Here is a 69,586-nt window from a genome sequence, read left to right on the forward strand (position 1 = left end):
CACGCCCGTCATAAGCATAATAATGCAAATGGTTATGCCATTTTCAAACTTGCATTCATGCATCATCAAAATAACAATCAAAGCATCAAGCCAAGTGCATATGCATGCACACCACATTAGGATTATTCACTTGTCCATATCATCACATGACATGTCGTCGTATGACACTCCACAACATCATATTATTGACACCTTAAAATTTGCCCCAATTGTCAAGGAAGAATAATGTTTGACCGATAGGGTTGAACAAGAGGTTTGGCAAATGAGATACAAGGCTCGAGGTAGCCACCTCATCTTATATATACCCCCATTTTCTCAAAATTCTCTCGGTTTAACCATAATTCTTACGTTTTTCTCTTCATGTAGCATTATATTTGACCGATAGGGTTGAACAAGAGGTTTGGCTGATGAGATACAAGGCTCGAGGTGGCCGCCTCATCCTATATATATCCCAATTTTCTCAAAATTCTCTCTAATTAATCACGGTTCTTACATTTTATTCTTCGAGTGTTTTCCTCTATCTTCATATGTACAAAGGTTGTCACATTATAGAGGTAGATTCCCAATGCCCTCACCTAAAACTACAAATAGAAAAGCATGTTAAGATGTTATAGTGCTTGTTTAGACATATAGATTTGAAAATACACTATTATATTGCCCTTTTGAATAGTTGAAAAAACATGTTCCTAGACCATTGTAATGCAAAAATAAAATCTCAAAGTCTAAAGTATGTCATTATACTGCTCATTTGAATAATCAAACAACGCATTTATTTTAGCCATCATAAAGACAAAATGAAATATCGAGTCATAGAATACGTTTGATGCTGCTGGAATTTTGCTAGATATCATGCATATAATTAGACCATCCAAATGACTATTTGGAATCTTAGATCAAGATAGGTCCTTATGATGCTAGCCATCTTGAAGTTGCACTAGAAGGCGTGCTATTGTTGTTGATAAATACAAAATTTAGTTTGGAAAGAATATAAGGGGTGGATATATTAAAGTTATGCATTAGAATAAACCCTTTTATCTATGAGCAAGCCCGTGGATCATATGTATCGAAGAGATTCAGTTCTATCAGAGGACTGTTATGACAATGCAGCTAGAAGTCACTAGCTAATATACATCACAATTCGAACTCATGATATGAGGCCACTTGCATGTGATCACTCATTTCACAAATTTGAATTAAATTAAAATTTTCAAATTGAATTGTGATTCTATTTTGACTAGTTTGGAATGGAAATGTGTGTTTTCATATAAGCGTAATCGTATCCGAGTAAAGTTATAAATTGAATGTATGTAGATTGCATACATCTCATCCACATCGTGTTTTTAATCTCATTTGCCATGTTGTGCTACTTGTAAATATTGTCATGTCATCTCGATATTATGTTTTGAATTTGATTTTCCATATCATATCATTTCGGTATCAGGTTTTGATATAATTTGTCATGTCATGATATTGTCATGTCATAATATCTATTATCATGTTTTAAATTTGATTTTCCATGTCATGTTGCGATGTGAACATTGCCACGTCGTGTCATCTCGTTTTCATACTTTGAATTTTTTGTGGCAAAAATTTCATGTTTTGGATTTGATTTGCCATATAATGCTACAAATTATTATTACCATGTCAATTTAATACCTTTTCTAGACATGCAAAATTCACATTTATAATGATTTAACATGTTTTTCATAAGATTTTTAAAAATATATAATTTCCATTTTGAAATACTTTATAAGTATTAAAACCCTTTTTTTTTTAAAACAAGGATATTACAAGTGTCAAAAGTTGTGTACGTCGCTTACTTTGGTGCCAAAAGTCGCCGAAATCACTTAAGTGCTAAATCGAAGAAAAAACGATTACTTAAGTGCTAATAGCGAAAAATTCCGGGCAAAGTAAATATGTGGCTTTTATAATTAAAAAAAAGTGAAGCGAGATATTTTTTAAATTGCAGTCCATGTGGACATGAAAAACGACGGGTCCAACAAACAAAACGACGTCGCAGAAGGTGAATGCAAATGAGGGCGTCGACTTCCTTTTACAGACCACCGCTTGCTCACTCGCCCGCCGTCGCTTTGTCACCGTCACTCGCTCGCTGTCGCCTGCCCGTTGTCGCTCGCCTGCCGTCTCCATAACTCTCACTCAAACAGGTTTGTCATCTTCTTCTCTCCCTTGAGGCTTCGACAGCAAAATTAGGGCAACAAGGGCAAACTTAAGGCTCCGCTCAAAGGGAAAAAGGGTTCTTTGCAAGATTGAGCTGGTAATTTTGGGAGCGAACCGAAATATGTGCCTAAATTGGCCGATTAAGGTTTTCAAATTGGGTTCTCTTTCAATTTGGGGATCTAGGGTTTTTATTTGGGGGAAATCTGCGGAACGGCCTCGTTTTTATTGTTGACATGCTGATTGGACCTCCGGCGACCCATGGTTGGCTTCAGAAATTAATAAAAAAAGGCCACGTCGGATTTTTGGCCATCATATCGGAGTTGGCACTTAAGTGATTGTTTTTCAAAAAAATTAGCACTTAAGTGATCTAAAAGAAACTTTTGACACCAAAATAAACGTCGTACACAACTTTTGGCACTTATAGTATTCTTCTCTCCTTTTTTTTTCCTTTATAAGTTTTGGATTGAAAGCAAAGTAAAGAAAATATTATTTTAACCTTGCTAATGTGCATATTAGTCCAAGAGTCAAACTTGAAATGACGATTCCATCTACACTTACATATAGGGTTGTCAACTGGGTAGGTCGGGTCAGGATTGGGTTCGGTCGAAAATGGTCCGATCCAATTTAACCCATTTAACTCGTTTTAATCCATTTATATACAATACAAATTTAGTAACACATACCCGACCCGACCCGACCCATACCCAACCCATTTACTAAAATTCTTCCATATATAAGCCGCTCTATGAAAATCTAAATATGCCTAGTTAACCAACCGAGTTTAAGCTCTTCACGAGTATATTTATATGGATAAAATCGCTATTTCGACTATTAGATGCTAAAGAATTGGCTTTCAACATTGCATAAAATTTTGAATTTTTGTATTGATTCATAATTAACAATAAGAGAAGTTACTTGGTGGTGAATTTATAATTTTGCAATAACAAATATCATGGAGGAATTGAAATTTTAATTAAATAGAACATAAGATATTGAAAAAAATGATTTATGCAGACCATGGTTCGCAATAACAAGAACTAATATTAGAATAGTACATAATAATACAATGCTAAATGCAACCAAGGAAAGATATATTTTAATCACTAATAGACGAAATTTACAAGATTAATAAAAAATTAAAAACTAATAGGGAAAACAAGAAGCCGTCTTGATTCTTTTGTTTATAAAGGTGAAGTCGGGCCCATCCTGCGGGCCCACCAAGACTTCTATGAAATTAGAATAGTCCAAGGAGTTCATTATTTTCTCATAGATAGTGAAGAGAGAGTTATGGGTTGTGTTTGAGTAAAGTGTGAATCCATTTAATACCTATATTTTTTTGAGGTTTTGCCATTCTAAATCCATTTATTACCTATTTATTGAACACAACTAACCCATATAATGACTCAATTATCAATATAGGGTTAAGAAATTGGTTTATAGCCCATTTTGACAGGTCTACTCACAAATACATAGATTGGACATTGGGATTGTAGACTCGAGTTGGACTTCCAATACTTAAATTAATAATAAAAGTTAGAGTCGTAACTAATATATAATAGGATTAAGCGCGACATACTTGGAAAGGGTTGCCTTTGATCGTGTCTTGATTATATTTGGTTAGGTATGTGGTTGGGTGCGACCCCATCTCAACGCGAAACATTTCTCGAAGAAGGGGTTTTCTTATAATTAAGTATACTCCTAAGTAGGCCTCACATGCCTCTCTCTCGATACGTGGGAGTACTTTTAGATTTGGCTAAGTCCCAACTTGCGTAGGGGAAACACATGCTAGCCCCGTCGATCTAGTAGACAATAGGCCGATTAACTCAACTCGACGTTTCCAACATCTAGTCGGACTTCATGTTGGCTTGGTCCAATCAGCCGCTGACATTCTAGTCTGGACAACCTTGTCTAGGGGTGAGCATGGTTCCAGGTTCTATCCTGGACATGAGAATCTGACCGATGGAAATCTGTAATTTTTAGGTTCCAAGGTATGCAGGGTAGGTTCCAGGTTTAAAAAATTAAGGAACCTGTTTCGGCGAGTATGTTCCAGGTTCTAGATAGATGAAACTTGGAACCTAGAACCTGAAACCTAAATAAGTTTTTCGTGTTTTTTCTTGGTCATATCTTCACGTGATCCTGTGGTATTTCATGGCGTTAAATGATGAGTGTATAATCTGGAATCACTAGTTCGAGCTTTCATTTTATGACTTATTAATGTTTCATATTCTTTGTGTATTTAAATATAAGTTATGGTCAGTGGATCAAGGCAGCAAGTGGTGGTTATTAAAGGTAATGATACATTACAATTGTTCAATTTATAATATAGGAGGAATCTGGGTAGACCTTGGAACCAACTTGAAACCTGTGATAGTGTAAGTTCCAAATTCCAAAAAATGAGGAACCTATTCTCATGGGCAATTCTAGGTAAAACCTGTAAGGAACATGGAACCACTCACCCCTAGTATCGATTCATGCAATGATTTCTCATTTTAATTGTATTTATTTGAATCGTAATGCTAGAAAAACTAGTATTTTGTATTCTTTTTAGTGAATGACATACTTGTTCAGTATTGTTGTGTTCATTTTTCGTTTTGTTTAACTAAAAATGAAATAAAAAAAGAACCTGTTAGACCCTAGAACTTACCCTGGAACCTATGACAGGGTAGGTTTTAGGTTTTAAATTCCAACGGGTAGGTTTCACGTTCCAAAAAATGAGGAATCTGTACTTGAAAATAGGTTACAGGTTCTAGGTGGAACTTGTAAGGAACCTGGAACTTATAAGGGACCTGGAACCGCTTACCCCTAACCTTGTCTAGTCGGCAGATGAGTCAATCTTGATCCGAACACTAGCCTTCCAGTCAATGGGTTGATTATGCTACTCAAGCACGTGCCAATTTTCCATATGAATACTAGGAAAATGACATTAGAAGTGTCATAACTATCATACGACACTCACAATAGTGCCAAAATTTTTCAATGGATCACCTAAGTGCCAAATTGAAGAAAAAACGATCAATTAAGTGTCTCCGGTGCCAAATTCCGGTCAAAAGTCCTATGATGTTTATTCCAATGTGGCTTTTTTAATTAACTATATATAATTACTGACTTTGTGATGAAAAAGAAAGAGAAAAAGCCACCAAAAATCCAAAACTTGTATTCATGTGATATATTTATCCCAAATTTGTACCTTCGTGTGACACATATACCTTAAAATTTGGGGTAAATGGGTCGTATGAGTACAAGTTTAGGATTTTTGATGTCACAAATAAATAATTTTGGGTAAATATGTCACATGGGATAAGATTGGAGTTTTTGGTGTCAAAAAAAAGTTTGAAGTAAATGTGTCACACAGATACAAGTTTGGAGTGTTTGATGTCACAAATTAAAGTTTGTGGTAAATGTATCACAATTGGCATAATTTAAGGTTTTTGGAGGCTTTATCCCAAAAAGAAAAGCCAACTTGGAAATTTCGGCCACACTCTCTCTTCTTTTAACCAATAGACATAGTTCCTCTCACCGCTCGCTGCTCGCCGCTCCATAGTCATCGACGTCATTCCTCTCGTTGAGCAAACCTTTAGAGGTAGATGGTTTATGGGAAGATCGTGAGGGGAGTCAAAGGTGGGAGGGCAAATGGAGATAGGCCACTGATGATCTCCGCTGCTCACGGTTTGCTTCCCCTGTTTTTTCTTCTCAAGTTCACAATTTTTTTCCTTTTTTCTGTTTTCAAACTCAAATTTATGCACTTTAGGTTAGTCTTTAAATTAGGAACTTTGATACTCGTGGTTGCTGCCCATGGTTCACGATCTACTCTTTTCTCTGGTCTTTTTTTTAGGGGTTTAATACCACGAAAAACCCTAAACCAGTACACCTATGAGAAATTTACCTAAAACTAATTTTTGACCATAAAAAACCCCAAACTGGTATACCTGCAATAAATTGACCTTAAACTAATTTTTTGATCACCAAAAATCCTAAACTGGTACATTTGTGACAAATTTATCCTTCATTAAATTTGATTTTTATCACGAAAAATCACAAATTGGTACATCTGTGACAAACGAAAGGTAATATTCCAAATTGGTACCATGTCAATTGCCACATGTCATCCAACTCAGAAATTTGACGGTAAAATATACGGAAACTAGTGAAAGGTAAAATTGTCACAGGTATATCGGTTTAGGGGTAAAATTGTTACAAGTGTATTAGTTTGAAGTTTTTTGTGGTATTAACTCTTTTTTTTTATGTTCAAGCTTGAATAGTGCACTCACAACATGCTGCACTTGTGGATTGGGACCCGTCATTGCACGAGCATCGCCACCCTCACATACTCGGCAAGGATTGCCGACCCTCAACGGCAAAGTAGGGGGCGGAGGCGCCACCCTATGCCATGTTCACCCCTGTTTTTGTAGCTGAGAATCTCGTGATTAAATTTGGCTCAAAGCTTGGTGCTTGATTTTAGTAAGCGACGAGCATTGAAGTTCCTATAGGTGTCTTGATCACTAGTCGTAGCCTCGATTTCGGACGCCATTGCTGAAGAACACTCCGGAGGTTACAAAATAGAGTGCACTAAGAGAGACTAAGATGAGGAGCAAAAGTCTCTCAGCTCAAAGTTTTCTTGATCTTGGGTCTTCTTCATTGTCCTCAAGTTGCCAGAAAACCGCCACCGCTGCCGCTTTTCGTCGTGCCCATAGCCATGCCGAGCCGACCACGGTTCGCCTCGGATGCCATCACTAAAGAGCTCATGCAGCGGCCACCACAGCTTCACTTGTTAAATCCAACCCTCAAAGTTTTTTCATGACTATCTTGTTCAGATTTGATCCTTGATTGCTTCAAGTAGTCCTTCTATACTCGTGCTTCACCTTCATCAAGTCTTGTCTAAAATACGGTTTGCAAAATTTTCGAGATACGGCTTGATTTGTGCAAATTAGGGTTTATATTTGGGGTAAACGTGTGAATGAGTCGTTTGAGATTATTAATGTTGACCGGGCACACCGACAAGCCACGTGAATCGCAAAAATTGATAAAAAAAAAATCGCCGCGTTAGATTTTCGACGTCCCAAATCGGAATTGATATTGAAGTGATCTCTTTTTTCTTTATTCAAAAGTAGCACAGCAGTGATTTAGAGAAAAAGTTTTGGCATCAAAGCGAAAGCCGTATCAAAGTTACGACACTTTAGCATCATTTGCACCGGATAAACCCAAAACAAGCAGGCAATTAAATCCTGAAATGGAAAAATCTGAGTAGAATTTGGCTTTCGGCCTTCCCGACCCGAGTGAGTGGCGACAGTCATTCTCTTCCGTGACGCCCGGGCGCGCGATGCAAACGCAGAAGACGACAGTTAGGTGGGACTGGAATTTCACACCAAAAGCACACGCCGCAACGCACGACAAAACCCACCCCCGCCTGCAAAAAAAATTAAAAAAGAAAAAGCTGGGAAATTATTATTAAAAACAGAAAAATATATTTTACTAATTTTTCTTGGAGTTTATTCTAAGAAAAAAAATCATCATCTTTGCCTTAAGCGACAATTTTAACCCGAATTTTTTCTTGTCTCGATAAAAAGCGCATATATTTACTCGAATCTCAAATTGGGCTTCTATAACGTGAAATTTTTTTTAAATTGTTTGGGCCAGATTTAAAAATTAAGTGAAAGCTGATAATTTTTTTATGAAATAAAAAAATTTTCGTTTTTTTTTCGGGAATTAGACTTGTTTTCTTGTGGGCAAGTTCAGATCGTTTTCGTTTTAACGAACGAAGCTAATGGAAATAAAAAAAAAAAATTAGATAAAATCGCAAAAACAAATAAATAAATAAATAAATACGCGGCAGGGAAACGAAGCTATAGCGACCTTCTCTCTCTCTCCCTCTCTCCAGAACTGCGAACCATCGTCATCGCGCAGCTCGCCGTACGCATCGAGAAGCCGAAGCAGCAGCAGCAGCAGGCGGCGGCGGCGGCGACGCGCGGCGCCCGGCGGTTCCGTATAGCCGCCCCCCACCCACCCGGCCCCCACTCGCCGCTAACGTGCGCCGCGCGAGCAAGGTGACGACAGGGCACCGCCATGGCGCGTCGCGATGCGGATGCGCTGTAGCGAGGGAGCGGTCGGCAGCACCCCGTCGCAAGTCATTCCTTCCTTTCGTGTTCTCCTCCCTCCCCCTTCCGAGATCCGATCGTCCCGAAACCCTAGCCTAAGGTCCCCCGATTCCGCTCCCGATCGGGGATCGCCGGTAGGATCGCCGGCCTTCCGGTCGTCGGAGTCTCCGCGAGAGCGATCGCCTAGGAATTCGCCGGCGGGGAGTCGATTCAGGGCGCGCATGCGCGCGTTTGGGTGACCGATCGGTGAGATACGAAGCGCGAGTCGCGGGGTAGAGCGGGGGAGCGAGAGGATGCAGAGTCGAAGTCCTCCCAAGCACCGGCACGATGGGACTTCGCCGCTGCCTCTGGGAATGGATTGGAGCCCTCCGCCTCGGAAATGGGTGAGTATGCTACTAATCGGATACGTTCGGTTTCGCTTTCTCTTCTCTGGTTCCGTACCGGTTCGAATTGGCTGTGTGATTCCGCGAATTGGAGTAGTTTGAGGCTCATTTTGTACGATTGAAGTCATGCCAGTGTGCGGTTTCGTTCTGAATCGGTATCGGAGGAGGAGTGCGTGTTGCTCAAATTGAGTCACGTGTGATCACGCACTGCGTGAATGATAGTTATTAGGCTCGTTGACTGAGATGAAAGTAATTATTGACTTGAGGTTTTGGAGTTCGTTATTTGCCTTTCTAGTTAAAGAAATGATCTTCTGTTGCTGTTATCCTGTTTGAGATACAGAATGGGCGGGAAACTGCGTGGCCGCACGATCATCGGACAGGGTGGAGTTACTGTGTTACGATACCTTCATGGGTCCTGCTGCCGAAATCAAGAGACTCGGATCCTGTTGTGGTAAGAATATATCGCCAGATGGCTGTTTGTTGTATTAGAAAGAGAATAGTTTTCAATACAGTCTTCTTACTTGAGACGGTGCAGTAATTATACGGGTCTTAAGTGTTCTATTCGCTTAGGAGATATATCAGTTAAATTGTCCCGCACAATTTTTTGTGTTTTTTAGCGACCCATGTCCACTGCAATAGGTGACGTCAGGCTCTCTTTTGCTCGAGTCCTCCAAGAACTACATCTATACAGCTATTCTTTCATTTTCAAATATGGTTTTTGCTGGCGGGATTTATTCCCTAGTATCCCAAGTATCTTTGTTGTTCATGGCGTCCAAACTATCGGTACTGGATTAGGATATCCGTCCACTTGATGGATACTTGTCGGAAAGTGCCGCGAAAGCTGTTTAGTTCCCCTGCAGGCTTACTTCTTTCTGTCATCTTTCTTTCCTTTTTCCTGCTTCCCAATTTGTTTGTGGTCCTGGATATTGTCTTGATCAACATGCTAGTTCCTCGTGAACTGTGTTGTGTAAGTTTAATGTATAACATCAAACCACTTGATTGAGGAGGACACTAAGTTTTCATGAGACATGACTTGCCTATTGCTTTGGCAGTGTTTTGTTTGTTTTACTTTTTGCTGTTATCTGATCTTCATCAGCCGGTACTTTTGTTTTTATAATCTTCTAGGTGTAAATTAAGAATATCTTTCAAGAATGTCATGACTTCTCATTTTAATTGTATTTATTTGAACCGTAATGCCAGAAAAATTAGTCTTTTGTCTTCTCTTTGGCGAATGACAAGCTTGTTCAGTGCTCAATAGACCAAGAACGCTCTGGAGGTTCCTTATTTTTCACTGTTACTTGTTTGGTTGGCAGGGTTATATATTCATATGCTGAGTTTCTTCACTTTTTGATGATTCAGAATATAGCCTTGGATTGGATTTACAGGAGGGGAAAAAAAACAAAGAACGGATAGGTCAAAAGATTTGTGATTATGTCAATATGCAGTTAGGCTGGTCCTAGTAAAAATGAACTGGTATAATAGCCCCTGGCTTTTTTATTTTTTATTTTTGATTGACTGAATCGATACGAAATGTCTAGGGGGCCTGAACTGAGTTGGTATGGCTTGGTTCAGTTTCAAACCGGGCCAAACTGAAATGTTAATTTTTGGAGCTTACAATGCTTTGCATTTCACAGTTTTTTGGTGTAATATATATTTGTAGTTTTCTAACCTTGGCTTGTTCATATCCTTGTCTTTGTTTTACTAGTTAATTGCAGAGATTTGCATGTCAAATAGGCTAACGTCAAATACAACCAGATGTTCTTTAAAACTTGAATCAAACTGCGACAACTATTTTGATTCAGTTTACTTTGGTTCGAGAAATTGGAACTCCCCCTATTTCCAACAGCTTTCTAGTTTGGGCTTTTGCCCTTTTTTTCCCTACATAAAATCTTTGTTATTCATATCCATATTGTGGCTTCTGGCATTACTTCTCGCCCTTAACATTCTTAATGGGCAGTTTTACAGGGTTCAGGTTGGTTTACAATCTCCCGAAGGTGCTACGACTGTTCGTGGAGTGTTAAGAAGATTCAATGACTTTTTGAAGTTATTTTCTGATGTGAGTCAACATAGCTTGTAAATATTTTCTTTGGATTGGGCACCTTAATTCTGTGGTTGATGATCACAAGTTATATTTTTAAATCATGCAACCTGTCCTTTTAGAAAACTAGAAAAAGAACTTTTGTCTTCATGATTCTCAAGCATACATTTTTAGATTCTTTTTTAATTATCAGCACATTTTGCAGCTTAAAAAAACATTTCCTAAGAAAAATCTTCCACCAGCTCCTCCGAAGGGACTTTTGCGGATAAAGAGCAGGGCATTGTTGGATGAGGTAACAATAGTTTCTCATTTTCTATAGTGAATTTTTTAGATTGTATATGAGTGGAGGCAGAGTGTCCTCTGTTGTTTTAACTTCATTTGTCTCTCAACTATCTGATTGCTTGTCATTCATAGATTATCTCGCAATGATTAATTGAGTGCTTGAATAAGTACTTTCTAAAAATGATTGTAAGTGTAAATTTTGTGAATACTTTCTTCAAGTTTTCAAGACTGGTTAACTTTTGGAATGCATTGATAGGAACTGCACGAAGATGTCTGATGTGGCTCTTGTTGCAAGCAATGCAAATTTTTTATTAATACATGATAGTCGGAGCAAATGTCCTACGTGTGTTTTCATTTTTGTGTACTTTTTGCTTGTTCCATGTAAATTGGTTGATCTGCTGAAGTTTTAGTCTCTTTGAAGATTGAGAGGTTTTAATATGTAATGTGTCTTGCAGTCATTGTTAGCTAAAGTTTGGAAGTTGCATAGTAAAGCATTTTTCATGTTTTAGGAGTAAGATTTCAGTGGCAAAGTTTTCTTTTTCTTTAAAGGGGGAAGGATTACAGTGCAAAAGTTTACTGTATGAAGCTCTACTACAGAGAGAACAGTCACCGCAGTTGTCTTAAATAACAAATAATCATGCCTTCTTTTTCCTGGAAATACATAATCTATCACAATATTTGTAGATGCTTATGAACAATCGCCTCTTTGTTTTTCTCTCAAAAGTGTAGTCTAATCAGCTAGGCCTTTAGGCACACCTTTTTAGGAATACTGTCTGTGCCTATGATGCAATGGCCCTCACTTTATCAGCTCTCAGGAGTTTTCACTGTCTTTTTGTTAGACTACTGCAATTGAATGTCAATTAATGCTATTTTTTAGCATTTGAAGTTTTTCTGGCATAGTAATGCTATCCCAAAAGTTCGTTAATGGCAACAATTTAGTGTGTGACCCATTCATATTTCATAAGGCTAAGATCTTTTTCAGAGAAGGTGCTCGCTGGAGGAATGGATGACAAAGCTCCTATCTGACCTTGACTTGTCGAGAAGTTTTGCAGTGGCGTCATTTCTTGAACTAGAAGCTGCTGCTAGATCTTGTATGTCTTCGAACCAACTGCTCCTCAGGATTTCCATTGGGTTACATTGTGATATTTGGTTATGGACAATTAAATTCAGTGAGAGCTAGAACTAGTCGTATAGAATTTTCTTGGTAATCTTTGGAATTGCTGGGACCTTGGATTTGATTTTGACAACTCATTTTAGGTGTATCTTTTGTTTTTTTTTTCAGCTTTTCAAGACACAAATCAAAATGTGCCAGATGCATTGGGTTCTGGAAACAGTTCAGAATCATCACATCAGCCACAAAATGATTCAGCATTATCTGTTGTTGCTGGTGGTTCATCTCTCACATCAGATTATGGCAGTGATACTGCCTACGAGAACTCCGACCTTGGAACACCAACGTTAGGAAGACATGAAAGTTCTGATGTGGGTGTGGAGGAATTTTCTTTGGATGAAGACTTGCCTAATCCCATTGATAGACTTGTCAAATATGGTGTGTCTAATATCGATGAGGGTCTGTTCATGGGTGAAGCAATCTTAGAGCAGCTGGAAGGTTTAGATAGGCGTAAAATTCATGGCAACCATGTAAATGTCAGTGGAAAAAATTTGGAAAATGGAAATATTTCCAAAGTCCCATATCTTATGGGAAATGACTTAGAACTCTTCACAGAGCCAGATCATTTTAAGGTTACTGGCCACACACGGAAACTCTCTTCTGATAGCATTTCCAGTGACGTGAGCTCTCTCAGAGGTAGTGAGTCATCAAACTCTGGAATGCCTAATTCATCTGGCAATGGCTCTGCTTACCTTTCTGGAGCTGTTGAAACTTCAAGTGCTCCAGAAATTCTTGGGAACACAGAGCTGCATGCTTCAGGAGATGGCCAAGTCATCCTTCCGATGGATCAGCGCAGTAAATTGAATAGGGTCATGTTCTCCTTTCAACGAAGGCTAGTAACAGCAAAAACGGATATGGAGGATCTTATATCGAGATTTAACCAGGAAACTGCCGTGAAAGATTACCTTATGACAAAGGTAAGTCTAAATAAGTGAACAAGTCATTTGAACTAATCATCAAATGTAAACATTAAATGAATATTGTTATATAAGGGCAACTAATGCCATACACAAACCTACAAGAAAAATTCAACATATTTGGAAATGTTTATGACGATATTTTGCCATTACTCTCTTACGAACACACAATTCCTGCATAGACTGGAAGTGCATGCGACTCACATGCACATAGGAAAAGACCCGTGCGCCTCTCTCTCTCTAGCATGCTCACACTAACACACATGCACTGAGTCTCGCACAGACCATGCACGGATTTATATGGATGTCCAAGGAGTAGTGCTGGAAGTGGAAGGTGCTTTATTGGTTGACAATACGTTAGAAGATGGAAGGAAAAATATCAATCCATGGAGTATAATATTACATCTTTTATTGTCAGATGCATCTCTCAGACCATGTTTGAGTCTCTCTTAATTAGATTGTTTACTGTGGAACCCTTGAACCTTCCCTTTGGAGATTCTCACTGATAGAGCAGATACAAAGCATATGCTTGGTGCACCTTTGCAGCTATAGGAGAACACCACAATTGCTTGCATTTGACATTCAATCTATTTTTTCATGGCATTTAATGCACCTTGGGTACATGCTGATCTGTCTGGTGCTAGCTCATCTGGACCAGACCTTATCTGTTTTATAGCAGCCAAACAGCAGGATGTATTAGTGAAAACTATACACTTGATATATACTTTCAGGCAAATTGTATTACACTCCTTAAATTTTGATTAGAAAGGTAGAGGCAGCTCCTATAATTTCAAGATGTGTACCTGCTTTCTTCAAAAGAAGGTGGGTGCGACTGCGAACTATGGACTACCTGCTGAGGTTGCATGTAATAATATTAAATTTCATATGATAGCGCGAGTAAGTATTAAGGGAATGACAAGTTGTTACGTTTTCATTAAAGTATAATGGGCGTCAAGTGATCGACCTAGGGCATATGTTTTTAATGCATAAGTTCAACTGAGATGTAAAGCCAAGAGAACCAATGAGACTAAAGCTTAAGACATATGGGACAGTTGTTGAGATCATACAGATCCTAGCACGCCAAAAAGGGAAGTCTAGGTTGCTTTCAGTTATGTGGAATTAGGATTATATGTTGTTCGACTTGTGCACATCTGGGCAATGCTGAACTTTGTCCTTACTCAGAAGCCGGTTTTTTGGGCCATCTTTTATGTTGATGGCAGGGGGTGACGGCAGGGTGAATGTGGCCCTAGTTTCCTTTTTCGCCTCTACGGTAATGGAAGGGGGGCGAAATTGACTGGTGTCTGGGAGAGATCTCTAATACTTTCCAGCTGGACATGTGTTGCTGGCTCGGCTTACATAAATGAACACCTCTAAATAATCAAGTAGATTTGGGAAGTTCTGTGAGTCTGAATTGGATTTAATAATTAAAAGAAAAGAAAAGAACGAAAAAAAGAAGCAGCCTATAAGATAAAATAATGGGTCTTGTTTTTGTTTGGTTCATTTAAGGCAACTGTATGGGCGGAAAAAGTAATGTATGTGTGCTCATAGTTCATGCATTTCTAAGATAGCCGTGGTCTCTCTTTTCCTTGAGCTCCTTGGGTTGAAGCAAAGAGCTCTTGGGGAAAGATCAGTTTGCTATATGAGAACTTAGTTGCACTGTGTTTGAGCTCGAGGCATGTTGATCAGCTTGAACTTTTACTGCCTGTACAGATTACGTGGGAAAATGTCCTTAATTTAGATTAGAGCAATGAATGAGTAAACTTTCCATCGAAAAGCAGGTGGGATATTTGCCACTGATGCAGTATAGGGGCTTGATAGAGATTGTTTGGTGAGTGGAAAAATGGAAATAGCTGGCTTGGTTGACCAGTTATTTGTCCAGAAACCATAGGGATGTGTATCTACACAATAAAATGCATCGAACACTATGAATTTTTACTTTGACCAGATCTAACTGCTATTGTTGTTTTTCCCCCGGCAAAAGAGTTGAGCAACTTCATAGACTCTTATGCATACTGCCTCCTTGGTGCGAGTAGCACCAGCATGATTACTCTTTAAGTGGTAGTAATCAACTGCATCTGAACAGGTTAAGGATTTGGAGGTGGAACTTGAAACTACGAAACAAAAGAGTAAAGAAAACCTAGAACAAGCCATATTAGCAGAGAGAGAGAGGTTTACTCAAATGCAGTGGGATATGGAGGAATTACGACAAAGATCTTATGAGATGGAGTTGAAGTTAAAGTCTAAACAGGTATACGATTTTCTGTTATATTCTCTTTTCTTGTGTCCAAATCTTTTAGTTTAAATAATTTGATGTGGAAATTTTGTAGGATGGTGAGTCAAGTTCTGAATCAACAGGAGCATCCTTTAGCCCACGGAGGGACCAGCTGCTTCAGGAGTTGGATGAAAGCAAACAACAGGTTGGCAATTTGCAGAAAAGATATGAAGAGCTAGAACTAAGGTCAAAGGCAGATCTTAAAGTCCTGGTTAAAGAGGTTAAATCTCTCAGAATCTCCCAGAAGCATTTGAAGCAAGAGCTTAGTCAATCTCTGGAGGAAAAGAGAAAAGTCGAGGTAATATTTCTTTTAACGCATTTTTTGATGTTATATATGAAGCTTTTGACATTCTTTAGTTAGTACTAGTCTGTATACATGGAGCTTGATTTACACTGATTAGATGAGACAATAATGCAATGCTTGTGGCGGTTTCAAACAATGTGTGCCATCTCTAATACAACCACACGAGATAAGGCCCAGATAAACATATGAGTAAAAAGACACAGGTTATTTTGAGTTTATTTATGGCAAAGCTTTCTTGATGCCAATTCTCATGGTATCTTGTCAGAAACTCCTTGAAGAGGAAAAACAAATGAATCAACAATGTGAAACTGCCTTGAACAAGCTATTGCAAGAGTGCAAAACCATCCACAATGTACTGCAAGACTGCGTTGTCAATATCACTGCAGATGATGTAAAAGACCTTGATTCTTACTCTGTTGAAGGCATACGATTCTCGTCTATGTTGGATGACCGAATTGGTCGTATAACTGCACAGGTATTCTATCTGCTTTTCATGATTAGAATCACCCTTGAAACTTCAGGTTGTTTGATGATGGCATGTGCAGTTAACCTTTCAGTGTTTGAAGAGTTCACTAGAACATTTGCCTTACAGGATGTGACAGCTCCATGTTAGTTTGTATTTTCTTTATGTTACAATTTTCCGGGTGAATGATGTTCTCTGTCCTTGTGTTCATGACATTGCCACTAAATTTTGATAATTGCACACTTCTCACTTGAGAATATGAAGTCCTTAGTTTGTCAGGTCTATACCGTAGCAATGTCTCAAATCTGGATATAGAGGTTGTAGGAATTCGTGATAGAGTTTGGCTGGTTTTACCTTGGGATTCTGATCCGCAATAGCCCAACTGATGAGTTGTTCAGGTCACAAACTTTTCGATTATTGACATATTCTACAATTTCTTAAAAAATAGCATCATTTCTGACCATGTGCTCATTGAAGTAGTTCAGCCATAATTTGATACTGCGATTATCGAATAATCCCTTCGTCTCCTGAATTGACACGCCGAATGTTGGGTGGGGTCTAGTGCAATAATTGTGATTTTGTTGCACTTTTTAGGCGATGTAGACTTAAATGTTTGCCATCATTAATTTTGCCCGACTTTAGTGCATTACCAAAAGTTATATCCAATTTGTTGACCAGTCGCCATTTAGTGTAAACTGGGGTTTTGATGTGCATTCCATAAAAGAGGATGTCATTTAAATATAATCTCAATAGTGGTGATCGAATTTAGATTATCAGCTCTCTTGTGAGATACTTCTGAGCTCTGTGAGTTAGGATAAAAGGCAATTAACTACATATATAAACTTAGATCTCTGAGGTTAATTGCAAGAGTCCCTTGACTGTCCGAAATTGCACTGCACCCCCTCTACTTGCTATTTGGAAACTATTCCTGCTTCATTGGAATTTTTTCTCTAACTAATGTAGTTTTTCAGGTTTTATGCTGGTACTTTTCTCTTTCTAGTGATTTTTGCTGCAAATGTTATATGGTCTTTAGTACCCTTTAGTCAACAACGAAAATATTTTAGGGTCAGTTGTGACTGGTTCCATCCTTGTGATAGGAGAAGAGATATATTATTTAAAACCATGCTTTAAACAGTTGCTTTTAGTGATCTAATGCTTTGCGGGTCAATGTGCGATTTTATAGCAATATGGTTTCTTGGGCCTTTGAGCATGTGGTTTTATACTTAAGAGCTATCCTTCGACTTGAGGCAATTGGAACTGGTTTAACATCTACTGTATCCTTTGACTTTAGGCTACCTGCACGAAAGCTTAAACCATAGAGCAGCAAAGTTTTGCAGATCTGCTAGAAGTCTGTGACTGTCTTCTTTATTCTTCATTTGACAATTGATTTGGCAATTCTGTTTTATTTGGTTTTGATGTTCTGTTTTATTTTTGGTTTAGATGATTGAGCGTGATGATGGCCTCTCTCATATTGTTATCACAAAAATTAAAAGAACTCAGGGTGTTAGCCATGCATAGAACTTACAAATCATACCATCCACACTTTGTCTATTCTGTTCTTGTTTTTTCCAAGAAATTTCATAATTGTTTTGTTTCTTTTTGGACAATTTAGAAGATTCTCCAATAATGCAATTTATGCAGCAAATTTCTGTTCCATTTCAGCTGGTCTTCAATCTGAAATTATCTTGTTTGGGGATTTGTTGATCTTGTTATCTCACTGTTTTGGAACAGGAATCTGTTTAATCAATATAACGTCTTATAATATCTTTCACATGGATAGTTCAGTAGGTAAAATTACAAGCTGTAGACACCGACTCTCTTCCTAAACTTCTAGTAAGACGTCTTTTATTATTTCTTTCAATGAACTTTTTGAAAGTTTGACTATCCCAAATGTAGTTCTATACTTGTTAAACTGCAACTTTTCCTTTATCCGTTCTCGGCTATATTATTGAAACTCAACTCCAAAAGTGAAAAAAATCATATGAGAGTGAATATGGCTGCCTGGATTTGTCGTACTTGGAAGTTACCTCCTGACTTTTACTTGGGCCTCGATTGAAATTTATAAACTCCAAATCCTTAGCATTTGATGTCTTTTCACCATGACCTTTGTATGTTTTTTGGTCTTTTTACAGCTCTGTCAAAAATATTTAGATGTCATTTTTCCATTGTAAGCCATGTACTCATCACATGTTCATCAGGCACATATGTTGGCCCAAGAAGGCCGTGCTGCTGCTTCTGATATATATGGAGATAATGGAGTAAATGACAACACAAGAATGGTCGAGGATGAATTGAAGACTACCATAGCAAACATCATCATCGACAGTAGCACTTTATTTAGAAAGCAGGTGAACTCTGTCTTGCAATGTTCTCTTAATGATGTTTCTGAAACTGAGACATCAGAGGCTCCTACCGGAAATTCCTAGCAGATTGAGTCATTTGAAAGGGGAATAGGGTTTACATTTATGAGAGTAAAATCCCATCCCTTTGGTATAGTCATAATGCCAAATCCCCAGTGTCTTCTCCACATTTTTAGTTAGTTGATGATACCTGCGGAGACGGCAGTCTGTGGTGACATTTTGTAATCCCACATAAACGCATTTCACGAGATGACAGTCTATACAAAATGATTTTCCTTGTTAATGTACATGCATGAGTACAAATTTTACCGGAAAAGCTATAGATGAATTTTGGAAATCTTTGAGCTTATTATTTAGATGTAATTTTTTTTTGGGTCGATATTTATATGTAATGTTCTAATGTATTCATTTAAGGCAATTGTTGAAGAATCCGTATCTTTTTATGATGTAATAAATAGATTCAAAATCGAGCTTGTTTGCTGAGCTGTCTGTTGGATTACATCATTCTGGTGCAGATGGATGGTTGGACTGTTTGGTGGTAGTAAGTACTTTCTTGAAACCTAAGTTACGGTATGGACAGGGCATGAGCCATGAGGACACCAAAGAATAACAGTAACGGTGCATACAGAATGGCCAGGAGAAAATGGCCTCCTTGTTTTTGGTTCGTTCAGATAAGCCTGGAGATGTTTTTGTAGGTTCACTACGACTATACGCTTTACGGTGTAGACTTCTTGTTGCTGAGCATGATGGCGTTTTAAGGTACTGCATTGTCTCCATTGTCAATCCGAGTGTTTAAAAGCACTCGGAGGGAGTCGGATATAGCAGAAGAGGTTTACAAATATGGCGGGTAAACCGTGACCGGGAGGCTGGATTCTTTCGGTTCGGGGTTGTGACGCTGATGTGACATCCGCTCGTGAAAGGTCGCGACTGAGCATCCTATCATCCACGCCTTCTCTTTCGGCAGTTTGACGATTGATGTTGAGATGCAATAGTTTGCGATATGGTCCTTTCGGAGCAGTCAATTCTTAAAGGGAAAGATATCTATGAATCCTATTTTGGCATTTCGTATGCTTCAGTTCAGCCCCTCAGTTTGTTGAAATGGCATTTTCAGGCTCTACGTATTGTGCCGCAGGAAGCAATTCGTAATCCTCAATTGATTCACTTGATTTTACGATGAGATATATAATTGACGACGCACGAGACGGAGGCATCACATCAATCGTAGGAACTCTAGGTAAAAGAGTTCGACGGGTAGATAGATCGTATCGCGAACGGGTGTATTCGACACAATCGGCTGTTTTCATTTTGGGGATAATATGAAGGGATCAGCTGGAAGTTGATACGGTTGCAAAGACAACGACACGCATTGAAAGAGGTCGGCCAAAGGACCACGCCAAGTTGGCCATGAAAGGTCACATTCCAACGTCCCCCTTCCATGAATTTTGCTTCCTTTTTCCCCCTTCCTTTGGTGGCGGAGGGTCGCGCCGCGCGTTGCTCTCTCCTTCATCCCCATGCTTTCCACGAATATCATCGATCGACACCGGCGACACAAAATATCGAGAGAAATGTAAGACCTGAAGAATCAATTTGAGATGGTACAATGTCGAAGTCGGTGGCTCGACGAGGAGGATCTGCAATCGGATTGGAAAAGCACTGTTTGGGGACTTAAAAGCGCTTTTAAGTAACGCCCTATATGCTTCTTATTGACGCTTCACGCTACTCTATCTCCTGAACTCTACACTTACTTTCAAGATCTCAGAAAATTCAAACTCTATATCAAGGAATCTCTCGCTTCTCTTTTTCTTGTTTTCCTCGACGTGGAATTTCTGCATCTTGATGTTTGAACTGCTCTGGGGAGAAGCATAACGAAATATAAAACAGTGAAAAACTTTCAGCTATTCTGTCCCGAAAACAAATATCGACGGTCGCTTCCCGTTTCGAATATCCGGGAAGAATTCTAACTCTCACCTCATATTTCATCGAATAAGAGACATCCCTCCGGGAAAATAAATAAATAAAATTTGAAAAAAAAAGAGATATCTCCTATCTCCTATTTCCATTTCATCTCACTCCATCGGAGCGATCCGATCGATTTTCCTTGCCCCGAAAATGAAAGTGCAAAATCGAAGGAGCCAAAAAAATCAAAATGGGACGGGATCCGTTACCCTCCCGCGCTGCCACGTCGGGATTTTCAGTCGCGGCCGTCTACTCTATCCTCGTTTGTGGATAATAAAACGGGGAGGGCGCCCGGCGCATCTTAGCATTCTCCCGGAAAAGAGCAAAGCGAGACGCGCCGCCGCCCTGCTAACGTGAGCCCCTCCGTCCCTCCCCCCCCTTCCCCCCCCCATGCGCGCGCGCGCGAGATACCTTCTTGTCCCCGCGCACGCAAGCCCCTCTCTCTCTCTCTCTCTCTCTTCTCTTCTCTCTCCTCTCTTCTCTCCTCTCACTCTCTAGAGCGAAGGAAGGCCAGCACAGCGCGGATGCGCTCGCGAGGCGTGGCATGGAGTTCGCCGCCGCCGCTCTCCGCTCCAACCTTCCCTCCTCCGCTCCCTCCCCTCCTCTCTTCTACTGCGACTGCCAGGTGCTCTCTCTCTCTCTCTCTCTCTCTCTCTCTCTCTCTCTCTCTCTCTCTGTAGGAACCCTCTGCGACGCGTGGCTTCGTTCCGCCTGAAATGTGCGTGGGTTCTTCACGCGCATTTTGGCTGTGGGCTTTGGGGGGTGCCATGCTCCCGTTGAATTCCTCGTCCCGCGGTGTTTCGATGCGATGCTCCGATGGCATCATCTCTAGTTCCGCGTGATTTCCCCCCCGACGTGGTTGTCCCCCCCTGGCACATCCCGCTCTAGGCTTTTTTGGAAAAAGACTGTTTTTTTTTTGGAGGGTAGGATTGGGGTCGTTCTTCCACGTTATGCGGATTTCGGTCTATTCGCGAGTTCCTCTCGCTCTCTTCCGGGGGGGCCGCATTTGATACGCCCCCCCACCACACGCCCGGACAGGTTTGAGGTTCTGGTCTTAGTTGGGTTGGGTTGGGGTTGATGGGTATGGTGGTGGTAGGTTATGAACTCAGGGAAGGCGATGGTTTTGTCATGTTCGTGTTAGTCGTCGTCGAGGAAACCGCCGCGCGAGAAATGACGAGGGGGGAAGCTTCATTTTGTCGTGTTGAGTTAGGAAAGTTTCGAACTTTTTGGCGCAAGACGACACTTTGCCCCCCTTTGTATGGGACAAATGACCTATTTCAAAACTATGGTGATCGGACCTATTTGGTTGTTCCATGTCCTGCTCTAATATAATAATTTGTGTTTGTGAGGATTGAGATTCTAGATCCGTTTTCTGAGTGATCGTTTCGCTGTTTCCAGTGCTATCTGAGGCTGAAGACGAAGCAGCGGAGACTACCTTTTCTGAGTACGCCGGCTCGGAAGAACCGCCCCCTGTATCGCGTGAAGTCGGTTTCGAATAACGGGAACTCGAGGATCAGTGGTAGTGGCGCGGCTGAACCCGCCGGGATTCTTCTCGAGAGATTGTTTGCGCGGACTCATAAGCTGGAGGAAATGAGCAAAGCTTCCAGCGTGCCTCGGGATCTCCAGCTGGATCTGAATTTCGAGGTGTTGGAGTCGGACCTCCTTGCTGCTCTGGCTTCTTTGAAGAGGAAGGAAGATGATTTGGAGGAGGCCGAGAGAAAGTTAGTGCTGGAGCAGGGCGAGTTGAATCGTGCGACGGAGGAGTTGGAGCATCGGGAGGAAGCGATTGCTTCTGCTTTATCTAGGCAGGAGAAGTTGGAAGGGGATTTGAAGCGGGCGAATTTGAAGCTGGCTTCTCAAGCTAGAGAGATAGAAGATTTAAAGCTTCGACTGAGGGATAGGGAGCGGGAGATTGCGGCCTCTCAATCTGCATTATCCCTGAAAGAAGACGAGATAGGAAAAATGAAAACTGAACTGATGAAAAGAAGCGAAGATGCTCTGATGATCGAATCAGAACTTAAACGAAAATCCCAGCTCTTGACTGAAGCCGATGAAGTTATCAATAAGCAGGAACTTGAGCTTCAAGAACTTCGAAGAGCAGTCAAGGAGAAAGAAGAAGAGTTAGAGTTTTCTATGACATTAAAGAAGGCAGAAGAAGACAAGCTAAAAGTTATGGAGGCTACTTTGGAGAAACGGACAAAAGAATGGTTGCTATCGCAGGATGATTTAAAGAAACTGTCGGATGAAGCCTCTAAACATGCTGCAGAATCTAACGAGGCATTAGAGGATTTCAGAAGGGTGAAGAGACTTCTTGTAGATGTGCGGGCTGAATTGATATCATCTCAGCAATCTTTGGTTTCCTCGAGGCAGAAAATGGAGGAGAAGGAGAAGCTTTTGGAAAAGCAAATAACAGAACTTGAAGGGCAGAAGGAGAGCATTGCTGCTCACATGGCAAGTTTGAAGGATGTCCATATAGAAGTAGAGAGTGAGAGAGTGAAACTGAGGGTTGCGGAAGCTCGAAACAAAGAGCTTGAGCGAGATTTGTCATTGGAGAAAGAATTGATGGAAGAGCTACGGGATCAGCTGACGAAAGAGAAAGCTTCTCTCCAGCAGGCAATTCAGGATAGGTCCTTGCTGCAGACTGAGCTAGATAGGAGAAACTCTGAATTTCAAGAAACCCAAGACCTTCTGCGGTTGAAAGAAGAAGAACTGGTGGAAGCCAAACTAGAAATTCGGCATTTGAGTTCCCAACAGACTGCTCTTCAGCTCATGTTGGAGGAGAAAGATTTTGAACTCTTGAATACAAAGGAGAAGTTGGAAGAATTAAACTGGGAAATTGAAGAGCTCAAGAGACTCATGAATGGGAGGGAGGACCAGCTTATCCAGGCTACAAATTTGCTAAAGGAAAAGGAGGAGCATGTCCAGAACATGCAAAATGAGCTAAGTGATACAAAATTGAGATGCACTGAAGCTGAATCTATTGTAGAGCGGATCGTGGAACTCACAAAGAGACTAATTATCCCCTTAGAGGATAAAGAAAATGACTTGGCGAAAACCCTGGACATGGATGGTCTGGGATCGCAACAGCACATCACGTTACCAACCGATGATTTTAGGTGGAAAAACAAACAGCTTGAGACTGAGATTGATTTAACTAAAGAAAGCTTACGAACGAAAGAAATGGAACTTATGGATGCACAAAGGTCTCTAGCACTCAAGGACGGGGAGCTCGAATCTGTCCTCACTAGACTAGATGAGAGGGAGGAGGAACTTCAAAGGTTGAAGGAAGAAATGATTGATGATGCTAGTGATCTCCGGAAACTGTATGAGTTGGCACAACAGAGAGTTGGCGAGAAGAGCATGGGGGACTTAGCTATTGAGAAACTTCAACTTGAGGCTGCCCAGCTGGAAGTTGAAGCTGCAACTAGTGCTCTTGAAAAGCTTGTGGAAATGACTCGAGAGTTTTTAGGTAAAGCTAGTTTAAGCATTGAGGCGGACACCAATGCCGGTAGCCTCCATGAAGAACCCTCTGATGTCTTGACAAATTCAGATAAGAACAATGAATGTTTTACCGAGGTAAAATTGGAGGTCGCAAAACTTTCAGCTTTGAGTGAACACCTAGTGAGGGAGGCTGGCTTTGCTATTGCTGCAGAGTAATTTAGGTCATTGAGCTGTGTACATAGTTATCTGACGGATTTTTCGTCATAGTGGAGAGTGAGGATGTTCTGTTTTATTTTGTAGTACGGGTCATACTCTGATTAGACTAGGATGTGAGAACTAGTTGTATGGTGTATGAGGCTCGTGTGTTTGTTGAATAGTTACTAGGTGAGTTGAGGAGTGGATCTCTTTTTCGTAATTGTGGTCTAATCTGATGTGTCGAAAGGTTCAAACTGACCATGTAATTTGAGTAATGTTTCGTTTTCCCACTCTAGTTACAACACCAACAAATTTGTGTTGAGAATTTGTTCGAATCTATGGTTCCGTTAGTGATATTTGTAGCGGGCACTTCTCAAATCTGACCGTACATTTCGATACCTTGGAATGTTCGACCACGAGCATGATGAGCTATTTCCTAGCAGGTTTCAGTGCGTGGAAAGATGCAGGCTTCTAATTTTCGAGATCGACTTGGAATTTATCTGAATTATCTGAATGTTCTAGTTCCTTCTCTCCTGTTGCCTCGAGCAGCCAAGTCAGACAGCAGAAACTATTGTTGTCTCATCTGGTGTCAGTACTCATAAACCTTTTCTTTTGTTTTGGACAATTAGTGGGTCATGGAGCGAGTCTGCTGAAAATGTTAACCATGATCAATGAGTTTTAACATTGGTGAACATCTCGTTGGGAACGGATATTACCTAGATGTGAGACTTGAAGGGAGTTAGTAGGTGAATGACCAATGACTTGCTTGAACTACATCAATTCTCACTTGTAAAATCAAATTCAGAAAATGCCTCGGGTAACATTTCAACAAATAATGGTGTTGCTACCCAAAAAAAAAGGGGGGAAATTGCTGTCACTTCCTGCACTATTGCATATTCGTTAACCTAGGAGACTGCATATCGACAAAAACCCACTTAACTACCGAAGAATCAACAAGTCAAAAGTTTTAGCATCTCAGACAAGTTCCTTTCTCCTTCTAAAGGATTGCTAAATGCTCCTGTTGATTGGATAGGAATACAGGTTAAGAGTTCCAGGGCTGTTAAATGTCTGACAAGCTCCTCAAGAAGCTTTCCATCTTGATTATCATTGAAAACTTGGACTAGCAGCTTCTCTGTAATTAGAAATTTCCTTTGATTGGTTTGCATTTGCTTTAAACCATCTCCAATTTGATTCCTTGGAAGGATACTAGCGCTTGTCATCCCAGAACAAGAAGGGCGAAAAGCTTGAAGCGGTCACTTCCCCATGAGCTTATAGTATGCATACAAGCCAGAGCCGAGAAAACCAAGAAATTGCCCAACAACATTCAACTGAACACAGGAAACACGGGTTCAGGACAATGTTAAAACTGATAAATATGCCATAATAAGAAGCAGTTGTGAGTTGAAGTCTGCAAAGAGATCAACTTCTGATCGTGAGATAGAGAGAGCATTACTCACAAAATCAAATGGAAGCCCACCAAAGATAATCCAGCCGAGTCCAATGGTAAAAAGATCCTAAAACAACATAAATAACAGAAATTGTGATACACAGAGAAGCGGCAGATTACAATTTCCTATAATTACCGGAGGGAGAAATCTAATATGCAGAAACAGACCAATTGAAGCAGCGAAATATCGTGGTCTCGCTGAATACTTACTATACATTCACAGATATTCTCTGTGGCTCATTACAATGTAGAACCATGCCGTAGCAACAAGAAAAGTAAACTAGAAGTGTTAACATTATTGCACAGAGTACAGCTCAGTTTCATAAATTTTGGATCGATAATTTAAGTCCTAAAACTTTTTAAAATGACTCGATGGAGCATCCTTAGCGAGTCATCTCATCATAAAATCACAAGCTGATTGCCTGTATTGGCCTTTTCGAGGTTTTAAAACCTCTAACATGGCAACATGAACTCAATGACACACGAGACAACATTGTTAGCAAATGATTCTCTGGTAACCTTTTCTCTCTACTCTTGCTTTTCTTCTCAACCCCAATTTCAGCTTTAGTCTTCTCAAACCTCCCCAAATTAATCGAATATGAGCGATTCCATGAGCTTCTTCCCATCCCTCCTTTGCTCATGTCCTCACAATTGCTTCCTTCCTCCCAACGCACCCAGTTCCATGGCCAACACCCTCACTCGCCATTTCAAATATTCATGAAATTCATGATTTTGGATATTTAACCATTGGACTAAATCTTATCAACAAGATCAGCACCTTTAGTGAATGCACATATAGCATCTAACGCATTAGCACTAACCCACGTAAACATCTCTGTTGTACAGATTCAAAGCTGCTATTCCCACATACTCTCTGATCCTCATCAAATGACTCAGGTTACACAGAGTTGTCTCCAGCAATGTGAAGAGCTTTCAGCACCAAATGCAAATCCTGGAAGTCCCTTTGAACCCTAACGATAAGGCCTCGAATTGAATCAACAGCTCCACCAGCTTCCCGTGCTGGAGAATTTATCGTTTAGTAATTTGACAAACTTGTAGACAGCCTCTCTGTAAATTGACACCTCTGAACTCAATTGACTAGGCAATGCAGCGGATGAAGTTAGTCAAGACCCAGCCACATCAATTTAAGTTGAAAGTTGTGAAACAACGTCATTTGACATTGCGTATGAAGTCACAAAGTCTCCAGCCGCAACTCAGAACGAGTTTAGGATTACTTTATGCCATGTGTGATTTTCTGGCAAGATGAGTCGTGTAGATACTTCATCGAGCCACTATAAAAAGTTCTAGGACTTAAGCATCGATTGAAAAGTTCCGGGAAGCAACGTCATTTGACATTGCGTATCAAGTCTGAAAGTCTTCAGCAACCCACAGAACAAGTATAGGATTTAACTTTCGCAATATGCAATTTTCGAGCGAGATTAAGTCATTGCAGAAACTTTATTGTGCTATTTTAAACGGTTTTAGGACTTCATTGATGGATCGAAAGAGTTTACAAGTGTAGGACTTCTAGAGTGTACTTGGCAAGTCCAGGTTCCATATAGTTACTAAAAGAGGAAAAAAAATCATCAAATTATCTGATTCATCAAACGAATATTAATCTGAATCGAGTTTCTGCCTTTCAGTCTCCTATCAAGTTCTATTCTAGAAAATGTCACAAATCTATGATGAGGCTGCTCTGCCATAACTAAAACTGACATATGCAACATCAGGGATCTTCATCATCATGGTCTTTTCAGTTAAAGCATCGGTGTATGCAAACTTACCAGTAGTTTCCGATTTCTCAACTCCATTGTTTCTCAATTGACAGCAATAGAGAAAAATGTATTCCGCAGTTAAAGTCTCCTGACCACTCAAAATTGAAAGCCCTAACATACTGTGTATAGTGCAGATAGTCTCAAAGCATATCAATGTATTATGCAGAACTCTGCAGTGTCTGCAAATGTTACTGCATTAGCTGGTGTACATACCTTTAGATTTCCACAAATGGTCTGCGTCACTGCTGAATTGAGGGTTGTGTTCAGGAATATACAGTAATTCAGAAAGAAAGCCAATATGCAGGAGAAAAGCAAGATAACCTGCCAAATCAAGGAAGTAGCAATGTCTCAAATTAAATGTTCTCTACCATAGAATCTTGATTATTCAACAGCAAAACTTATTAGCCAAAGAGAAGTGTAAAAATTAGGAAGAACAAAAATTCAAGAAAGAATGTTTCAATTGCATGACATACAACCCCAAGAATCTGAGACCCAGTGGATGATGGACTAATAAAGCCATTGATAGCTAAATAAATCTATCAATATGCATGCACCACATCCAGCAGCTCTCAAATGCAACCTTTATTATATGCACACATCTATGAAAAATTTCAAGGAGATACTTGAATTAATTAGATATAGATTTTCCAAAATGCATCCTTTGATTCACTGATGGATTCAGTAGATACTAAAATCAATTAGATATAAATTTTCCAAAGTGAGTTCTTCTTTGATCCAACTGAAGGACAACAATGTATGTACACAGAACACAAGCTGGGCGCTCTTTTCCGAACATTTGTCCTTATAGTTTTACTCAACCACAGTAACAACCATGATTCCCATAAATGACCGATATTCAGGGGAAGCCTTTTCCATTATGACTCTGCCTGATTGTCAGTCTGTGTCCAGTGTGTACTGAAATAACAAACACAATCAGAGATGCATGTGAAAGTGGTAGGGCAAACATACCATGAAGCCAGGCGAAAAAAGATACTGAAAATTCAACGTCATTTCTATGTCCCCCCTGATATATGTCCAAAACAGTAGTATTGGTCCACATATAATCCCTATCATGGAGAAAGGAGCATCATTTGCATCAGAGATGATCAACAGAGGATAACAACAACTAGATCATTCCAAATGAAGTATTTGTTCAGTGGTATAATCAGTTGTCTTTTTTTTTTTTTTAAGAGTAACAAGAAAAGATCGCTATAGGGCACTAAGGAGCGAAAAACCCACGAAGAGCTCAAAACCAAAAGAGCTCAGTCACAAGACAAATCATGTCAAGTTAAGCATTTCCTTCAGACATAACTTTCCATCATACCGAAAGCGTAAGACTTTCAACCAACTTTCTGTAATTACAAAAACGGCCGTCTCCTCTTCGTGAAAGCTCTCTTATTCCACTCTTTCCAAATCAACCAAAATATAGCAAGGGGTATGGAAGAAATCCTCCTTTTCTTAGCACGAGGAAAAAGAAGACCTTGCCAAGTCCATAATTCTTGTTCAATCCTCCTATAACCCAAGATATCCCAGTGCATGCACAACTCTTGGCCATTGACAGTGAAGAAGATGTCTCACTATCTCTGCCTCTCTGGCAAAAATTAACAAAAACAGCATAATACCTTGGTTCTGCAAATTGTCTACGGTGATGTCCCAAACAAAAAATGAGACTCTAGATGGTAGTCTCACTTTTCAAATAGTTTTCCAAGAAAAAGGATGCCTGCTACCAACAATCTTATGTTGAAGAAATCTAAAATAAGACTCTACAGAAAAAAATCCCATCTCTATCATTACTCCAGGACAAAGTATCACAGAAGTGAGCAGAATCTTAGAGTCCTACAGCAAATAAAAGAAGTTGACAGAAGCTTCAAGTTTCCAATCTTGGGCTTGTCATGAAAAGTTGATCGCCCAGGATTCTGCCTTGAAAAAAATGATAGCAATCCGAGACAAGGGCCTTGCTGTTCTCAATGATGGCAAAGAGGTCAGGTAAACGATCATTAGAAGCCGTATTCCCACAGTCAAAATTGTATCCGCTTACCGTTCCCACAATACAATTTGTATGAGTAAGAAACTCACTCCACTCATTTCTAATTTGCCTCCAAATACCGCTCTCAGGAGCTATTCTTCTACCTTCAGAAATCCAACCAGTTTTTTTTTTTCTCTAAGGCCAAAATTGGTGACAACTTTCCTCCAAAAATTATCATTTTCCACATTGAACCCCTTTAACCATTTGCCTAGAAGAGCCTTGCTGAGCAATAGAAAAGACTTGATGCCAAGACAGCTGTTACGAAAAGGTTGCTTGGCAATTTTCCAATTAACTGGGTGAAATTTACGCGACTCATCATAATCCTTCCACAAAGATCTATTTGAATAGATCAAACCTTTAGCAACCGGACATGGATAGAAAAAAGAGACATCAAATAATAGGGAGATTGGAGAGAGTGCTTTTAATGAGGGGTCAGTTATCTTACCATTGCACCACATTAAGCCAAAGCTATTCAGCCCACTAGATTTCCCTACGATGAATAAGAAAAAAGAAGGAACAGATTAAACTAGTGAAAACCGCATGGATTGTCGCAATTCCAGAGAAGAAGAGAATAAAATAATACCAATACGGGCTATCATTGCTAGATATATTGCTGTGGTAATGTTGGATAAGAAGACAACAAAGTAGCCATGAAAGTCAAATGACAAGTCCCTTGCTCCCGCGACAAATGCACCAAGAACAATCAATCCAACACTGAAACAACCTTAAATTTTGTGTTAGATGGACAGCAGGAGAAAAAGCAACATGAGATATATATTTTAACTACTTTAAATTCTAGCTAATGGAGAGTTTATGAAGGCAAATTATAATTTAATCTAATATATTCTTCAAAGTTCTGAATAATCATTTTCCTTACCTAAGAAAAGGTAGATCATGCAATCAGGTCTAAATATAAACAATGCCTTATTCAACCTAGTCCGTACTAAAGGCTGTAAGATGAATATTCCAATGCATATATAGGTTTAATTAACCAAGTCCATTCAAAGTACACTAAGAGTCTGAGAGATTATAAGTTATCTTTTTATGACATTGATGCCCGGCACTCCTAAAACACCCAAAGAATTCCCAAGGTGGCTGCGCTCCACTGCAACTCAGTGATTCTTGGGCCAGGAGTCCCTAGCATGGGCCCAACAAAGTTGGCTTGTTAAAATTCTTTAACCCATCACCACGCTTCATGGCAAGTTTGGTATCAAGTTTTAACCAACTTGACTAAGCCCTTGGGATTGCTAGATTATGAATTTGTATGAAAGAACACACCATATGATGTTCCAGCCACAAGGCAAAGCATGTAGGACAGAACAAAATACCACAAAGAAGGGAGAGCTACCTTCCAATGACAGAAGATGAATACTTCTGACCTGCCAGAATCCACTCTGCTACCATTGTAAACACCACTGTCGTCCGCCTAAGGGTGGTATACATTGGAACATTTACTCCTCGAACAGACTCCATAGTGGCTAGCTTTCATGTAGAAATAAAAGAATGGAAAAATATTTTCCATTATGAAAACCAGCATGTAAAAGTTAGTTATCAGCACCAAACACGCAGCAAGACACAAAGAAATGCTTACCATGTATAACAAATAGGCGAATGAAAGAGGAAGAGTATGAACCAATGTCCTCAATGGCACAAGCAATTTGGTATTATCCGAAACAAGCGAAGATTCAGCTACTGTAAAGTTGATAATCTTCCTCTTTCTCAGTGCATAGAGAAAAGAAGAGGAACATATCATCTGTAAGCGCAAGAAGGTGAACCCGGGTTAACTTCATACAAATTGATATGAGGCGACTATACAAAATATTCAAGAACTCATCAAACTAGCTAAATTATCCATGGAGACAGGAACATATGACATTCCATACGAATTAGCTTCCAGATTCAGAAAAACTTGATCCTTGATTGTACAACATATTTGCTAGCACCCTGAACATTCACTTAATGATTTCTGTAAAATTCAATGCAGAGAAATGGCGCTTAGACCTGTTGAGTTCCAACAAAACAAATTGAATAAATGTCGACGAGCCAATTATTACGTTTGAATTGACAAATACATGAAACAGGGTTCTGTTTGAAGGCATATCTGTATCACTTTAAGCCTTGCCAAGAGAAGTGTTTTCCAGACATATGTCAGAGAATTTAAAAACTTTTTAGGTGCAAAGAAGAATTTCCCGCGGCACAGCATTTCTTCCCTATCAACTTAGCTGCCTAGTACTGCTATTGGCATAACAACCAGTAGACCAAAGGCCCAACCATAGGGTTTAAACGGATCATACAATATAAAGTAGTCATTTATTCATCTTGAAAACTGTAGAATAAAATGTTTTGTTTTTTTGCCATTAAAGTACTAGCTGAATTATTTCTGTTTCTTTCACAATTATTTAAGCATTATATGTCAGCGAGACATGCCTATTTAAAATGGGCATCATTCCCTTTCATGGCAATTCACTTTCTCAATATTGGGTAATAATTTTCATTTACATTAGTTTCATTTGTTTTATGTAAACCAACTAGATAGTTTTTTCCGTAGTTGATTAATATGACAATTCTACTCAAGTCAAAAGATTACTATTCAACTCTCAGTAATAGCGACCATAAGGTTCGAATTTATGATCATATCCACATCTTTACAATCTGGACAAAAGACACCAGACAGGGAAAGATGAGCAGACAGGAGGAGAATGATCTCAACTGCAATTTCAAGAAGGAAAATTTGAGTTCTAGAGATGCAAAGCACTACAGAATCTGAGGAATATGGTTGGTAAGGCACAACCGTAAAGAACCAAATTGCATTTCAGTTGTCACTGATTCAACCAGACAGTCAATTTTGAGCTCCTAAATATCATATTTGAAAGCTGACTTCGGTTCTCCTAGTTCTGGAAGTCTTGAGACAGTTGAATTCTAGGCCTCCTATCTTTAGTCTGAACTCTGAAGTCCCCCACCTTCAGGCGAGTTACTGCTTCATTTATAATGTATTCCAGAGTGAAAAGCAAGCTTGGAGTGATGAAAATTACTGAACAATCCATAAATATAGGGCATCATCATGGATTCATCACTCAAATAGACAGTCCTAATTCTCGACAATGAGACATTTGAAAGAAAAAAAATTCACAGCAGTTTATTGTCTCAGAATCACCAATGCAAAAAGTTAAACTTATAAAGACCATACCTGTAACAGAGTGATGACATTTGCAGATGGGAAACTATAGGAAGAAAGAGCTGCTTTGTTAAACAACACCAAGAGCACTGCAAACATATGGGAAAGAATCAATAGCTGAAGCAGATGCGGCCCAAATAAATATGATGAAAAGATAATAAAAGTTTCCGTTTTGAAGATTTTAAGCTAAACAAATTAAGATTTGTTGTGTATCGGTATCACCTCTTAAAAGTATTGGACCACTACCCACTTGTTTCAGTTATGTCTATGGATTTCCCTTTTGTTCAAATTCCCATTTTGTGCCACCCACTGTTAATTATCCACGTTACGTTAATGTATTTGATTTGCATGTTCACCTTTACATATCTAAGGAAATGGTTTCTGGCGTGCTTACATATCTGATAAATTGACCAGACGGGATAATTAAGACTATCAGCCAAAATATAGCTAAGGCGTCATGGACTTCCTATCTATTTTCATCTAACCAAAGCACTGTAATGAAATCAAACAGGCATTCTTTCTTGACCATATATCAAGCAAATTCTATGTCGTCAAAGTAGGAAAGTCATGAAACGGTAACTTGGTCGGAGAGACAGTCATTTCCAGATACATAATTACACAGGTTGCATAAATATATAAGGTTGGGATGAATAGACTAAATTAAATCCATATTCATACGCGAAACCTCGAAGGGATGAAACCTTGAGAAAGCAGAGATTTTTGTGAGCTAAATAAGTTCATCTCGCAACCGACAATAGTATACCAACGAGCAATTGGGCACCAAGTACCGAGCAAAAAATGGGGCACCAAGTAACAACCATCTCGACCAATGCAACCATCCAATTTCCCCCATAACAAGTAATTGCAAGGATCATTCGCATACCCGATCGAAACCCGCGACCACCCGACAGAAATCGCGATCTCTACCTACATGGTCCTCGACAAGATGCGAATTTCAAACTACGAGAGCCCACACAGCTATACCCAGAAGACGATAAATCATCCTCGGACAGATGAAATCACGCACACAAGTCGACAGGCACGAGGGACTCGCGAGCAACGAAGACAGGGCCCCAAACCTGCGCAGGTCATGTAGGAGACGGCGGCGTAGGCGCCTCTCTTGGTCATGGCCGATCCCGCGAACAGCTTGTCGTCGAGCTTGAGGAGCCGCTCCCTCTCCTCGTCGCGCGGAGGAGGATCCGACACCGGCAGCACGTAGTTCTTCGATGAACTCGACGCCATTGCTGAACCTCCTCTGTCCCTCTCTCTCTGTCTCTAGCTCTCTGTCGTCGCTGCAGAGGTCGCGCAGAGGTTGTCGTTGGAGAAGTCGTCAGTCAACGCACGGAGGAGGAGTAAAACAGGGCGTGTCTGAGGGAAGCGCCGTCGAAGGCGGGTCGAATTCGGATATCCGAGAGATGTCTGACGCGAATGTTTCAAATGTTGAAAGTGTAATGCAAATTGGATTCAAGGAAAAAATTTAAATGAATAATCGCGCAAATAGTTCCCGAATTCTGATCCAACGTGTGATGTCGCTCTAGATTATACGAAAATGTTTAAAAGTTTATTGATCGCATTCAACGTCGAACCGAAGTTCAGGAATTGTATTGAACAAATTAGAATTTCTAGGATGACATTAGAAATTGGATCTAGATTCAGGGACCATATCGAACGAATTAAAAATTTAGAAACGGCATTGCACGTTAGACTGAAATTGAGGGATCATCTGTGTCATTTTTCCAAGATAGAACGGGATAGAGCTATACTTATTACTTATTGATGAACATTTACTGACTCGGGCTATGCTAAATGAGGCGGCGAGTGATATGGGGCGTTTGCCGTATAGGGGAGCGTTTGGGAGAGCATTTTCAAAGTCTTTATGGGCTCCAAAGGCCGTCTCAAAGGCTCTTGAGTCAAAGTCGAGCATTTCGAAAGTCCTTTTAATTCGGCGTAACTCCTACTCAACACTAGTTCTGAGCACGCTAAACATCGCTCGCGAAAAGTACAAAATGACCCCTTCATCACTAGACTAAACATCCTGGTGAGTGGTTTATGGATAGATATGAATTGTTAAGTTTTATTGTGATTATACGAAGAGTAGGTTTGGAAGGAATTAAAAAACACATGAGGCAATTTCAATTTGGTGTTTTGGCTTAACATATGGAGGATGTAATGTTGTGGAATTTTGGTAATTGCTCTCTTAGATGGAACTGCATTAAGTCGTTACTAGCATGACGCACGTACTAACCATCAAAGTATATCATTCATTTTGCAATCCTAATCATCAAAAAATCGATTGTCGCTAATCCTTCGAGTACTTAAAGTTTCGGATTCGCTAGCTGTAATTTGAGCTTCGCCGAGGAAGGTGCCGTCATGAAGATATCAAAAAGAAAATGAGCATGCTTTCAAGTCGAAGTATCGCATTTTACTCATTTTAATGTGCGATAAGCACAAACTTACTATGTAAGTTGTAATCTTAGATCAGACCCTTCTAATTTATAGAGAGGGAAATGGAGGATCGCTGAATGATTCTAGGGCAGCTTGGATGTCTGAGCTTCAAAAGTTTTCTAAAAGATCGAAACATGCTCACCTATAATAGATCTCTACATCTTTAGTTGATCATGTCCCGGGCAGCCCGTCTGGCCTAAACTACAAATGGGCGAGCTTGAGTAAGGGTCTCATGTAAAATAGTTCGGCTTCTTCCACTTTTGGTCGGTAAGAATTTGATAAAGATAGATACGAAGGTCCGAGATTTGTGAATTTTAGCATATCATTAGGAAGAAAATCACGCCGTATTAGGGCAATCCAGTCCAGGTTAGTCCCATCCCTTTGTACGATGATGTATTTGATGCTCTTCTACGAATCCTCAATCAATTCATTCGAGAAATCTCTCGATCAAATAACACGAGGGGAATTTCAGAGTGGGGGAGAGCGCTTTGTGCACGTTACCAAGTTAGATGCCATCATATAAATATCCACATCATGGCCTACATGACAAATGGGTAAGGCACCTCATTTCTCAAAGATCAGCTGTGATGTTGAGTCCATGCCAAAGTCAAAAATATGAGGGGAAGAAACAAGCCTCCATCGACCCACCTGCAGCTCCCCAAAGAGAAGGCTCCTTAGATAGAAACTGAGTCAATACCTTGTTGCAAGTTCAACCAGGGTATGATAGAGAGGATTCATGGACGAGGCGGGGCTCTCGAGTTGGGCTTAACTTGTTGTCCAGGACCGCCCATATAGAAAAAGAAGAAGATATGTAACATTTCGCAGGCCAGGCGGGCCGGGCTTTATCCCTATAGGTCCTTGCTTAGGCCTTCCTTATATGGGACATATAAGAAATTCTCTACACGGCTCTCGGATAATTTACTTCTATAGGGTTTATTCTATCCGGTATGCATCGCGCAATTGATTTAGTAACAACACAGTAAACGTTTACCTGTCTGAAATCTACAATAGATTATGTAAAAGTGACTATTGGGCTCATTTAATGGGTTTTAGAAACTTTAGGAAATAAGAAAACTGTAGGGCTTTTTCGTATTATGTGAAGGGTCTTGTTAACGAGTATCTTTGAAGACTTGTTTATCATATTCAATTAAGAAAATTTCGAACTTTTTTATGCATCAATTACACACGAAAAAAAAAAAAACGAGAGGGACTGTAGATTAGAATAAGGATTCCAACTTTGGGCCCAACTATAGAGGTTGTTGATATGGGAATACGAGAAAAACCAGGTTGTGGGCGAATCCATTCAAAGATCCTAATCCAATTGAGAGACAAAGAAGCACGCTTTGCTCCACCATTCATGCTTCTCTAACTCAGAAGTCAGCAGGAAACCTAGAGCAAGAGATTCTTTGATACAGATTCAAAGTCACCCAATTTTCAACATCAGTCCTCGAATTCATCATGCTCAAGAACCCTAGAGCTCACTCAACTTTATTAGTAGATCTAAAGAACAAAGGAAACAAGGATGATCATGTTGGTGCTTGGTTTCCTTGTAACCCGCAATGACATGACATTTTGCAGCCGCTTTGTTGCCGGGTTGGGGTTACATAATACTACTTGTGAAGCCATCTTTTCGCACAAGTTATGATCACAAAAGCTAAAAATCTACAATTATTGTACCATCTTTCCTTTTAGCTGCGCATTCTAATTTCCATCTCCTAATTTGAAAAGTTACATTTGAATTCCACTTCAATCCAAAGAATATAACAAAAGAGGGGGAAAGAGTCCTAACTTACATCAAGTAGTTTCTTGCGAATCTTTTCATCGTGATAAGATTATGCCTTGTTCTTTACTAAATTCATATAGCGAAAACACATTGCACAGTGAACTCATTCCTTTGGTGATATGCCGGGCGAATCTGATCGCTATTTAAAAAAGTGTATGAGAACCGATCTCATTGCATTTCAAGGTCCGTTTGTTCGGAAAGAAAAAAAAACAGTTTTCGGGAAATTATTTTCCGACTTTCCGATGCTTGGATGACAGAAAACTAATCGATTTACGGAAAACGTTGTCCCTGGACCGAAAACAATTAGCTTAGATTGAGGGAAAACGGCTTCCCCTTTCCGACAAGAAAGAAATCACTTTCTCTAAACAATCAAACAAACAAGAACTAATAATTTTCTTTGAAAACGATTTTCATGGAAAATAATTTTCCTCCGCCACGAAATTTTCAGTAAGCCAAACGCACCCCTCTTGTGCTACCGAGTTGGTCTGGTTGGATGACCTTGTTTCGACACCAACCGCGCCCAAAAGAAAAAGAAGAGTCCCGAGTGTCTCACGAAAATCGAGACGATATACTTCAGATGTTGAAAAGGGGGGTGAAAGAGGCAGGGGCATTAAACCAAGGATAGGTGGTAGGCCTGGACATTTGTGGGGGAAAGGAAGGTGCTTCCAAAGGTTGGTTGAGGAGGCATTAGAGGTGTGGAGCGTGAAGTTACACCGAACGTTGCCTTCTTGTTGTGAAGACAGCTTTGTTCCATGGGCATGAAAGAGAAGGCCACAAAACAGATCGTGGCCCTACTTCCTTCAAAGTTGGTGGGCGATCCCACCCACGTAGGTAGCTCGCACGTACGTGTGTGTGTGTGTGCGTGCTTGTGTGCCCCTGGGGAGAGGAAGCACATCGAGGTACACATATCCGTCCTTCCTCCACATCCGTAACGTGACGTTCGAAACCGAAATTTTGTATTTCAAAAAGCCGTGAGATCTCCGGGGTTCAATTCTTACTCGGCTCGACCGCCTGAGGCCGGACACAGAAGAAGGAAGTAATTTATTGTGAATTTCCTTACTCTTAACGTGTGGATGGCCCGTCTTTGACCGGACCTGAGAGGCGAACCTAATTCGATCACCAAAAGCCGATTTGCGATACGGCCTGATCTCTTAGAAAAGATGTTCGGGATAATATCGTTTAAATGTTGAGAAATTTCAAGACCGCTCCTTATACCGAGTCCAATCTTTACCCACGAACTTTGCGTACACCATTGATTCGAGTGGTGATCTTGATATTTGTATTATGATGAGGTACGGAAGCACAAGGCATTGCCCAAAGTGCTAACAAAGGGATCACCTATTTTTTACAAGGTTATGCATTTGATTCCTATCGTGTGAGAACTTCTAAATAGCTAATGCTAGTTGCGTAACGACATATCTCGCATGGAGATGTTTCTTGATTGCAGCATCTTGGTGTGGCTACGGCGACAAGCTCGCCAAATTCGAATCCTCGGATCGTGTTTGGGTGTGATTCATATTCCCTATCGATAAGAATATACGGGAGTCCTACTCCCCAGTGAGCAAGCAGGGGGTCTAGGGGGCTGTCCTGGCGAGGGTCGCTACCCCCTGAACTCTAGAGAGCTTTTATAATTTAGGCATGTATTGTAATAGTAGTTTAGATTTGGGCTCATGAATAGCTACCGAATATATCTATAATCTCAGCATTCTCTGTTGGAAGCAACCTTAGTTTAAAGATGAACAAGATAAACCCTGTGTCTCGATTTCTTTTTCTCACTTTTACTTTTTATTTCATTGTGTTTATGCACCTAATCTTATCAAGTCGCGAATAGTTCAAAATAGTTATGGCTCAAATCGAATGCTTTGTAACGGGCACGAAGCCCTTGTGGTAATGTCACGAGGGATTGCTAGCGTTGTTCGCCCTTTCCATCACGTGAAGTTTATCCCAAAAACGAAAAAACAAAAAAAAAATTACCGCCGACTGTTTTGCACGTTGTTTTCTTTGTCGAGGACGTGACAATGTCAAATCAAAGCTTAGTTTTTGCCGGACCCCTTTTGGATGCGTGGTCCAGTCCAGCAAAGTCGATCAAGGAGCTGACAAACCCCCCGATCTTGATTCCCTTTGGTCAATCGTTTTCACTGAAACTTAAGTTCCAAGAATGTGGACATAAACCATAATTTTAGGAAAAAACCTTGCATCACACATGGCCTTCCCCATTTTGTACTATCTACCTTTTGAAATCACAACTCTACATCCTCGCTTTTTCCATTAAACGCGGAATTCGATCCCTTGTTAGATGACAACTATCAAACCGTCAATTTTTCAGAAAATTATTTTCCGACTTTTCGGAATTTTGATAACGAAAAACCGATCAATCTATGAATAACATTTTTCATGAAAATGAAAACATTAAACTTAGATTAAGGAAAGACCACTTTCCTTTTGGTATAAGAAGGAAATCACTCTCTCTAAATCATCAAATAAATGGGAACTCCCTATTTTTTTCTTGAAAGCGATTTTCATGGAAAATATTTTTTTTACCATGGAGTTTATAGTTAAACAAGCGCATCATTAATATTCTATCTAACTGGTCCGGTCTAATAATGTCACTTCGACACCAACCACTCTAAAAGGAAAAGAAGAGTCCGAGTGTGTCTCTCGAAAATTGATGCGATTCATTGGATGTGAAAAAGGGGAATTAAAAGAGGCAGGGACATTAAATCTAGGAAAAGGCGGTAGGTCTAGACATTTATGGGAGAAGGAAGCTGCTTCCAAAGGTGGCTGAGGTGGCATATGAGGTGTTGAAGCGCGAAGTTACATTGAATGGGCCTCCATGCTGTGAAGAAGACAAGACAGCTTTGTTCCATGGGACTTTGAAGTACACACGGAACACGCGAACGGACGTGTGTGTGAGAGAGGGAGAGAGAGAGATCTTAGATTTAATCCTTACTTGAGTACTCGATCCCCACCAGGATAGACCCAGAAGAAAGCGATTTCCCATGTATCTTCCTACTCTTAATGTGAATGGCCCGCCTTTGATCGGACCCGAGAGGCGACCCTAATTTGATCACCGAAAGCCGATTTGTAATACGGCCTGATCACTAAAAAAAGATCTCGAGGATAATGCTGTTCGAATTATGAGAAATCTCAAGATCCCTCTTTGAATATTACCATCTATCCCGAGTGATCATAAGGCTGCATCGAGTCCAAACTTTGCCCACGAATTTCGTGTACACCACTGATTCAACAGTGATCTTGATATTTGTATTATAGTGAGGTAAGGAAGCACAAGGCATTGCCCAAAGCGCTGACAAAGGGATCACCTATTTTTTTATGAGGTCGTGCATTTGACTCACGTCGTTTGAGAATTTCTAAATAGCTGGTGCTGGTTGCCCAACGGCATATCTCGCATGGAGATATTTCTTGATTGCAGCATCTTGGTGGGGCTGCGGCAACATGCTCGCGAAATTTAGATTCTCAGGTCACCGGTGGTTCAAAATAGTTATGGCTCAAATTAGATGTTCCGTAATGGGCATGAAACCCTTGTGGTAATGTCACGAGGGATTGCTAGCATTCTTCGCCCCTTTCAGCTCGTAAAGTTTATCCAAAAAAACAAAACAAAAAAAGTTTGACTGCCAATTGTTTCACACATTGTTTCAATATTAAGGACGTGACGATATCAAAGCAAATCTTAGGTTTGCCGGACCTCTTTTGGATGCGTGGTCCAGTCAAGCAAGGTCGATTAGGGAGCTGATTAATCTTTGATTCCCTTCGGTCAATCGTTTCCACTGAAACTTAAATTCCAAGAATGCGGACATAAACCATATTTTTAGGAAAAACTTTGGATGCACCGATCCTTGCATCACACGTGGCCTTCACTAATTTTGTGCTATCTACTCTTTTTTGACTTCACAACTTTACATCCCCACTTTTGTGATCAGGCGCGGAATTCGATCTCTTGTTAGATGACCACAGCCGAATGATCACTTTTCGTTCGACACATAACCCTCCCACTTTTCCGATTTGAAATCACGGCGGCATTAGATCGAGAGAAGAACGAGGCCGACCTAGATCGAGAGACTGAGGAGGCGAAGGGCGGCGGCGGCGGCGGCGGCAATGCAGGGAGATGGTCAAAGGCGGGATGGGTGGCGGCCGGGGGGAGTGGGGGTGGTGGTCGTCGGTGGAGAGATTAGGGGAGCGAGTGGGATTGTGGGAAAGGATCTATGGGAGATTTGGGGATTTTGAATCTTTACCGAAGAAAGTGTAATTAAGTCCTTTCGATTTTGGATTTCTGCCCAAAGTTGCAAATTTGTACTTTTTTTGCGAGTACATGATGCAAAATTAAATTACAAAGTTGCGAAAACTCGGGATGACTCTTTGTATTTTCTCTCAAAGCTCCTCACATGAAGCATAATATGTGAATAAAGCCACATGAAACGAATAATTCGAAGAAGGAAAATAATAACATAGATGCACAATAACGATAAATAGAATATGCAATTAGAATTCTGTATTAGCGTTAACAGACCAACACCGATCTCTATTTAGATGTTCGTGAGATTCTTTATCTTCATTACGAGCTCCCTCATCTCTTTATGATTTTGAGCGGGAGTCTAGTCGGTCTCTCGGCAATCTCCACTGCCGATGTATTTTGTTCTAAACAATTCGCATTAATATGGATCAACAGCTCAGATGATCTGGCGACGTTTTGCCAATATACGGATAAAGATAGATAAGAGATCCCATTTCCTTTCAGAAATGATCGACTGCTTGATTAATACCTCCTCTGCCATCGCTGCCGCCGGAACTCGATGAAAATGACGGGGTTTTTACATAAGTCATTTCCGAGGGGAGCCGCATATTGCCGCCCTTTTTAAGTCCTAGATCAAATTATTATGGAATCCCCTCTCAAGCTGAGCCAATTGTTGCACGAAATGGACCGGTCGAAGATAAACACAACCGCGCTTTGACTCGATCTAAGGCTTGAAAGAAAAGTAGATACATGGCCAACAGTGACAATAGCAAGTCATTCACGTACCAATGAGTGTGGTTTTCCCTTAATTCTTTGTATCACATGCAGCTATCAACCTTGCACCCACTTGATGGAAATCGTTCGTCCGAATCGACCCCATGTTGGAAATTATTGTAAAGGTGAGCCAACGTTTATTGCATAGGATTTTAGTTTGTGAAAGATAGGTTACTATATAAAGTAAATGAAAATATATATGAGACAATGCTCGGCCAAACTAATATGGTTGTGTGATCATATTAAACTGGTGTTAGCAGATCCGTGATGGATGAGTTTGTTAGAATTAGACACTATAAGTAGGCTACGGTCTCCTTTCCCCTTCTCATTCTAGCTATATACTTATCACGGTTTATCCATCAAGATTGTCTAAGGGAAGAGAAGGAGAGGAAGGCCTAGTCCCGTATTTGTACAGCTCCGTCCGTATCGTTCGACTCAATAACAATGATTAGTTAAACCGATTATGCGATTTCGATTCGCTCTTAAGTATTTTAAATTCTATATACGAGTATTAGATCATTGAATTTCTTACTGAAACCTCATTTATCCCAATAGCTCACCGCAAAGTTCAGATTCGCAATTTGGATCGAACTCGCGTTGCCTAGAAGAGAGAGAGAGAGTAAAGACAGCGCCAGGTACATTGAAATCGGTCCATAAAAATTGATATAGTGATGCGTACCGCTGCATATTCTTATGGGATGGCAAGTACAGACTCATGGTCCACTTGTTTAAATGTCGATTCACGATCTGTCACGTCATTTAATACGTCGAGCAAGCGCATCGATCTTAGCATTTGTCATATTATTCGAGAGTAAACGCGTGAATGTACATGTTTGGTCCCCTCCCAAAGTGAATTATAAGTGGGTGGATAGGGATGAGACTGATCGTGCCAATTGCCAAGTACTTGGGTGAGGGGGGCTGTGTGTGTTGTTGCCAATGTCTCATGACCCATGCTTGCCTCCACGTGAACTTCACAGGCCATTCCAATTCAATTCGCCGCTCGAAGGGGAATCACAAGCCCCCACGCAACTCCACAACCACTGAACAATTTTGAGCAAGCTGCGAACGCATTACCCCATCTTGCCTCTTGCTTCGCCATGGAATAAAGTCCCCGTGTCGATGAAATCTTTGAAGTTTATGTTCGTGACATTTTGGCTCAACCTGAGTTTAGGATGGACCGAATGATTGGAGCCGTCAAATCCGACGTTATTTGCGGTGGTAATTTTTGTTAGCTCAATATTAGCAAAAAGCAATACATTTCGCCGGGAAAAATTATCAAAAAAGTCTTAGACTTTTTTTTCTTTTACCAATTGAGTCATAAACATTTTGCATTTGTACCAATTCAGTTAATCCGGCCGGAAATCGATGACATGGATGCCGAGCGTCCTACGCGGTGCGACCGGCAATGGCGTGGACATTTTTCAATAAATTTTTCAAATTTTTTTCATTTTTTTTCTTTTCTTTCTCTTTCTTTTTTTATTCCCTTCTTCCTATAGCTGATCGCCGGACCTCGGCAACCCGCCAAAAGCGAGGGCCGGCGAGCTCGACCTCACTAGCCACTGGCGAGACTCGACCTTGACGTTGCTAGCGAGGTTGGCCACGCCAGGAGGAGCGGACGAGGCTCTCCATCGCTGGCCTGGCGAGGTCGAGCCTCGCCCTCGTGGCCACTGATGAAGCTCGAACTCGCCAACCCGACGATGGCAAGTCTCACCCTCACCGGCCCTTGCCTCTAACTGGCTGCCGAGGTCCGACGACCGGCTAGAGGAAGACAAAAAAGAACGAGAAAGAAAAGAAAAAAAAGGAAAAATAAAATAAAAAATCCGAAAAATTATTTTAAAATATCCACGTCATCGCCAGCCGCACCACGTAGGACGGCTGGCATCTATGTCAGCGATTTCAGGTCAAAATTAGATGTACTGAATTGGCACAAATGCAAAAGATTTATGACTCAATTTAAAAAAATTATGGATGAATTAGCACAATTGCAATAGGTTTAAGACTTTTTTAGTTATTTTCCTCATTTCCCTGCTTCAAGGTTCAAATGTGAGTGCATCGTCCCGTCTCGACGCGTGGATCATCCGGACCAGCCACCCGCCGCATTCATCCATATCTAGGTCAGGCGGTCCAGTTTCCCCTCATAATCGATTCCCAAGCGCACACTCTCCCTCTTCATCTCGCCCTAATTATTGAGCCGAGAGAGCACGCAGCTATGGTTAGACAGAAAGAACAATCTTTCACTGTGCTAACCAGAAGAACAACGAAGAGATTCCATTAGGGTTTGCGGTCTAATGTGCCGATGCGTAATCAAGAACAGATCGAGGGAATGAATGGTCCTCGGCACCAAAGCTCGATCATGGCGAAATCTTGAGCGGTTCCTGGAACAATGATGATGCGTTTGACGGGAATGTGCCGACATGACGGACCTGTCAACAAAAAACACGAGAAACAGCTCATGCTGGTTCAACCCTCTTGTCCAGATGGAATTATCACAAAGATCCAAGATTAATGTCTGGCCCGGCTTGTAGTACGGTCATTACCCCCCTTATGATTGCACGTGGGACTGACTGGAGAACCCTAATGGAAGACGGATTTGTGCAAGCTGATCATGCTCATCTCGACGGGTGTTTCCGCGGATCTTAAGATCGTTTGTCTTACTGAAAACTTCATTATAAAAGATTAGTTTTTATATGTTTGATGTTTCAGAAAAAATAAATTTCATTCTTATCAAAAGAATAAGTCGTTTTCCTTTAATCTAAATTTATTATTTTCAATTCATGAAAAACGATTTTCGTGAATCGATTAGTTTTCTGTCATTCAAACACCGAAAAGTCGGAAAATAATTTCCCGAAAGCAGTTTTTCTCCCAAACAAACAAAGATTTAGAGCGAATTTCACTGCAGAAAAGATGGCTAGGTGAGGCCGGTCAAAGAAAAGGGGCGAGTGGGAAATTGTGAAATGGCAAGTTTGTTGACTCGGCGAGGGATGATCAATTATTATTAGTCACTATTTATCTACAGTAATCACGACTTAAGGGCGCTCTAATGCGAACTAAAGATCCCCCCTTAAAAGTCGACAGACAGGCAAAAAAGCATGTCTAATGAAGAAAACATGTTGAGGGGGAGGGGTGGTCTTGTCAAAATCGTATCATAATTTACGGATTCAAATAGTTTTCCTCTTTTTCCTCATCTTCATAATTTCCAAGGAAGAAAATAGATGGGTCACATCTAGAAATACTCATTTTGACCACCGAGTCATAAAAATTTAACCCAAAGATGCGCACATTTTTTTTTTCTTTACACTATAGAAGAAGATAACATTGCTAGGGTGGATAAGAATTAATCAAGTGGAGGAAGAAAATTGATGGTGTCTTCTAGAAATGATCATTTGACCGAGTCACAAAATTTGCCCCAAAAATGTGCACATTTTTTATTCATTATAGAAAGAGATAACATTGCTGTGGTGGATTAGAATTAATCAAGTGGAGAAAGATTTTGAAGATTCATATAATTGCAATAAGAAATATATAATTCTATGTACCAAATCTAAAAAAACCCTTTGGACTTTGACAAGTACAACTTTTTCTTAATCAATTACTTAAATTGCGTTTTACTGGTAACATAAAAAGCAAAACAACTTTAATAAAGTAGATCGACGCTGCGCAAATGTCAACATTTTGATAATGCGCATGAAAAGGGGAAATTACCCAATGCCAATTCATTCACGAACTTTTCAATTTTATCAATTTAATCATCAACTATTACACAAAATTCCAAATGTAGTTAATCTAATCAATTTTTATCGAAAATCGTTGACGTTGTGGTCCAATCATCGCTGGTCATCCTATGTGACACACTACCACGTAAGTGATTTCCAAAGAAATTTAGCTAGGAGGACTATATTGAAATTTCACGTAAAAGTTTAAGACTAAATTAGCAAAAGTGAAAAGTTTAGGATTGAATTGACATTGTTATGATAATTGAAGCATTTCTTGGAAGTGTATTTGTTCAATGGGGCTTTGAGTGCAATGGTATAGACAAGATGCTTCTGATGTTGATAGTCCTTTACTGTTTAAAAAGTAAAAGATGGATGGGGAGTCAAGTTACCCGGTGTTAAAAAATTCAACCCAAAAATTTAAATCAATAAACGGAAAAAGACCACATGTATATAAATATCATATAAACCCTAATGTCAGGAAATATTGAATATTTTCTACCCTACCTCTCACGTCCAAGCCGGATTAGGAGTGGCAAATGCAATTTGACTAACATGGTAGGCTTCAAAAGCCTTCATTTAAATTTTCAGAACAGTTAGTATTGATTTTAAAAAATCTCACATGGTATTAGATGCTGAGTTCAAATCTTTCCATTCTCCTTATTTGCCTCCCCATTAGTTGGTGCAAGAGGGATACTTTGGGATGATAGGGGAGATGGATTGATCGGGTTTTGTAAATTCGTGGCACGAACTCAACACAAATGCCGATTTGCTATTTACTGCTTCAAGGTATGAAAGCAATCTGAATAGAGCTTACGGTCGCTACCGTTTGATCGCAGGGAGTAGTTGCGGTGGCTAGGAGAATATAGGATCGATCATATCTACAAGGAAGCCGATCAAAGCGCGGACAAGCTGAAAAGATGGGGATTGAAGGATCTATTGACATTGTCAATGCATGTCATGTTCCAGATGATGTTGAGACCGTGTTATTATCTGATAAGGGTATAGGGGCCATGATGTCTAGACTTGTGCCGTGGATCAGTCTCCGAATGAAAGCCTTTCCATTTACAGAAAAAGAAAGAAAGGAAACTGCTTGGCACTACTTATAACAGCGTTTATCATTTCAAGAAGCTGCCATGTTTGTCTTCAAGGTTGCTTCAGCTACAGAACGTGTATTGCGCACAACACACTGTGCTTCCCAACGCATCACGGTAAAGCTAAGGCAACACCTAATAGGATTCGAAATATATTCTTTTTCCACAAGGGGAGAGAGAGAGAGAGAAAGAGAGAGAGTTGCGGGGACACAGACAACTCCGTGAAGACTTACCACTTTGATGCAGTCTCTCGTTTTTTTTCCTCAGCTGTCCACATCACTGCTGGCCTTTTAGCCGACCCAACTTCAATGCTGTCCCAAACTTCCCTTCTTCCTCCCAGACACACCTCCCTTTCACCGTCTCCCTTACGCTCTATCCCTTACAAATACTTCTCCGTTACGCCTTGAGCACCGAATATGTGCCCCTTTTAGCTTCCACATTATCACCATTTCATAGATCTCGCAGCTTTTCCTCTGTTCTTTTTCATGTTTGGGGGGATCATCATACATCTCTGAGATATGGATCTTCAACTTGGTCTAGCTCTCCCAATTCATGACCCTGCCAAAGGGTCTGAGCCAAAAGATCAAGAAGGCCCGTACAAGAAGTGGGTCAGCAACAAAAGGTGTCATGGAGAGGCATTTGAGGAAGACTCCTCAGGGAAATCGCAGTTGTTGGCGTGGAGCGGCAGGCCGAACGAGGAAGACGACCCATGTGGGAGGCGTGGCAAGTTTTCTTGCTCCATAAACAAGTATGTCATGCCAAGCCAATCCTAGTTTTATATTCTAATTATCATCGATGCAAAAAACAGTTTCACTTGCAACAGCAATATTTGTTGGAGGTGAAAATCACTATGGTACGCATAATTTTTCAGGTTTAGGTATAATGAAGGAGCTGATGATGATGATCAGGTTGTGGGGTGGCCACCCATCAATTCCTGGAGGAAGGAGTTCATACACGGGCATCCACCGCACCGAGATCTTCACGAGAATGTCCGTCCGGCTGGGAAAGAAAATGGTGAACCCGGTCATAACATGTTCGTGAAGGTGAAAATGGAAGGAGTGGCCATCGTAAGGAAGATCAACTTGAGGACCTACCAATCTTATAACAGTCTTAAAGGTGCCTTGATCGCCATGTTCTCAAGATGTAAGCAGACATTGCCCCAACACTCTAATACTACGTTGTACTTCCTTAGATTTCCTACAAGCGAGCACTACTCAAAATCAGTCTTTTTTTTTTTTTTCAGACAACAGAGATGAGTTCAAAGATCATGCCGGCTACGCTCTCACTTACCAGGACAAAGAAGGAGACTGGCTCTTGGCTGGAGATATTCCATGGCCGTACGTTCATCATGCTTCTCAGTGCTAATTTTATTGTCAATTAATTGTTCAAACTTATGTAACGGTACCTCATAGAGAAAAATAGGTGGTATTTATTAGAAATAATAAGAGCTGGTGGAATGAATTTCATTTCCCAGACGGTCGTGAATTGGTGGCAAATATGCTCTTACAGAAACTAGGGTGGTCATTTAGCACAAATAACCATTTTCGATTAAGTAATGCTTGTGGAGATAGTAGTTTCTTCCGGTGGACAAATTCATTGTAGAAGTCATTTTTCACCCCTAAAGATCACCATCACCCTCCATGGAAATAGCCCATAAGCACATAGCTTCACTTAAGAAAGCAATTATGCAATTGACATTGTATACATTGGTCATAGAATGTCATGCAGATTCGAACGAAATTATGTAAGGTGAAAATTTAATGTGATTATCTACCTGCAGGAACTTTGTGGAGTCGGTACGTCGCCTGGAGATACAAAGGACTAGAGATTGAAACCAGATTCGTTCAGGCCAAAACCATACCATGTCAAGCTCGAACATCGTTGATCCCTTCTGAGATTGCACTGGTGTCCAGCAGAAGTACGTCTTTGATATGTCGATTTGCTTGAATAAGATGATTGTAAGAAATTATTAGGCAGTCTAAGTTAGCTTGTTTACCAGCCAAAAACAGTTGATGAGGCCAAAAGTTAAGCCTGTTTCCCAGCCGTTTAAAAATACCTCGTTCCTCCTCCACGTATGTAACTTCTTGATTTGAAGCCTTGTAAAGTTGCTGGAATTGTGAGCTTTTCGCTGTCTGAAGAGCACAAACATAGAGCATTTTCATACCGACGTCAGCATATACTAGAGGAATTGGTGGGGACAAATGCAAACTCTTTAATAGTGCAACATATCTGTTGTGATCCCGTGACGGGATTGCGATCATCAGCTTTTGGTTAGTCATTTATGTATCCAATGGGACCTGACTAGCGAAATCTAGCAAGAATTAATATGTCTCACCTCATCGATTTCACGATCAAGAACTTAAAAGTTCAGACAGATCAGACAGTTCCAAAATCTTTAAGTTGGGCAATGCATCGAGTTTGAGCTGACCTTAGTAGTATTAATGTATTGAAATCACTTCCTATTATCGACAATTACTAGATTATCACAGTTTATAATTGGCGACGTAAGTAATAGAGAGAGGGCAGCGAAGGAGGAATGTCGATCCAGGCGGTAGCGGTAATTAGCGATAAGAGATGGCGAAAACAAGATCGAACCTTTGATCCAAACTAAACCAAACCATCTTTTATGGTTTGATTCTGTTCAAAAACAAATTTTTCAAGGAAAAGCAATTCATTAACAAAAGTTTCGAAATCAACCTGTGCTGTTCATTAATTTTTCTAATAATCTTTTTCGATAGATTTGAAGTGGCCTATCTTCTCTAATTTGAAGCAGCTTAATTTTTTTCATTTGTATAGATCTATTATGTGTGACTTGTGAGCTTCTATGATTTGGTCTTTTCATTTAGTTGTGCTATATTAAAATTGAGATGTTTGATAATTTCATGTTGCACTTTTGAAATTTGAACCAATAATGTTATGGAAAAAAATTCTGAGAAAACATGAGTTTGGGCTGTAAATCTTTTTCCAAGTAACATATAGAATTTTGTTTTTTCGGTTAAAAATGAAAGTGTTTTAGTAATATGAGTTGGGGCAGGGTTCACTCCGATATGGATTGCTAAAATTATCTAAAAATGGGTCAATGTGGGTTGCATAAATCGATTTGAATCATACTCATTTTTCGATCCACCCAAATTCGACCCGACCCACGTATTTGACATGTCTAATGTCGAATCTCTTGTCCAACAACTCCAATTTTCAAGAGGTTTCAAGTCAAAAGCAATGAGATGGCCTGTTACAAGAAATTCATGCTATTTCCTCTCTTGCTTCTCACCCTGTCGTCCACAACTGGCGATGGAGTTGGAGTCCTTGCTTCCCGTCACCTTTTTGATGCAGGCTTGCGGCTTGCCCAAGATTCCCGAGCTTCCCAAAGCCTGAGCTACCTCCCGTTCCCACGACCCCGAGTTTGCCCGAGCCGGAGTTACCGTCACTGCCAAAACCTGAAGTCCCCGACCTTACTGAAGCCCGAGTCGCCTCCACTGCCGAAGCCCGAGGTCCCCAAGGCGCCTGAAATACCAGTTGTTCCTGAGTTGCCGAAGCCCGCCTTGCCTACCAATCCCTGAGCTCCGCGAAGATTTACCCGCCATCCCTTCCCTCTTCCCACCCCACTCATCCAGTCCTTGATCGAGCAATCTCCTCGGTTTAACATCATCTCTCTTGTTATCATTCAGTTGGCAACTCATGCCATGTTATTCTGCGGCTCGTACCATGCATTTTACATAGATGGCCATGTTATGATATCGGTTTGCGAATAACGACGAGCATGTGAGGCCAACTCAATCCACAGTTTGCAGAATGAAGAAACCCTCGCCGGTTTTGTCGAGCGCATCCAACCAGAAGGATGTGCAGTTAAATTCAAGACGTCGCACAACTATGGGCTAGACGCACTATATCGCTGATGAGTAGACAATCGTTTCGCAGGAAACACAGCTTGCATGTCACCCGAAATGCACGGTGCATCGCTGCTCCGTGTCTATGGCGCTCACGGGTAACCTCGGCATGACAACTAGGAAATTCGCCTACTTTCACAACACTTCAACTCGACCAATCTCTTGAAAGTGAATTCCTCGTCCTTATCTCACGGAACTAACCGTTCTACTCAAGAATTGCTCAGCACCACTTAACTAGCAGTTACAACGAGAACCGCAATAAAAGCAGCGGAAAAGTTATGGCAAACTTGGCTTCCTGCTTACAAGTTGATAAGCCACGAGATGTCTGTCAAAGAAAAAAGTTGGTGAAAATTGCAAAAAACAAAAACGTGATGGTGTGTGACGATCACGGTGGGACTCGAACCCACAATCTCCCGCTCCGGAGGCGAGCGCCTTATCCATTAGGCCACGCGATCATTACGTACCTTTCCTCGCATATTCAAAATAATTTACGCAATTTTAAATCGCGCCAAGATTTTTATATTCTCTAAACTGTAACGTTTAACTTAGATCTAGTCCTTATTAAGTAGGCAAAACTTGACCATCTGCTTTATCTTTGCTCAGAGGTTCAACAATCATTTTTTATACTTAAATTGATGAAAGATTAGACGCTCGTCACTTATATTCTAAAGGTTCCATCGATTAGCACTAGAGCCGCATCTTAACTCGAGGCGGGGCAAATAGAGCGCGCAATCCGGCATGCCCCCGACGGGTTGAGGATTGGGGCAGTACATACTTGCCCGGCACGGCATAGAAGCGGATGCGAGAATATCCAGATTTGCGGCGGAAACCTGATTCTGTCCGATCAAATGGCACAAGAGACACCGGATAAACCTCCAGGCCATCAGATGATCAGATGTCTGAAAATGCCTTTGTTAGTTCTTATCGTACGAGGACACTAAGGATTTAAGTTTCCTTTCCTTTGTATCTTTTTGCCAGAGAGTAATAAGACAGCAGCAGGAAGGAAGGAAACAAAGACAAAATTACTTGCACTGAAATCGCTTTGCGAACTACGTGCTCTTCTTTTCCCACTTCTCACTGAACTACATAATTACACATCTCAAGGAGAAGAATACAAAAAGTCACACCCCCTCAAAAAATACAACTTGCTAGCCACTTGAAGAAACAGATCCTTCGCCCCTGACAAAAGCGGCGGATCTAGATTGCATCGGCCGAAGGCAATGCAGATGTGGCCTCCGCCGTCGGCGACTCGGACGAATTGGGACAGCAATAGTGGAACTCTACTTGCAGTCTTTGATGGAGAGACAAAATAGAGGCGGACCCCTTTTTCTCGTCTTCCTCGAGTTCTTGGACCGGTATAGCAGAAAGAAACCTCTTAATGTACTCCCCACAACACTCCCTTCCTGCACATATGACCTCCTCCCACCCATCTTCTTTCTTCTCGCTCTCGTCCTCGCCCTCCTCCGTCCCCGAGCCCCGACTCGCGCCGTTCTCGGCCTTTCTGTACAGCGCAGCGGCCTCATCGAATTTCAAAATATATGCACGGTCACAACCTTCAAAAAGCCGTTCCCCCAATGAGTCGATGACGTAATAGGCATGATCTTCCACCATCAAAACAAAGAAATGATCATTCCAGCTCACTATGTATATTCCCCGCCTGCTCTCTTCAGCTTCAAGCATCATAATTTTCGCCCACATGTCATCAAATGACATAGCTTCCTTCAGAGCCTCGAATTTCTCCGGGCTGAAAAACCCGATGAATGACTTATCAGAACTGATTGTGAAAGGCCTCATTCCGGCTTCCAAAACGGTCTCGAGATCAAAGTGTTTATTGGGAAACCTCATGAGGTAGGTCTCATCGGTGCAAAGCCTCTGCCATTCTAGAGAACCGTCTTTGATGAGGGAATTGAATTGAGCTCTCGTCGGGAGATTATATTGGTTTGAGTGAAGAAAATTAACAATCACGGCAGCTACTGCAGAACAAGCGCTTTCTCCACATGCCTTTTCACTTCTCTGATCAAAGGAAGCAAAGAAGACATTTGTTCTTAGTTTTGTTTGCCCATCTCTGCTGACTAGTTCTTTCTCCTCCCAAAAGCAGTCATCTTCTTGACAGTCCATTTCCGGAGGAGTCTGCTCTGCAGCAATTTTCTGCAATTTGCAGCCAATATCGACACATTAGACCGCCAAATCAAATGCATAGCATAATAATAAAATTGCAACAGGGAGTGCTAAATAGCATACTTGACGCCAAGATCAAGTGCCGCATGCTCACACAGGATCCTATTGACATGGGGTGGGTACATGACAAGGACTAGATCATACTAAACGAGGGCACTATGAGTGCATTGAAAATGGCAACATTTGTATATTGAATATGGTTAACAAGTGTCCCCGGTACTCATTAACAAGACCCTTCTATGAAATAAGAAATATTTGTTTCTTAACATAATCATACACAAGTAAATAGACTCGCAATCTTTGAAAAAATTCCATTTCTGGCTCTGTCACTGTTCTTAACACAGATGATGCATAGTCAGCATAACGAATGTCGAAAGTTATTTTGATGTAGACCTCAGAAGGTTAAGCCATGGGGAAGGCCATTGAAGCCATGATACTGAAGTTGACTTGCAATGCTTTTTGTACGTACAGCAAATAATATGCTCAAAGGACGCAACGCAAAAACTAAGGGATGTTTGTGGTGCAGTTCGATTCGGTCCAGGCTACAACCTGAGCTATATTCTATTCGCATCAGCCGATAGATACGACATACAAGAAAGCGACCCGGATATGTATTTGTTCTCATCATGCCGGACCATATGAGTTTCAGCAGACTCTTCTTGTCGCCGTGTCGGCATGTATAATGCATGGCGGTGTGAACCCAAAAAATGGAGCAATGAAAGTCGTTCGTACCGTTTCAGAACCGGAGGGAGGCGAGTCAACGGCGGGGACGTCGCTGACGCGGAGGTCAACGTCGGCCTCCGGATCCACGTCACGCCCATCGGGCCCCTCAGCCAAAGGCAAAGGCAAAGGCTCGCCTTTACTCCTCGTCGCCGGTTTGAAGCTCAGTCGCCGTCGCTTCCACGACAGGAGCCCGCTCTGCTTGACCGGCTCCGGGCTCGAGGCCGACGACCCCGCCTCGGCCCCGGGGCTCGGCTCGCGGCCGCCGCTCTCGGCGGCGGCGGGGCCCGCCGAGTCGGGCCGGGGGGGCGACCCGTCCGAGTCGGAGGGGCTGGCCCGGGCTTCTTGACTTTTCTTCTGCTTCTTCATCACGGCGTTCACTATTTTAAGGAACCCATCTTCCCTGTCTGACCTGGCCGTCGAGCTCTGGCGTTGCACGACTTGTTCCAATGCCGAGTCGCTAGTAGAACTTCTGACTTCCGAGAAGGTGACGCTCACCTGTGTAATTGATAACGATAGAAACTAATTAATACGAAAATAATCTTTACCCCATGTCTTTCTTTTTATTAGCGTAATGGGGTGACCCAAATATCAAGAAAGCGAATATTTGACCATATAATTTGCAAAAAGAAATGACGTCAAGGGTGTTTAATGACCCAATACAGTTCTAGAACAGGTCCAAATCAACCTCCAAAGCTTTATTAAAAAGAAACTTTTGGATGGTCGGAATATGTAGGGAGAACTGGTCAGCAGTACATGCACATTTAGATCGGAGTGAACTGATTTTCAAGAAACTTGTCTTTTTTCTTTGAGCAAATTCAAGAAACTTGTTCAAATGACAAGAAAACCTAAAAAGAAGAAGATGGGTATGCGCCAAAAAGGGAACTTTTCTCAGAAAACGATGAACTAATTTTCAAGAAACTTGTTTTTTCTTTGAGCAAATTCAAGAAAATTGTTCGAATGACGAGAAAAGCTAGAAAGAAGGAGATGGGTATGCCCCAAAGAGGAAACTTTTCTCAGAAAACGACGAACTGCGAGGCTTCGAGGCGAGGAAGAGAGACGCGTGTGTGGTAAATTTATAGACGTCGGACTCGCTCACCATGAGAGTGGCTTCGCAGGTATCGCCAGCTACCTGTAAAGAGATGGGAAGCTTCTTCACGACTGCGGACTCCATCTTCGAGGCCATTTCCGCCAAATTCAACGACACCTTCCCGATAACCGCCAACCTGGGCTTCGGTCCTGCGCAATCCCCCTGCGAATTTGACCCAGTTTCGATCGTCATCACGCGCCGTCCTCTCCTCGACATCCGATCAAACAAAAAAGGACAGCACACAAACACGCGAAGAGGATCATCACCCAGCTCGAACTTACGCGTAGCACTTTGAAGGAAACTTCCCACGAGGCGAAGGAGCTGCCGAAGCCGCACGCGCACTCGATCAGCTCCCCCTCGTCCCATTCCAAGGCCGCGGCTCCGGTCAGGAGCCTCCGCGCCGTGACCTGCGTCCGGCGCGTCGCCGTCCGCGGGAACTGGACGAGACCTTGCTTGGGTCCTCGCCACTTCACCTCGAGGAAGATCGCCTTCGCCTCCTCCTCCTCCTCCTCCTTCCGCTGCTCCGCACCGTGGCCATCGACCTCCGCTCTCCCCGCGAACGCGCCGAGGCCCTCCAGCCTCAGGCGGCGGAACTTGACGCGGAGCTTCCTGGTTCCCTCGGGCTGCCACGGCGACCACTTCCCCATATCTCCTCCTCCCTCTCCTCCTCGTTAGCCACTGAATCTCATCTGCCCATGCATATACACGCGAGAGAGAGAGAGAGAGAGAGAGAGAGGTGTGAGGTTTTGCTTAATGGCGAATCAAGGAGGAAGGAGACTGGTTCTTGATTGGATCGGTGACGGGACGGGGCTTAAAGGGAATTCCCTTCTTTCCTTGTGCAATTTCCTTTTGCTGGGGGCGAGACGTTCGACCCGTGTTTCCGCGTGAAACGACGACGCACGCGTCTGTGCAATGGCGCAGAACATGCACTTTTTTTTTTTTTTTGGTGTGCTAGGGGCGAATTGCAATTTGGCCCCTTGATGGTAGATGGTCGCGGGCATTGCAATTTGCACATCAGTCCCTAACTTTTCGATTTTTTTCAAAAAAATTTCGAAGATTTCGAACAGGTTTGCAATGTCGTCCCCCCCCCCCCCCCCCCAAGCATTGACTTCCGCGCAAATTTTGAGCGGAGCTCTGATCGCGTGCTTGTCGCTCGAGCTTTTTCTTCGTTTTTCCTGGCTAGCCCGACGGCGAGGATGAGGATTGGCGGGTCCATTTAACGTGGGAAGCGACGACGCGAAGGTGGGCAAAATGATTTTCCTGAAGTAAAAGATAGTGAACAAATAAAAAGAACCAAAAAAAAAATGGAGACTCGTCATGGTGCTGAAACCATTGGTGGCTGCCGCTGTTGCCACTATGTTACTAGTGAGGGTCGCTACGGTTTTTTAGGAGTCATTTTGCCCTCATCGAAAGGTCAGGTGATAAGCACATAATCGGGGGCTCGGATTGTAAATTGATTTGAGTTCACGACAGGGAAGACATTGCTGTTAGATTCCGAAAACCAATGAACGGTTGAAAACCATCAACGAAACAGGATCATACATGTATAATTCATTGAGAAAGCATAAACACGGAAGCGTACCTGAATCCATAGCGTAGACTGTTGTTCGGTGTCGTGCGGGTAGCCTTCCAAAACAATACGTTTTCTCTGAGAGTTCCCTTTGAATTCTCTTTGTGTTTCTCTCTTTCGATGGGATGAAGAGGAATCAGTAACTTACGTACATTCTGGGGACCATAACCGCTCTTATAAGGTAACCCTAATGATACCCTTTAGAAATTACAATTTTGCCCATCATAAAATTGTAATTTCCCCTTTTAGTCTCTACACATTAAAGGGCCACACCATATTTGATACATTAAAGCCCTAAATTACCTTAACTTAATTTATCACTTTTAAAGGGCTTAACTTTATATGACAGTATGCATTGCATTATTATTTCACATATAACCCAACGTTGGATTAAGGATCCAACAATTGCACCTTAATCGAAAATTCGGGTGGCAAATTGGCCGATGTGTCAAATTTAGGGGATTGTTTTATTTTTCCTACTAGCGTTCCCAATAGGAATAAGTTCTTTTTTTCTTTGCTTGTGAGAAATAGAAGAGATTGCGTAGTGCAGTCCGCATGGAGTGAGTTGTGTATTGGACAAAAAAATTGACCGATTGAACTGACATGTGAAAGTTGAAAGCTGGCATGAGTAGAATTTCACCATTACACTGAAGAAATAACTATCGCGAGACCGAAGAAATAACTATTGCGACACTCATGATAATAAATTTACATCGACTTAATTTACAGATCACGTGATTGATAGGAGCAATACAAATTATGAAATATTCTTAATTGGTGCCCTTAAAATCTTTCTTGACAAAATTGCAGGGGGATTGCGCCGAACAGAAACCTAATTCGGTGGTTATCGGGACAATATTGCACGTTGAGCAAAAATTCAGGGACCACGTTGAACAAATTAAAAACTCGGGGAATATGGCACAAATGGTCCCCGAACTTTGACCTAATGTACAACGTGGTCCCTAAAATTTTAATTTGTTCAATGTGATCCATGCATTTTTTGTACATGTTCAATAGTCAATGAATTATACGAAAATGTTCAATGCTGCACTTCAATTAATTCAATATCGGGTACTAAATTGAACTTCTTTCATATAATTCAGGAATTAAATCACACATGTACTAAAAGTTCACGGAACACTATAAAATAAATCAAAAGTTCGGGAATCACATTATACATTAAGTTAAAGTTCATGAATCACATTGAACTAAATTAAAATTTCAAGGGCCACATTATACATTGCATTAGAGCTCGGGGACCATACGTGTTATTTGCCCAAAAAAATCAAACGAGCAGCATTTCTCGGAAGCCACGTCATATCCGAGAGCTCAAGCCTAAGGCCGACACGTGGATCACGCGCTTTGGGGTTTGGCGCGTGGTGGGGGTTTGGGTTCACACGCTTTTGCTTGTTCAAGTCTCGATCGCGCGTCGCCGCGCGCCAGGCGATTTTCTCCTTCTTCTCCTCGCGAGTTTTTGGTGCCGTACGATACTATTACTTTGTTGCATCATTATTAATTTATCACTCATAATTTCCAACCTGCGAACCATCCGAGAAAGAATATACAAACTATTTTCAGCACCGGCAATTTACCTTGTGAAAATCTATTTATTTTTCTATGTTTTAGTGTCGTCTCATTGGCTCGTTATTTCATTAAGATTTTTAATTTTTGTTTTTCTTAGGTAATTACCGATATATATATTAATATATCTCGTCGTATCGCGTGTGGAAAGGTAAAGCTAGATATTGATTAATTGATGTCATTTCGATGTTCGCGTCCGTCGTTGATGATGGCATTCCCCATTTTCGTCCCTCCGTCGTCCTTTTGATGTATAAGAAAAATGTGTGCGGTCGCGGAAATTCTGACAACTTGAAAGATTTTGCTGTCGAAAAGAGTCGTCCACGCAGTCGCCTTTTCTAATCAAAACTTCTTTAATTCGAAAACTTGTTTTCGGAGGGAAATAAAACAGGTGCCGCAGAAGCCAAGTGCAAGTAGGGGGGAAAATTGTCCAAAAATTCATAAACTTATTGTTTAATGGCTAATTCAATCCTAAATTTTTCAATTTTGTCAATTTATTCATAGACATTTTGACGATTTGCCAATATAATCCTCCCGGGCACGTAGGATGCACGGCGTCCAAGTCAGCGATTTCAGCCCAAATTTGGTCCAAAGAGATATATTGGCAAATCATCCAAAGGATTATGACTAAATTGACAAATCGTCGACTAAATTGACAAATCGACAAAATATAGACAAAATTGAAAAATTTATGAGTGATTTGACCATTATACAGTAGGTTTCGGACTTTTTGGATAATTATGCCCTTCCTTTCGGTGGTTGATAGATAGTGTATTGTTGTTGTTGAGTATATGGTGGTTTGTTTGGTTATATGTTCATGTTGATGGACTACAGATGTTATCTTTACTCGGGTAGTCAAAGATCTTGAATTGGACTTGTACGGGTCCAGTCCTCCCTGTTTTTATTGGTTATGCAATACAATGATATTTATTTACGGAAAAAAGATTTCGCCAAATCGCTTTATTATAATGTATTTGAATTATTGGTTAATGAAAAGAAATTATCGACACAATATGAAGAATGGAAAGAGAGAAATATTTTAAGATTTGTACCTTTTCTTGTAAGTATGTTTATAAAGAAAAGATTTAGACATCTAGGCCATGTTTGTTTTGCAGAAAATATTTTTCGAGATAATATTTTCCTCGTTTTTCAGCATTTGGTTCACTTAGGAAAATGAGTCAATGGAAAATATTTTTCTAGTCAGCTAGAAAATGCTCTCTTACAAAGGCTTAAATTCAGGAAAATGATTTTCTTTTTCAAAAATCGAAAATCATTTTAAAAAATATGACTAGATAACGATAGGGGTATGCAAATCGGACCGCCCGAATCGGGAACTACTCGCACCGGACCGAATCAACCAGTTTGATTAGGTTTCCGAGAGTGTCGGTCCAATTTCCGGTTCCTAAAAGTGAAATCGGTGTCCAAACGGTCCGATTCTCGATTCCAAGGGGGAACCAAATCGGACCGACTATATGTATATATTTTTATTTCTTAAAGAGAATTAGTAAAATAGGAACTAAACCCCTCATTCAAAATCTTCATGGAAGTGTCCTAGCACTTGCTGTAGTTTCTCCCTCTTCAAAATTAAAACAGTAAGTTCAACTACCTCCCAATAAATTATGTGAACACTTTAAACATCCGGATGGGACACCTCCTCATGGAAACCATGGAAAATGTCAAGCCAGCTTCTTTTCTAAAACAAAAGCATCTAGTTTTTATAAGAACTAATACACTGCCGTTCAAAAAAAAAATTGATCGGTTCCATTAGACTTGACCGGAATGGTGGTCCAGTCCAGTTCCCGGTCCTAAGAGCAACCAGTCCGGTCCCCAATTCCCAATTTTGGGAACCGATCCTCCTAATTTGGTTCCACCTTGGAGCCGGACCAAATCGAGAACCGATTACCCCTAGGTATTAGCGCTTGGACACGGGAATCCCAATGCTCGTTTCGGGGCCCTCAACAGCAAAGCCGGGTCCCTAGCGCTCGAGCCCAAATCCATCAAGGTTGAGCCCAAGTCCATCTAAGCCACGCCCGAGATCCCGGCAATCATGCTCGAGTCCATCAAGGTAGGGCCTGAGACACCGATGCCCGGAACGATAGGCTTGAACATAACTGACATGGACATCGGCTATCTTACGTGGATAATTTTTAGAATTTTTTTTTTTAAAATCAAACTTTTTAATAATTTTTTATTTTTATTTTATTTTATTTTTTATCTTCTTTTCTTTCTTCCTCCATCGAGCCTTGGCGACGGTCGGCGACCGGCCATAGGAGAGGCCCGGTGAGGCCGACCTCGTTAGCCTCGAGTGAGCCTCTAGCTCGCCACACCGGCCTCAAGCGAGCTCGAGCATCACCTACCTCGGGCGAGCTCGAACCTTGCCCAAGGTCTGACCTCTCCTGTGGTTGGTCGCTAGCCATCACCAAGGTCCAACGACCGGCGGAGGAAGAAAGAAATGAAGAAGAAAAAAGAATATAGTTTTTTTAGAAAAATTGTCCACATCAGCACATATCGTACCGTGGCACGGGTCTAATAAAAAACACAATTCATAATGTAGCATGGAGCGTTCACGGCCTTGGCCAAACAAAGCTTCCGAATTTTGCTCCCTAATAACAAGGTACGTGTCAATTCTTGCAAGGCCCTAATTTTCCTTTCAACGACACCATTTTGCCGTGGGTTGTGAGGAGCATATCCTGCTCAATACCACACTCATCACAACATGATATGCATGAAATGCTAAAGCCATTTTCCTTGGGGCTTTTCTTAGCAAGTTTAGCAAATGCATGCAAAGCATCATTCTCATGATCTAGACAACGAACCCAAGTAAATCTAGGGGAGTCATCTTCACTTGCTTCCCAAGAGGATGTGCAGCGCAAAATTCCTTTTTTTTTCTCAAATTCGATATTTGGTAACAACACAAATTTCTTGTGCCAAAGCCAATTTTCCGCAGCAACGCACAAAAAATAACAATTTTCCTTTAAATGATCAAAATCCTATGAGAAATAATGTAAATGTTCTTATGACCTTTTCCAACAAATTTCCCTTCCGATGTGTTTTTGTCAAGAACAATACATCTATCATGCTCAAAAATAAATTTTGAAACCTTGAAACAAAATTTTCTTGTGCTCAATAAATTATGCTTAAGGTCTTCAACAAGCAAAACATTCTCGATATAACAAAATGTCACCACAAATGGTGCCTCCTTGCCATTAACACAAAATGCCACCTTTAAGCACCCCATGACATACACCTTGAACACTCACTATCGAAGTATCATTTCCTTTTGGCTTGCGATTCAAATTCCTACATAATAAATGTGCTTATTTCAGCTTGTGCAATGTCCGCCGTTGAACATAGATTTGCAGCTTCGGCTTCATCCTCACTAGATTCACTTTCGATGTCGCTCTATGTGGACACCTCTTCATCCGTGCTCGAAAACTCTTCCTCGACGCCATCATCGACCTTTAAGGCGATTGGTTTCTTCTTCTTCCTCCTGGCCTGATTTGCTTTCTCCTCTTCACAAGACATTAAACAGAAAACAACCTCCTCAAAGGCCAGAAGAGTGAAATCGTCTCTTTGACGTATTGAAACCTTTTGCTTGTTCCAATCACCTGTCAAGGATCTCAAGAACTTCGGTATCAGTTCATCAATGGGAATAGTCTTACCAAGAGCGGCTAAGTCGCCGATGATGCCCATAAAGCGAGCGGACACATCCTTGATGCTTTCATCCGGCTTCATCTTGAACGCCTCGTATTTGCCTTGTAATACGCTAATCCTAATCTCTTTAGCGTGACCAGTTCCTTCGTAGATGACCTCCAAACAATCCCATATTTCTTTAGCCGTTGTGCACGAGGAAATTATGCTGAATACGGCCGGAGCAAGTGCACAATAGAGAAGGTGCAATGCTTTTGCATCTAAGGAAACCTTCCTCTCGCAATCCGCCGTGTATTCCGCTTCGCTTTTGGGTGTACCAGGCGACTCGCCGTCCTTCATAGGCACGGAAGGTCCATTTCGGACAATCGACCAAAGTTCGTAATCCTTCGCCCGAAAGAATGCAGTCATCCTACGTTTCCAATGTGTATAGTTGCCACCATCAAACCATGGAGGGCGGCTAAACAAGTCATCTTCGTCCATAGCAGCTCCAACGACGGTTGCCATCGATCTGTGTCTTAAAAGTATATAAGACTTTAGTAATAAGGAGTACCTGCAATAATACCAATCGTTCGGCCCGAATAAGCAACAAAGAGGGGGTGAATTAGTTTTTCAAGAAAACAAAAAACTAATTCTGCAGAACGAATCCCAATAGAAATGTGGCCTCTAAGCACAAAGTGAACTAGTAATACATGTAGCACACTCGAAAGTGACGGAAACTAATGCGATGCATATGCTGGAAATCGAAACGAAATCCGAATTAATCATGCCAGGGAACATGGCTACATGCAAGCAAACAACAAGATAGACCACGGGCCTCTTTGAGGCTCACCGTGAGGCCGGTGCGAGAACAAAACAAGCCCGAATCACCCCGACATACGACCAACGAAGGCCGGCCCGAGATGTCTAAGTAGGAAAACATGGCTGAATTCCTACTGTCCATGGACTGGACAGAGTTGTTCAGCACATAACCACAGAAACAAGCATTCAATACGAGCCAATGCGATGACGAAACTCTGTAAATAGATCAAAACATGCGAGACTACATTGATTATTAACATGTACAATGGAAGTAGAAAAGAAGCAAAGACCCGTAAGAAATCAAACATCCCCTATTCAGACCGCGGATTATTCTGAACAACGCTAGCCAACACTAAGCGAAAGACTTAGTAAGGTGATGGTTACAACCAACACGGTGAGAAGAAAAACTAAACTGAGAATCAACGAGCAAAAGTATGGACAAATATCACGAACGCTGCTACATTCACGGTTCAAAGAAAGATAAATATGCATTTCAGAACTAATCAAGAACAACATGCAGGGGCTCAAGCGTGTGCATGTACACTCAACCAATCGGTTTCATGGCGGAAGAACGTGAATTTGGGTCACAACAGAGCCAGACGCGATCAGTGTACAAGAGGAAATTTCAGGTTCCTGCACCCAGACAACTCCGGATACAACGACAGACAGACGGTGGAAGAGCTGCTCTGGCTGCTGCCACTTCGCTGCTCGTGAATGCGTCCCTTTTTAAAGGAGCGCCAGCACGTTGTCTTTTTCAGAAATTCTCCAAGAAAATCTCATGGAATCATGGAAAATCTCCATGATCTCTGGCGGGTCACGTCTCATTCCTTCGTGTAATCGCAATCACCTCTCTTGCCTTTCTTGAAATGGCCCGTCAAACGGCACGATCGCTTTCCCATCTCGGCAAGAGGGGGAGGTACGGCCTAAAAGTACGGCCACCTAGTTGAGCTTTCAAAACTTTTGAAATTTCGAACTTTGATTTGAGCTTTGTCCAGTCCTCGAGTCTATTTTTCTTTCCAACTTTGCTAAGAGGACAGTAGCGTTATATACAATTAATAACGGTGCAATTCTGACTGTATATTTCTGTTTTACAAGTTAATGGCAACTGGCTCGACTTGTGGATGAATGTAAATGTAAATTTTATGAGATACGAACACCTTACTTACTTCTACAGTGGAACAAAAAGATGAAAAAAAAAAAAGGACAATGACGATCTAAACAATATTTCTTTTCTGGTTCAAATGGGTCATTAAGTTAAAAAAGTAAACGAAAATACTAATGTGGTCGACTGATCATCGTTAGTAGTGATGTAGTGCTAACGTGGCATCTTATGTTGCTTATAGAATAATTTATTAACAGATATAAACAGAAGAAATGTAGAAGAAAATAACCCCCTAATCACTTGACCCGCTTTGGCGCCTAAGAGAATTTCAATGATTTTCATTCACTTGAAAATTTGGATAAGATGGGTCACTGTAGTTATTCTCAAAATCTGATTTGCAATCAAGGAAGAATAGGGGTTTTCAATCATTATTGGTACTTATTATTATTTTGCTTTGAAGAAATAAATTGACTTATAATCCATAAGAAACGACTTAGGGTTAGGTATCACGTGGTCATGTGAGTTTTCTCAATGAACCAAACATTGGAGCTATATTAGGTAAAATTTGTATAGAATTTTATTAAATTAGTATTATCCTTAACTTTAGCGTTGACTCATGCGATCCTAATATTGATCTTGTATTAGTTTCTTGCACATCTTCATTTATGAGATTCGAATGAGCAGGGTAATTTTTTCGTCTACTAATTCATTATTCGTATATTGATCTTTTCTTTATTTCATCTGATATTATCTATAACCGATATCGCTAGTCTTGATTTTAGGTCACCGAAGAGTCCTTTTAGAGCAACTTTACTTTAGTGAAAAGAATGAGGAGCCATATGAATGCACAATGATTACATTATTAATCTCAAAGGTGATATTACAAGTGTTTTTTCATCTTTGAACTTTAATCGATCTTTTTGACAAAAAAAAAACTTTAATCAGTCTTTCTAATGACAATAACAATTTTTTTTACAGGTGATAATATTTTTCTGCTTGGGCAAAAAAACTTTAATTAGTCTTTTTATCCTAGCTATATCTCTCATATATCCCACTTTATCCTGTCTTAGGCAGGCACCAAACACAGGACCAAAATTTTCAAATCGAGTTTCATAGCTGGCCGTGCTCACAAAATTTTTTTAGATGCATTATAATTTTAAAGGAGTTGGCAATTTATTACTTTATTAAAATGTCAATAAAAGCGCCGGTAATTTACTTATGACACAAGTAAATTTTTAACAGAGCCAGCGAGTGACTACTTCATCGGGATGCCGGTAATCCCGATATAGTTGGTAATTTACTATCTATTTACCTCACGTTCAAGTTATCGGTCATGCTCTTTTACCAACGAATGAAATTAGAAATCTACCATTGACGGAAAATTTTCTAGGCTTTAACAAAATTAGACCTGTTAGAAATTCCAACTTAAAAGCTTAAGTTTATAGGTAAAGAGAGACCACATGAATATAAAGAATACATACGACCCATCGTCAAGCGATATGGAACAACATTTCAACACCTCCTCTCACGTGCAAACCAGGTTACGAGCAGCACATGAAATTTGACTAATGAGGGGTGGAGACGCATATTCGTAAAAGGGATAGTACTGGCTCTAATACTATATTAGTAAGTCCAACCGAAAAACTTAAACTTATAGGTGAAGGGATACCACACGAATATAAATAGTATATAAGACCCGTTGTCAAGTGATGTAGAACAATACTTCAATAGGATCCTAAAATCATCAAAAACCACTTTTTCTACCATTAGTTTGAGCTCTTCATTGCATGGTAATCCCACGAGAGGAACCCTAATGTCAATGAATTGAAACATTAAAGCTCTTTTAAAAGGTCATGTAGTGCACATTTTGTACGCAAGTTGGTGAGTGTTTTATTATCAAGAAAATGTTGCGTTTCTTGATTAAAAAACGTTTGGGCCACCTTCATATGGTTTGACTAAGTGATATCGCCATGTTCGAGTATTAACACAGGCAGAAATTCTATAGCGCAAGTCAAACAAGCAAATACAATTTGCCTTTTCTAACTGAGAACAGTTGGTAACCTAACTAGCTTTCGTGCACGAAATAAAGTCCATCCCCTCGCATCAATGGCAAATCATTCACGCCGAGTAAGAAATTTAAAAGGAATCACTTCTTTGTAGCACGACCTTGTATGATCGTGCCAAGAAGGTACTGAACCCGAGACCTCACGCTTCTAGTGGTAAAAAAAATTCAGTCGGCTTCATCATTCAACTAGCTCTTTCACATAAATTCCATTGACCTTTTCCCCATGTGGTTTGGCCATATTCATAGTTTTGTCTTGTTTTCATGTGAGATGTTACTGTTTTATGATGATCTTGTACAGAAGAGAGAAAAAGAAGAGAAGAGAGACACTCCATAATTAACCTGATTTAGATGACCAAAAGTATAATCCCTCGGAAGCTTACTTCATCTTCTTTTTTTTTTTTTTTAATGATTCATTATCTTTTACTAGAGAGTAATATAATGAGTTACAGTCATTAATTTGGTAACTACAGCTATTGCAAATTCTCCTACTATATTGGGATTAGGACGATCTGTAATTCTTATCGTGCCAACCGTTACACTGAACTCAATCCATCACAAATCAAGCGATTCAAGTCACCAGATACAAGGTAAACATGGGGCAACTTATCCGACTGTAGCTAATCCATAAAGGTATGAACGTACCCAAAGAACTCATCTGTTTACACATATAGAAGTTCTTGACTACTTCTTGAGTATCATCTCCAGGAATCCCATAATGCTTCATTCAAAACCCTAAGTAAACATTACTTTATGGCTAGAGCATAATAGTATAACCATCCAATGGTGCGATTACTCTACGACAAATCCGACAGAAGTCACCTAACATGCCATTGAGATTGCCCAAAATTCATATTTTATGGCAAAAGGTGGTGAGTGTTTTCAAAGCCTCCACACCTCAAAAAAGTCCTCGACACTCACGATCTCATCGTACGTGAGAAAATCTCAGCCAGCTCTTCACAAAATTATTTGTTTTCCTTATGTGTATTTCTTTCGTTGAAAATTTCATAACAAAAAAAATATATTCCGTGAAAATCATTTTCGAGGAAAATATTGATTTTCATTCAATTGGTGATTTAGAAAAAATGATTTCCTTCTTACTAGAAGGGGAAGTCGTTTTCCCTCAATCTAAACTTGTTGCTTTATTGCATGAAAAACGTTTTCTGTACATCGATTAATTTTCCGTTATCCGAATACCGGAAAATTAAAATAACTATCTTTTAGAAACAGCTTTCCTTCGCGAAAAATAAATGATTTGAAAAACATTTTTCAAAAGATAATTGTTTATATCGTTCAAAAAGATGATCTTAATTGTTTACAAAAATGTTTAGATATAAATCGTTGTCGATAATGAAATATTTATTTATTAATTAATTATTTCAAGTTATACAAGCAATGCTTTGCAAGAAAATATTTTGCAAACAATTCATTTTCCGCGAAACACATGAAGTCTTAATTGAAACTTTCCTTCTTTCTATTCATAGTTTCTTCATGATCAAGATTATTTGGTCAATTGTTCGACAATGTTTCAGGAAATTCTGGTCCAACCAAACACATCATTGATCACCTCTCCTCGTTTCAAATCCACCGACGGCGATTCATCACCTGTCTGCGAAACATCAATTGGTTTTCCTCTCCCTCTAGAGCATCCATTAGTTGCCATTCGGGTCACTTTCATCACATGCAACTTGTCGACTCTTGAAAGTGCCACCTTATCCACTTTTTCTAAGTGCAGAAGAATAGTGTGAATCTTTTCTCATGACGAGAAAGCCTCCCTTAGAAAGGCAAATCCCCAGCCCGCGATATACCCAAGGTCTCTACTGATTTCGTGGACCCGGTAAGGCGTGAGCCGAAACGGGAGGAGTAGGTGGTCGGATTATGGAATGGAATTGTTCTACACAGAAATGTTTTCACGCCCACATTTTCGTTCCTTAACTGCTGTGCCGACCCCACGGAATTGAGAGTTATTAACTAGCAAGGGTGCATAGACTCGAGACTAGTCATGTAGGCTCAATTGGCACACTAGAGCATCTCTTGGCATATGCAATTGGCAAAAGAAGGAAAAGTGCTAACTAGTCCTTCTCAACAATAGTTGCACCTTCCACTAAATTTATGTGTACCTTAATCTACGAATCAAACGCATCAAGAATCTCTCTATCTCTCCTCCCCAGTCGTTGAGTCTACCGCTATCGGGAAGCCGCTTTCATTGTATCTAGATCTGACCATGGCCGCGGAGTTCATCCCCCTACCCCCTCACTCTAGAGAGAGGTCTGACTAGAGTAATTAGGGTTCTAATTGTTTTGGAAAAATACTTTCCCTTCGGATTTATATTTTATAATATACATTAATGCACATCATATAGCGTAACACTGTTGTCGAACAACAGCAAAAATTTCCCCACTCACAATCACACACCTCCCAAGAGTTGATTGTTATTTTTTGTTATATATTAAGGAGGTGTTCGAGATCTTTGAGCATCCGACGAATCTCTTCTAGATGCAGTAGCCTCACAACCCCACACCCATCAAATAATCATATGTGGCATGCAAGTTTCTGCTCTTGGGAGTGACCCCAAAACAATGCGCTGGTTCGATGACTAGAGCCTAGGCCTTGAGTGAGGACAATGAGCACGTTGATATTGATTTCAAAGTGTTTCACGATTGGGGACATTTCTTCTTTTCATGTGCATAAAACAACACATCGGATACGAAGCGAAATGCTAACCTATCTCCGACTCGCCCTACGTGATACAACTTCTACTGCTCGAGAGAATCGTCGCCCTTTGGAGTATCCGGTGATCGATAAAGTAGCATGAGTAGAGGGTTAGAAAACGAGGTGAAGAAAGAAATCATTTTACGAATGCCAATCCAACAAACCTCATCGGCGGATCTCCGACAAACTTGGCCTAGAAATCACGTCACCCCACGACAACATTTCTCGACCGGGCTTCATGAACTCCCGGAGAGGCTTTGGGGATTGAAGAAGGAAACACATGAATCATCGGAGCATGTTAAGTCGGGTCGTGGCTTCGAAATCCAATAAAAAGCACAGAAGAATTCAGTAACATGCGCACGTCCGCACGACGGAAGAGATCGAGGGTTTCCCTCGGTATCAGGGAAGAAGGCCGACGGAGTTCGTGGATCTGGTCCAGCCTGGACCACGTCTCGATGCGCCTATCCTGTTCCCTAACAAAACAGCTAGATCACCATCGATTTCAGTTCTTGATATCGTATGGTATGGTAGGAGAGATATCTGGACTTTTGTCTTGACTTGTTGATCGTGTTTTATTCACTGTGGTAGAATCATTGCCTCACATGTGATCATATTCTTAGATTTGGTGAAAATTTTGATACCGAAATTTTTTGGAGATCGGTGCAGTCATTATTTAGATCACGGATTCTCTAGTTCAAAGTAATATTGGAGGCAAAACTCTATGCTTTGAGTACATGTAAATTGTGGGACTGGAAGGGGGTGGAAATTTCGTGCATCTCATTGGGATAGTCTAGTAAAAAGATTCGAATTTTCCATGCTCTAAATTGAAAAAAGAAAGAAATTTGTAAATGTGAATCTCTTGATTTTTGAGGGAGCAAAATTCATTATAGCTATTTGTTTATTTTGCGAAAAATTTAATCACTGAGAGATATTTAACACTTCTATTTGGTATAGTTGGAACTTAAATATGAAGATCAAGTGATTAACATAAATAATTCAAATAGCTAGACAAGAGTGATAACAACAATAGAGATCAATAAAGGAATGCTGAATTCGAATCATTAGCCTATACTTGAATGAGATGTTAAAAAGTTACGTGTCTCGCAAGGTGAAATATTAAATATGGATAGAAAAAGGGTTTCACGCATTTTCCTTGAAAGAAGAAACTAATACGGAAATGTAATAGGTCGATTAATGCCAAAAAAAAAACCGAAAAATAGCTTCTTTATTGTGCTACAATGCTGGTGTTTCAAACCTCTTACAACACCTGACTGATCTGCTCATACCAGTTCATATAACGATCTCTTCATTCCGCTGTAATAGGAAATTACACAAGTGGAGGCCCCTCCCCTTGTAGTGGTCTTAAGGGAATTACTTTCGTTGAGACCCGAATGGATCCACGATCGATCCTTTCTAAGAAGTAACATGATTTTCAAATCTGATCACAGCCAACTTTCCAACATCTTGAGATTGATCATGTATGTATGAAAATACTTGAACTAGCTAATTTGGTGTCCCAACACTAATGTTACCCCCTTTAAGACGAGAAAATATTGTCACAGATAATGAGGGAATATAATTATACAGGCCAACACATAAAAAATAAATAATGAAGTACTAAACTATTGTGGTATTTAAAGTATTAAATTGTCACAGAAGAATTTAATGCATTTTCTCTAGAAATTGGGGTGGGTGAGACTACTGT

At 40.7% G+C, this 69,586-nt stretch overlaps 7 protein-coding genes and 1 non-coding gene across 12 annotated transcripts; 4 read left to right on the forward strand and 4 right to left on the reverse strand.

The window, feature by feature from the left end:
* The first annotated feature begins 8,049 nt into the window (after positions 1-8,049).
* LOC115686236 (PX domain-containing protein EREL1-like) lies at positions 8,050-19,637 on the forward strand. Of its 3 annotated transcripts, XM_056318746.1 has the most exons (11): positions 8,050-8,653; positions 8,994-9,104; positions 10,611-10,709; positions 10,897-10,983; positions 11,956-12,064; positions 12,256-13,061; positions 15,145-15,309; positions 15,389-15,631; positions 15,903-16,112; positions 18,299-18,448; positions 18,976-19,637. In XM_056318746.1, exons 1-11 carry the CDS (start codon positions 8,564-8,566, stop codon positions 19,000-19,002), a joined length of 2,097 nt encoding a protein of 698 aa, XP_056174721.1. In that variant the 5' UTR covers positions 8,050-8,563; the 3' UTR covers positions 19,003-19,637. The 3 variants fall into 3 exon arrangements, with proteins under 3 accessions (XP_056174721.1, XP_030467321.1, XP_030467320.1); XM_030611461.2 differs by lacking the exon at positions 18,976-19,637 and having other exon boundaries at positions 10,619-10,709; positions 18,299-18,747; XM_030611460.2 differs by lacking the exon at positions 18,976-19,637 and having other exon boundaries at positions 8,051-8,653; positions 18,299-18,747.
* Positions 19,638-20,894: 1,257 nt separating this feature from the next.
* LOC115686235 (uncharacterized) lies at positions 20,895-24,342 on the forward strand. Its single transcript, XM_030611459.2, has 2 exons — positions 20,895-21,041; positions 21,815-24,342. Exons 1-2 carry the CDS (start codon positions 20,961-20,963, stop codon positions 24,071-24,073), a joined length of 2,340 nt encoding a protein of 779 aa, XP_030467319.1. The 5' UTR covers positions 20,895-20,960; the 3' UTR covers positions 24,074-24,342.
* Positions 24,343-24,814: 472 nt separating this feature from the next.
* Positions 24,815-33,911, reverse strand: LOC115686237 (UDP-N-acetylglucosamine transporter UGNT1). Of its 2 annotated transcripts, XM_030611462.2 has the most exons (10): positions 33,555-33,906; positions 32,488-32,564; positions 30,892-31,053; positions 30,649-30,782; positions 29,884-30,014; positions 29,746-29,790; positions 28,244-28,341; positions 27,488-27,595; positions 25,510-25,566; positions 24,815-25,380 (listed from the first exon to the last, which is right to left on the reverse strand). In XM_030611462.2, the coding sequence occupies exons 1-10, from the start codon at positions 33,715-33,717 to the stop codon at positions 25,306-25,308; spliced, it is 1,050 nt and encodes a 349-aa protein (XP_030467322.1). In that variant the 5' UTR covers positions 33,718-33,906; the 3' UTR covers positions 24,815-25,305. The 2 variants fall into 2 exon arrangements, with proteins under 2 accessions (XP_030467322.1, XP_056174689.1); XM_056318714.1 differs by lacking the exon at positions 28,244-28,341 and having other exon boundaries at positions 33,555-33,911.
* Positions 33,912-46,925: 13,014 nt separating this feature from the next.
* Positions 46,926-48,735, forward strand: LOC115686156 (auxin-induced protein 22D). Its single transcript, XM_030611360.2, has 4 exons — positions 46,926-47,281; positions 47,405-47,676; positions 47,777-47,870; positions 48,314-48,735. Exons 1-4 carry the CDS (start codon positions 47,052-47,054, stop codon positions 48,363-48,365), a joined length of 648 nt encoding a protein of 215 aa, XP_030467220.1. The 5' UTR covers positions 46,926-47,051; the 3' UTR covers positions 48,366-48,735.
* A 1,022-nt stretch (positions 48,736-49,757) lies between these two features.
* On the forward strand, positions 49,758-50,093 carry LOC115686204 (protein PELPK1-like). Its single transcript, XM_030611426.1, has one exon. It carries the CDS (start codon positions 49,758-49,760, stop codon positions 50,091-50,093), a length of 336 nt encoding a protein of 111 aa, XP_030467286.1.
* Positions 50,094-50,802: 709 nt separating this feature from the next.
* On the reverse strand, positions 50,803-50,875 carry TRNAR-CCG (transfer RNA arginine (anticodon CCG)). The gene has a single exon. It is a non-coding gene; the product is annotated as a tRNA-Arg (tRNA).
* A 594-nt stretch (positions 50,876-51,469) lies between these two features.
* LOC115686205 (uncharacterized) lies at positions 51,470-55,139 on the reverse strand. 2 transcript variants are annotated; one of them, XM_056318907.1, is made up of 4 exons: positions 54,690-55,139; positions 54,451-54,570; positions 53,331-53,816; positions 51,470-52,568 (listed from the first exon to the last, which is right to left on the reverse strand). In XM_056318907.1, exons 1-4 carry the CDS (start codon positions 55,053-55,055, stop codon positions 51,618-51,620), a joined length of 1,923 nt encoding a protein of 640 aa, XP_056174882.1. In that variant the 5' UTR covers positions 55,056-55,139; the 3' UTR covers positions 51,470-51,617. The 2 variants fall into 2 exon arrangements, with proteins under 2 accessions (XP_056174882.1, XP_056174881.1); XM_056318906.1 differs by having other exon boundaries at positions 54,418-54,570; positions 54,690-55,138.
* A 5,819-nt stretch (positions 55,140-60,958) lies between these two features.
* Positions 60,959-62,288, reverse strand: LOC130140143 (uncharacterized). The gene is made up of 2 exons (XM_056318757.1): positions 61,219-62,288; positions 60,959-61,068 (listed from the first exon to the last, which is right to left on the reverse strand). The coding sequence occupies exons 1-2, from the start codon at positions 61,709-61,711 to the stop codon at positions 60,959-60,961; spliced, it is 603 nt and encodes a 200-aa protein (XP_056174732.1). The 5' UTR covers positions 61,712-62,288.
* Between the last annotated feature and the right edge of the window lie 7,298 nt (positions 62,289-69,586).

Source organism: Syzygium oleosum, unplaced genomic scaffold (assembly GCF_021117445.2).
Source record: "Syzygium oleosum isolate NSW1041296 unplaced genomic scaffold, Sole_v2.1 Sole_v2.16, whole genome shotgun sequence".
NCBI classification, from domain to species: Eukaryota; Viridiplantae; Streptophyta; class Magnoliopsida; order Myrtales; family Myrtaceae; genus Syzygium; species Syzygium oleosum.

What these genes read in the sequence shown, in the direction of transcription:
- LOC115686236 (XM_030611460.2), top strand. Translation starts at nt 8,564, where the DNA reads ATGCAGAGTCGAAGTCCTCCCAAGCACCGGCACGATGGGACTTCGCCG. An exon ending in GAGACTCGGATCCTGTTGTG is followed by an intron (nt 9,105 to 10,610) that starts GTAAGAATATAT and finishes CTTAATGGGCAG; the next exon opens with TTTTACAGGGTTCAGGTTGG. An exon ending in TTGGTCGTATAACTGCACAG is followed by an intron (nt 16,113 to 18,298) that starts GTATTCTATCTG and finishes CATGTTCATCAG; the next exon opens with GCACATATGTTGGCCCAAGA.
- LOC115686235 (XM_030611459.2), top strand. Translation starts at nt 20,961, where the DNA reads ATGGAGTTCGCCGCCGCCGCTCTCCGCTCCAACCTTCCCTCCTCCGCT. An exon ending in TCTTCTACTGCGACTGCCAG is followed by an intron (nt 21,042 to 21,814) that starts GTGCTCTCTCTC and finishes CGCTGTTTCCAG; the next exon opens with TGCTATCTGAGGCTGAAGAC.
- LOC115686237 (XM_030611462.2), bottom strand. Translation starts at nt 33,717, where the DNA reads ATGGCGTCGAGTTCATCGAAGAACTACGTGCTGCCGGTGTCGGATCCT. An exon ending in TCGCCTATTTGTTATACATG is followed by an intron (nt 30,783 to 30,891) that starts GTAAGCATTTCT and finishes TCTACATGAAAG; the next exon opens with CTAGCCACTATGGAGTCTGT. An exon ending in CCATTTGTGGAAATCTAAAG is followed by an intron (nt 25,567 to 27,487) that starts GTATGTACACCA and finishes ATGTTGTTTTAG; the next exon opens with GATCTTTTTACCATTGGACT.
- LOC115686156 (XM_030611360.2), top strand. Translation starts at nt 47,052, where the DNA reads ATGGATCTTCAACTTGGTCTAGCTCTCCCAATTCATGACCCTGCCAAA. An exon ending in GATCGCCATGTTCTCAAGAT is followed by an intron (nt 47,677 to 47,776) that starts GTAAGCAGACAT and finishes TTTTTTTTTCAG; the next exon opens with ACAACAGAGATGAGTTCAAA. An exon ending in GCTGGAGATATTCCATGGCC is followed by an intron (nt 47,871 to 48,313) that starts GTACGTTCATCA and finishes ATCTACCTGCAG; the next exon opens with GAACTTTGTGGAGTCGGTAC.
- LOC115686204 (XM_030611426.1), top strand. Translation starts at nt 49,758, where the DNA reads ATGGCCTGTTACAAGAAATTCATGCTATTTCCTCTCTTGCTTCTCACC.
- LOC115686205 (XM_056318906.1), bottom strand. Translation starts at nt 55,055, where the DNA reads ATGGGGAAGTGGTCGCCGTGGCAGCCCGAGGGAACCAGGAAGCTCCGC. An exon ending in TTTCCTTCAAAGTGCTACGC is followed by an intron (nt 54,571 to 54,689) that starts GTAAGTTCGAGC and finishes TCAAATTCGCAG; the next exon opens with GGGGATTGCGCAGGACCGAA. An exon ending in CTCCCTCCGGTTCTGAAACG is followed by an intron (nt 52,569 to 53,330) that starts GTACGAACGACT and finishes TGCAAATTGCAG; the next exon opens with AAAATTGCTGCAGAGCAGAC.
- LOC130140143 (XM_056318757.1), bottom strand. Translation starts at nt 61,711, where the DNA reads ATGGCAACCGTCGTTGGAGCTGCTATGGACGAAGATGACTTGTTTAGC. An exon ending in CGGCGACTTAGCCGCTCTTG is followed by an intron (nt 61,069 to 61,218) that starts GTAAGACTATTC and finishes TGTCTTGTGAAG; the next exon opens with AGGAGAAAGCAAATCAGGCC.